Here is a 72,089-nt window from a genome sequence, read left to right as displayed (position 1 = left end):
TTGCTCCAGGAGGTCTAGTACCATAAACTAAACTCTATTACTTTGACATGTTCTCACCTGTATGAGAACTATGACAAAAATGTCATTATTCACTCTGTCCCAGGGATAAACCAACGCCATAGCGTTATCCCAGGGATAAACCAACGCCATAGCGTTATACCAGGGATAAACCAACGCCATAGCGTTATACCTGGGATAAACCAACGCCATAGCGTTATACCAGGGATAAACCAACGCCATAGCGTTATACCTGGGATAAACCAACGCCATAGCGTTATACCAGGGATAAACCAACGCCATAGCGTTATACCAGGGATAAACCAACGCCGTAGCGTTATACCAGGGATAAACCAACGCCATAGCGTTATACCAGGGATAAACCAACGCCGTAGCGTTATCCCAGGGATAAACCAACGCCATAGCGTTATACCAGGGATGAGGCAGTCGGCAGATGAGGTTTACTGGTACATGAAACAGACACAAATAACTCACGTTCAGGATCTAATCTACACTAATCTCATCTACACTGTTAATCTGTGTGTGTAATGAATGTGTCATTACTTGTGTGTCATGGAATCTCCAGTGACTGACAGAACAGTAGAAGTGTTGGCAGGTTATTCTGACAGACAAATTAGAGGGTAAATATAATTAATTCATCATTGTTCAGTCTTGCATTTTGAGAGTTTTTACAATAATAGGATTGAAGTATATTTTGGTTGTACAGAATCCCATCTATGAGATTGATTTTAAACATGCCACAAAAAACATGATCACTTCAATAGCTGTAAACTAATGGCATATTAGTATGAGCCTAATATCAAGGTTAACATCTTATTTGTATCCCTATAACCTATTTTGTTGTATTACAGTTTGAATGTCAATCAGTTATTCAATGCAAGTTTTCTTCTTGTGATGAATTAATATGACATAATGTGACATATCAATACATCCAAACCCCAAATCATCTTCACCAGTGTTACATGATCTGCTAGGGCCGGTTCAGTCATAGGACTGATGTACAGATACAGAGTGACATGCACCTGGAACAGAGTGGGATTGGGTTTCATTGGAGAGCAGGCAGGGCTGCCTCCAAGCCTGTTGATTTATATATACAGTGTAACTGACTTGTTCAAGCGATTCATCTGCCTCATTTGATGGGATGGCTGAACAAACAACACCACAGTCTCCTATCTATCAGTCTCCAATCTATCAGTCTCCTATCTACAAGTCTCCTATCTATCAGTCTCCAATCTATCAGTCTCCTATCTACAAGTCTCCTATCTATCTGTCTCCTATCTATCTGTCTCCTATCTACCAGTCTCCTATCTACCAGTCTCCTATCTATCAGTCTCCTATCTACCTGTCTCCTATCTATCACTCTCCTATCTATCAGTCTCCTATCTATCAGTCTCCTATCTACCAGTCTCCTATCTATCAGTCTCCTATCTACCAGTCTCCTATCTATCAGTCTCCTATCATAGCTAACGAGGACCACAGTCTCTAATCTAATGGAAGCTAACGAGGACCACAGTCTCTAATCTGATGGAAGCTAACCAGGACCAGAGTCTCTAATCTGATGGAATCTAACGAGGACCACAGTCTCTAATCTGATGGAAGCTAACTACGATCAGTCTCTAATCTGATGGAAGCTAACTACGATCAGTTTTTAATCTAATGGAAGCTAACTATGACCACAGTCTCTTATCTGATGGAAGCTAATGAGTACCACAGTCTCTAATCTGATGGAAGCTAACGAGGAACACAGTCTCTTATCTGATGGAATCTAACGAGGACCACAGTCTCTAATCTGATGGAAGCTAACGAGGAACACGGTCTCTTATCTGATGGAAGCTAATGAGGACCACAGTCTCTAATCTGATGGAAGCTAACGAGGAACACGGTCTCGTATCTGATGGAAACTAATGAGGACCACAGTCTCTAATCTGATGGAAGCTAACGAGGAACACGGTCTCTTATCTGATGGAAGCTAATGAGGACCACAGTCTCTAATCTGATGGAAGCTAACTACGATCAGTCTCTTATCTGATGGAAGCTAACTACGATCAGTCTCTTATCTGATGGAAGCTAACTACAATCAGTCTATTACCTGATGGAAGCTAACTATGATCAGTCTCTTGTCTGATGGAATCTAACGAGGACCACAGTCTCTTATCTGATGGAAGCTAACAAGGACCACAGTCTCTTATCTGATGGAAGCTAATGAGGACCACAGTCTCTTATCTGATGGAAGCTAACTAGGACCACAGTCTCTAATCTGATGGAAGCTAACTACGATCAGTCTCTTATCTGATGGAAGCTAACTACGATCAGTCTCTTATCTGATGGAAGCTAACTACAATCGGTCTCTTATCTGATGGAAGCTAACTATGATCAGTGTCTTATCTGATGGAAGCTAACTAGGACCACAGCCTCTTATCTGATGGAAGCTAACTACAATCAGTCTCCTTTCTGATGGAAGCTAACCAGGACCACAAGATTCTGGTTGTAATGAGACTTCTAGTGTTGCATCTCAGGATTTCACTTTGACTCATGTTGCAAGGACAAACGATACATACACATATGTATATGAACATTATATTAACCACATACATTGAATACAACACAAATTAACATTTAGTATTTTGAACAAAGTAAGCAGATGTAAATCATATTTGGAGATGTGAAAATTGAATGGCCCGTATGTCCAAAGTACATTTGAGTAATTTGTAAATATAGAAAGCAGAAGATGGGGTTGGACAGGAGGCTGTGAGGCAGACCATTTGTACATGGAGCCCTGCCTACAAGACCATTTGGCTCTGGGTCAGGTGGTATAGTAGGACCTGCTAGTGCTGAATGGCTGGTTGTATCTGGACCGGGTTGGTGCTGGTAATGTCTGAACAGGGTTGGTGCTGGTGAATGGCTGGTCATGTCTGAACAGGGTTGGTGTTAGTGAATGGTTGGTCATGTCTGAACAGGGTTGGTGTTAGTGAGTGGTTGGTCATGTCTGGACAGGGATGGTGCTTGATAATGGCTGGTTATGTCTGAACAGGGTTGGTGTTAGTGAGTGGCTGGTCATGTCTGAACAGGGTTGGTGTTAGTGAGTGGCTGGTCATGTCTCAACAGGGTTGGTGTTAGTGAGTGGCTGGTCATGTCTGAACAGAGTTGGTGTTAGTGAGTGGCTGGTCATGTCTGAACAGGGTTGGTGTTAGTGAATGGCTGGTCATGTCTGAACAGAGTTGGTGTTAGTGAGTGGCTGGTCATGTCTGAACAGGGTTGGTGTTAGTGAGTGGCTGGTCATGTCTGAATAGGGTTGGTGTTAGTGAGTGGCTGGTCATGTCTGAATAGGGTTGGTGTTAGTGAGTGGCTGGTCATGTCTGAACAGAGTTGGTGTTAGTGAATGGCTGGTCATGTCTGAATAGGGTTGGTGTTAGTGAGTGGCTGGTCATGTCTGAACAGGGTTGGTGTTAGTGAATGGCTGGTCATGTCTGAATAGGGTTGGTGTTAGTGAATGGATGGTCATGTCTGAATAGGGTTGGTGTTAGTGAATGGCTGGTCATGTCTGAACAGGGTTGGTGTTAGTGAGTGGCTGGTCATGTCTGAATAGGGTTGGTGTTAGTGAGTGGCTGGTCATGTCTGAACAGGGTTAGTTTCTTTATTTGTTTTACATTGTAGAATCATATTGAAGACATCAAAACTAGGAAATAACACATATGGAATCATGTAGTAACCCCAAAAAGTATAATCAAGGCAAAGTAGCCACCCGTGAGTAATTTGTAAATGTAGAAAGCAGAAGATGGGGTTGGACTGGAGGTTGTGAGGCAGACCATCTGTACATGGAGCACTGCCTACAAGACCATTTGGCTCTGGGTCAGGTGTTATAGTAGGACCTGCTGGTGCTGAATGGCTGGTTGTATCTGGACCGGGTTGGTGCTGGTCATGTCTGAACAGGGTTGGTGCTGGTGAATGGCTAGTCATGTCTGAACAGGGTTGGTGTTAGTGAATGGTTGGTCATGTCTGAACAGGGTTGGTGTTAGTGAGTGGTTGGTCATGTCTGGACAGGGTTGGTGCTGGTGAATGGCTGGTCATGTCTGAACAGGGTTGGTGTTAGTGAATGGTTGGTCATGTCTGAACAGGGTTGGTGTTAGTGAATGGTTGGTCATGTCTGAACAGGGTTGGTGTTAGTGAGTGGTTGGTAATGTCTGGACAGGGTTGGTGTTAGTGAATGGTTGGTCATGTCTGAACAGGGTTGGTGTTAGTGAGTGGCTGGTCATGTCTGAACAGAGTTGGTGTTAGTGAGTGGCTGGTCATGTCTGAACAGGGTTGGTGTTAGTGAATGGCTGGTCATGTCTGAACAGAGTTGGTGTTAGTGAGTGGCTGGTCATGTCTGAACAGGGTTGGTGTTAGTGAGTGGCTGGTCATGTCTGAATAGGGTTGGTGCTAGTGAGTGGCTGGTCATGTCTGAACATGGTTGGTGTTAGTGAGTGGCTGGTCATGTCTGAATAGGGTTGGTGTTAGTGAGTGGCTGGTCATGTCTGAACAGGGTTGGTGTTAGTGAGTGGCTGGTCATGTCTGAACAGGGTTAGTTTCTTTATTTGTTTTACATTGTAGAATAATATTGAAGACATCAAAACTATGAAATAACACATATGGAATCATGTAGTAACCCCAAAAAGTATAATCAAGGCAAAGTAGCCACCCTTGAGTAATTTGTAAATGTAGAAAGCAGAAGATGGGGTTGGACAGGAGGGTGTGAGGCAGACCATCTGTACATGGAGCCCTGCCTACAAGACCATTTGGCTCTGGGTCAGGTGGTATAGTAGGACCTGCTAGTGCTGAATGGCTGGTTGTATCTGGACCGGGTTGGTGCTGGTCATGTCTGAACAGGGTTGGTGCTGGTGAATGGCTGGTCATGTCTGAACAGGGTTGGTGTTAGTGAATGGTTGGTCATGTCTGGACAGGGATGGTGCTTGATAATGGCTGGTTATGTCTGAACAGGGTTGGTGTTAGTGAGTGGCTGGTCATGTCTGAACAGGGTTGGTGTTAGTGAGTGGCTGGTCATGTCTGAATAGGGTTGGTGTTAGTGAGTGGCTGGTCATGTCTGAACAGGGTTGGTGTTAGTGAGTGGCTGGTCATGTCTGAATAGGGTTGGTGTTAGTGAGTGGCTGGTCATGTCTGAATAGGGTTGGTGTTAGTGAGTGGCTGGTCATGTCTGAACAGAGTTGGTGTTAGTGAATGGCTGGTCATGTCTGAATAGGGTTGGTGTTAGTGAGTGGCTGGTCATGTCTGAATAGGGTTGGTGTTAGTGAGTGGCTGGTCATGTCTGAACAGGGTTGGTGTTAGTGAGTGGCTGGTCATGTCTGAATAGGGTTGGTGTTAGTGAGTGGCTGGTCATGTCTGAATAGGGTTGGTGTTAGTGAGTGGCTGGTCATGTCTGAACAGAGTTGGTGTTAGTGAATGGCTGGTCATGTCTGAATAGGGTTGGTGTTAGTGAGTGGCTGGTCATGTCTGAACAGGGTTGGTGTTAGTGAATGGCTGGTCATGTCTGAATAGGGTTGGTGTTAGTGAGTGGCTGGTCATGTCTGAATAGGGTTGGTGTTAGTGAATGGCTGGTCATGTCTGAATAGGGTTGGTGTTAGTGAGTGGCTGGTCATGTCTGAACAGGGATGGTGTTAGTGAGTGGCTGGTCGTGTCTGAACAGGGTTGGTGTTAGTGAGTGGCTGGTCATGTCTGAACAGGGATGGTGTTAGTGAGTGGCTGGTCATGTCTGAACAGGGTTAGTTTCTTTATTTATTTTACATTGTAGAATAATATTGAAGACATCAAAACTATGAAATAACACATATGGAATCATGTAGTAACCCCAAAAAGTATAATCAAGGCAAAGTAGCCACCCTTGAGTAATATGTAAATGTAGAAAGCAGAAGATGGGGTTGGACAGGAGGGTGTGAGGCAGACCATCTGTACATGGAGCCCTGCCTACAAGACCATTTGGCTCTGGGTCAGGTGGTATAGTAGGACCTGCTAGTGCTGAATGGCTGGTTGCATCTGGACCGGGTTGGTGCTGGTCATGTCTGAACAGGGTTGGTGCTGGTGAATGGCTTGTCATGTCTGAACAGGGTTGGTGTTAGTGAGTGGCTGGTCATGTCTGAACAGGGTTGGTGTTAGTGAGTGGCTGGTCATGTCTGAACAGGGTTGGTGTTAGTGAGTGGCTGGTCATATCTGAATAGGGTTGGTGTTAGTGAGTGGCTGGTCATGTCTGAACAGGGTTGGTGTTAGTAAGTGGCTGGTCATGTCTGAATAGGGTTGGTGTTAGTGAGTGGCTGGTCATGTCTGAACAGGGTTGGTGTTAGTGAGTGGCTGGTCATGTCTGAACAGAGTTGGTGTTAGTGAGTGGCTGGTCATGTCTGAACAGGGTTGGTGTTAGTGAATGGCTGGTCATGTCTGAACAGAGTTGGTGTTAGTGAGTGGCTGGTCATGTCTGAACAGGGTTGGTGTTAGTGAGTGGCTGGTCATGTCTGAATAGGGTTGGTGTTAGTGAGTGGCTGGTCATGTCTGAATAGGGTTGGTGTTAGTGAGTGGCTGGTCATGTCTGAACAGAGTTGGTGTTAGTGAATGGCTGGTCATGTCTGAATAGGGTTGGTGTTAGTGAGTGGCTGGTCATGTCTGAACAGGGTTGGTGTTAGTGAATGGCTGGTCATGTCTGAATAGGGTTGGTGTTAGTGAATGGATGGTCATGTCTGAATAGGGTTGGTGTTAGTGAATGGCTGGTCATGTCTGAACAGGGTTGGTGTTAGTGAGTGGCTGGTCATGTCTGAATAGGGTTGGTGTTAGTGAGTGGCTGGTCATGTCTGAACAGGGTTAGTTTCTTTATTTGTTTTACATTGTAGAATCATATTGAAGACATCAAAACTATGAAATAACACATATGGAATCATGTAGTAACCCCAAAAAGTATAATCAAGGCAAAGTAGCCACCCTTGAGTAATTTGTAAATGTAGAAAGCAGAAGATGGGGTTGGACTGGAGGTTGTGAGGCAGACCATCTGCACATGGAGCACTGCCTACAAGACCATTTGGCTCTGGGTCAGGTGGTATAGTAGGACCTGCTAGTGCTGAATGGCTGGTTGTATCTGGACCGGGTTGGTGCTGGTCATGTCTGAACAGGGTTGGTGCTGGTGAATGGCTGGTCATGTCTGAACAGGGTTGGTGTTAGTGAATGGTTGGTCATGTCTGAACAGGGTTGGTGTTAGTGAGTGGTTGGTCATGTCTGGACAGGGTTGGTGCTGGTTAATGGCTGGTCATGTCTGAACAGGGTTGGTGTTAGTGAATGGTTGGTCATGTCTGGACAGGGTTGGTGTTAGTGAATGGCTGGTCATGTCTGAACAGGGTTGGTGTTAGTGAATGGTTGGTCATGTCTGAACAGGGTTGGTGTTAGTGAATGGTTGGTCATGTCTGAACAGGGTTGGTGTTAGTGAGTGGTTGGTAATGTCTGGACAGGGTTGGTGTTAGTGAATGGTTGGTCATGTCTGAACAGGGTTGGTGTTAGTGAGTGGCTGGTCATGTCTGAACAGAGTTGGTGTTAGTGAGTGGCTGGTCATGTCTGAACAGGGTTGGTGTTAGTGAATGGCTGGTCATGTCTGAACAGAGTTGGTGTTAGTGAGTGGCTGGTCATGTCTGAACAGGGTTGGTGTTAGTGAGTGGCTGGTCATGTCTGAATAGGGTTGGTGTTAGTGAGTGGCTGGTCATGTCTGAACAGGGTTGGTGTTAGTGAGTGGCTGGTCATGTCTGAATAGGGTTGGTGATAGTGAGTGGCTGGTCATGTCTGAATAGGGTTGGTGTTAGTGAGTGGCTGGTCATGTCTGAACAGAGTTGGTGTTAGTGAATGGCTGGTCATGTCTGAATAGGGTTGGTGTTAGTGAGTGGCTGGTCAACTCTGAACAGGGTTGGTGTTAGTGAATGGCTGGTCATGTCTGAATAGGGTTGGTGTTAGTGAGTGGCTGGTCATGTCTGAATAGGGTTGGTGTTAGTGAATGGCTGATAATGTCTGAACAGGGTTGGTGTTAGTGAGTGGATGGTCATGTCTGAACAGAGTTGGTGTTAGTGAATGGCTGGTCATGTCTGAATAGGGTTGGTGTTAGTGAGTGGCTGGTCATGTCTGAACAGGGTTGGTGTTAGTGAGTGGCTGGTCATGTCTGAACAGGGATGGTGTTAGTGAGTGGCTGGTCATGTCTGAACAGGGTTGGTGTTAGTGAGTGGCTGGTCATGTCTGAACAGGGTTGGTGTTAGTGAGTGGCAGGGATGGTGTTAGTGAGTGGCTGGTCATGTCTGAACAGGGTTGGTGTTAGTGAGGGGCTGGTCATGTCTGAACAGGGATGGTGTTAGTGAGTGGCTGGTCATGTCTGAACAGGGTTAGTTTCTTTATTTGTTTTACATTGTAGAATAATATTGAAGACATCAAAACTATGAAATAACACATATGGAATCATGTAGTAACCCCAAAAAGTATAATCAAGGCAAAGTAGCCACCCTTGAGTAATTTGTAAATGTAGAAAGCAGAAGATGGGGTTGGACAGGAGGGTGTGAGGCAGACCATCTGTACATGGAGCCCTGCCTACAAGACCATTTGGCTCTGGGTCAGGTGGTATAGTAGGACCTGCTAGTGCTGAATGGCTGGTTGTATCTGACCGGGTTGGTGCTGGTCATCTCTGAACAGGGTTGGTGCTGGTGAATGGCTGGTCATGTCTGAACAGGGTTGGTGTTAGTGAATGGTTGGTCATGTCTGGACAGGGATGGTGCTTGATAATGGCTGGTTATGTCTGAACAGGGTTGGTGTTAGTGAGTGGCTGGTCATGTCTGAACAGGGTTGGTGTTAGTGAGTGGCTGGTCATGTCTGAATAGGGTTGGTGTTAGTGAGTGGCTGGTCATGTCTGAATAGGGTTGGTGTTAGTGAGTGGCTGGTCATGTCTGAACAGAGTTGGTGTTAGTGAATGGCTGGTCATGTCTGAATAGGGTTGGTGTTAGTGAGTGGCTGGTCATGTCTGAACAGGGTTGGTGTTAGTGAATGGCTGGTCATGTCTGAATAGGGTTGGTGTTAGTGAGTGGCTGGTCATGTCTGAATAGGGTTGGTGTTAGTGAATGGCTGGTCATGTCTGAACAGGGTTGGTGTTAGTGAGTGGATGGTCATGTCTGAACAGAGTTGGTGTTAGTGATTGGCTGGTCATATCTGAATAGGGTTGGTGTTAGTGAGTGGCTGGTCATGTCTGAACAGGGTTGGTGTTAGTGAGTGGCTGGTCATGTCTGAACAGGGTTAGTTTCTTTATTTGTTTTACATTGTAGAATAATATTGAAGACATCAAAACTATGAAATAACACATATGGAATCATGTAGTAACCCCAAAAAGTATAATCAAGGCAAAGTAGCCACCCTTGAGTAATTTGTAAATGTAGAAAGCAGAAGATGGGGTTGGACAGGAGGGTGTGAGGCAGACCATCTGTACATGGAGCCCTGCCTACAAGACCATTTGGCTCTGGGTCAGGTGGTATAGTAGGACCTGCTAGTGCTGAATGGCTGGTTGTATCTGGACCGGGTTGGTGCTGGTCATGTCTGAACAGGGTTGGTGCTGGTGAATGGCTGGTCATGTCTGAACAGGGTTGGTGTTAGTGAATGGTTGGTCATGTCTGGACAGGGATGGTGCTTGATAATGGCTGGTTATGTCTGAACAGGGTTGGTGTTAGTGAGTGGCTGGTCATGTCTGAACAGGGTTGGTGTTAGTGAGTGGCTGGTCATGTCTGAATAGGGTTGGTGTTAGTGAGTGGCTGGTCATGTCTGAACAGGGTTGGTGTTAGTGAGTGGCTGGTCATGTCTGAATAGGGTTGGTGTTAGTGAGTGGCTGGTCATGTCTGAATAGGGTTGGTGTTAGTGAATGGCTGGTCATGTCTGAACAGAGTTGGTGTTAGTGAATGGCTGGTCATGTCTGAATAGGGTTGGTGTTAGTGAGTGGCTGGTCATGTCTGAATAGGGTTGGTGTTAGTGAGTGGCTGGTCATGTCTGAACAGGGTTGGTGTTAGTGAGTGGCTGGTCATGTCTGAACAGAGTTGGTGTTAGTGAGTGGCTGGTCATGTCTGAACAGGGTTGGTGTTAGTGAATGGCTGGTCATGTCTGGACAGGGATGGTGCTTGATAATGGCTGGTTATGTCTGAACAGGGTTGGTGTTAGTGAGTGGCTGGTCATGTCTGAACAGGGTTGGTGTTAGTGAGTGGCTGGTCATGTCTGAATAGGGTTGGTGTTAGTGAGTGGCTGGTCATGTCTGAACAGGGTTGGTGTTAGTGAGTGGCTGGTCATGTCTGAATAGGGTTGGTGTTAGTGAGTGGCTGGTCATGTCTGAATAGGGTTGGTGTTAGTGAGTGGCTGGTCATGTCTGAACAGAGTTGGTGTTAGTGAATGGCTGGTCATGTCTGAATAGGGTTGGTGTTAGTGAGTGGCTGGTCATGTCTGAACAGGGTTGGTGTTAGTGAGTGGCTGGTCATGTCTGAACAGGGTTGGTGTTAGTGTATGGCTGGTCATGTCTGAATAGGGTTGGTGTTAGTGAGTGGCTGGTCATGTCTGAACAGGGTTGGTGTTAGTGAGTGGCTGGTCATGTCTGAACAGAGTTAGTTTCTTTATTTGTTTTACATTGTAGAATCATATTGAAGACATCAAAACTATGAAATAACACATATGGAATCATGTAGTAACCCCAAAAAGTATAATCAAGGCAAAGTAGCCACCCTTGAGTAATTTGTAAATGTAGAAAGCAGAAGATGGGGTTGGACAGGAGGGTGTGAGGCAGACCATCTGTACATGGAGCCCTGCCTACAAGACCATTTGGCTCTGGGTCAGGTGGTATAGTAGGACCTGCTAGTGCTGAATGGCTGGTTGTATCTGGACCGGGTTGGTGCTGGTCATGTCTGAACAGGGTTGGTGCTGGTGAATGGCTGGTCATGTCTGAACAGGGTTGGTGTTAGTGAATGGTTGGTCATGTCTGAACAGGGTTGGTGTTAGTGAGTGGTTGGTCATGACTGGACAGGGTTGGTGTTAGTGAGTGGTTGGTCATGTCTGGACAGGGATGGTGCTTGATAATGGCTGGTTATGTCTGAACAGGGTTGGTGTTAGTGAGTGGCTGGTCATGTCTGAACAGGGTTGGTGTTAGTGAGTGGCTGGTCATGTCTGAACAGGGTTGGTGTTAGTGAGTGGCTGGTCATGTCTGAACAGGGTTGGTGTTAGTGAGTGGCTGGTCATGTCTGAACAGGGTTGGTGTTAGTGAGTGGCTGGTCATGTCTGAACAGGGTTGGTGTTAGTGAGTGGCTGGTCATGTCTGAATAGGGTTGGTGTTAGTGAGTGGCTGGTCATGTCTGAACAGGGTTGGTGTTAGTGAGTGGCTGGTCATGTCTGAACAGAGTTGGTGTTAGTGAGTGGCTGGTCATGTCTGAACAGGGTTGGTGTTAGTGAATGGCTGGTCATGTCTGAACAGAGTTGGTGTTAGTGAGTGGCTGGTCATGTCTGAACAGGGTTGGTGTTAGTGAGTGGCTGGTCATGTCTGAACAGGGTTGGTGTTAGTGAGTGGCTGGTCATGTCTGAATAGGGTTGGTGTTAGTGAGTGGCTGGTCATGTCTGAACAGGGTTGGTGTTAGTGAGTGGCTGGTCATGTCTGAATACGGTTGGTGTTAGTGAGTGGCTGGTCATGTCTGAATAGGGTTGGTGTTAGTGAGTGGCTGGTCATGTCTGAACAGAGATGGTGTTAGTGATTGGCTGGTCATGTCTGAATAGGGTTGGTGTTAGTGAGTGGCTGGTCATGTCTGAACAGGGTTGGTGTTAGTGAGTGGCTGGTCATGTCTGAACAGGGTTGGTGTTAGTGAATGGCTGGTCATGTCTGAATAGGGTTGGTGTTAGTGAATGGATGGTCATGTCTGAATAGGGTTGGTGTTAGTGAATGGATGGTCATGTCTGAATAGGGTTGGTGTTAGTGAATGGCTGGTCATGTCTGAACAGGGTTGGTGTTAGTGAATGGCTGGTCATGTCTGAACAGGGTTGGTGTTAGTGAGTGGTTGGTCATGACTGGACAGGGTTGGTGCTGGTGAATGGCTGGTCATGTCTGAACAGGGTTGGTGTTAGTGAATGGTTGGTCATGTCTGAACAGGGTTGGTGTTAGTGAGTGGCTGGTCATGACTGGACAGGGTTGGTGTTAGTGAGTGGTTGGTCATGTCTGGACAGGGATGGTGCTTGATAATGGCTGGTTATGTCTGAACAGGGTTGGTGTTAGTGAGTGGCTGGTCATGTCTGAACAGGGTTGGTGTTAGTGAGTGGCTGGTCATGTCTGAATAGGGTTGGTGTTAGTGAGTGGCTGGTCATGTCTGAACAGGGTTGGTGTTAGTGAGTGGCTGGTCATGTCTGAATAGGGTTGGTGTTAGTGAGTGGCTGGTCATGTCTGAACAGGGTTGGTCTTAGTGAGTGGCTGGTCATGTCTGAACAGAGTTGGTGTTAGTGAGTGGCTGGTCATGTCTGAACAGGGTTGGTGTTAGTGAATGGCTGGTCATGTCTGAACAGAGTTGGTGTTAGTGAGTGGCTGGTCATGTCTGAACAGGGTTGGTGTTAGTGAGTGGCTGGTCATGTCTGAACAGGGTTGGTGTTAGTGAGTGGCTGGTCATGTCTGAATAGGGTTGGTGTTAGTGAGTGGCTGGTCATGTCTGAACAGGGTTGGTGTTAGTGAATGGCTGGTCATGTCTGAATAGGGTTGGTGTTAGTGAGTGGCTGGTCATGTCTGAACAGGGTTGGTGTTAGTGAGTGGCTGGTCATGTCTGAACAGGGTTGGTGTTAGTGAATGGCTGGTCATGTCTGAATAGGGTTGGTGTTAGTGAATGGATGGTCATGTCTGAATAGGGTTGGTGTTAGTGAATGGCTGGTCATGTCTGAACAGGGTTGGTGTTAGTGAATGGCTGGTCATGTCTGAACAGGGTTGGTGTTAGTGAATGGCTGGTCATGTCTGAATAGGGTTGGTGTTAGTGAGTGGCTGGTCATGTCTGAATATGGTTGGTGTTAGTGAATGGCTGGTCATGTCTGAATAGGGTTGGTGTTAGTGAATGGTTGGTCATGTCTGAACAGGGTTAGTTTCATTATTTGTTTTACATTGTAGAATCATATTGAAGACATCAAAACTATGAAATAACACATATGGAATCATGTAGTAACCCCAAAAAGTATAATCAAGGCAAAGTAGCCACCCTTTGCCTTGATGACAGCTTTGCACACTCTTGGTATTCTCTCAACCACCTTCAAGAGGTAGTCACCTGGAATGCATTTCAATTAACAGGTGTGCCTTCTTAAAAATTAATTTGTAGAATGTATTTATTTCTTATTTCTTTATTTCATTTGAGCCAATCAATTGTGTTGTGACAAGGTAGGTGTTACGGCTCTCGTCGAAAGGAACGGACCAAAGCGCAGCGTGGAAAGTGTTCATGATTTTTATTTTCAAAAAACACTCAACAAAATAAAGTGAAAACGAAAGCGCACAGTTCTGTCAGGTACAGACACTAAACAGAAAACAAAGATCCCACAAAACCCAAAAGGAAAATGACAACTTATATGTGATCCCCAATCAGAGACAACGATAGACAGCTGCCTCTGATTGGGAACCACACACACACACACACACACACACACACACACACACACACACACACACACAGCCAAAAACAAAGAAATAGAAAACATAGACTTTCCCACCCGAGTCCCACCCTGACCTAACCAAACATAGAGAATAAAAAGGATCTCGAAGGTCAGGGCGTGACAGTAGGGGTCGTATACAGAAGTCCAAGTCCATATTATATATATATTATATCAAGAACAGCTCAAATAAGCAAAGAGAAACAACAGTCCGTCATTACTTTAAGACATGAAGGTTAGTCAATGCGGAAAATGTCAGGAACTTTGAAAGTTTCTTCAAGTGCAGTCCCAAAAACCATCAAGCGCTATGATGAAATTGGCTCTCATGAGGACCGCCACAGGAAAGGAAGACCCAGAGTTACCTCTGCTGCAGAGTATAAGTTCATTAGAGTTACCTGCCTCAATAAATGCTTCGCAGAGTTCAAGTAACAGACACATCTCAATATCAACTGTTTAGAGGAGACTGTGTGAATCAGGCCTTCATGGTCGAATTTATGCAAAGAAACCTCTACTAAAGGACACCAATAATAAGAAGAGACTTTGCTCGGGCCAAGAAACAAAAGCAATGGACATTAGACAGGTGCAAATCTGTCCTTTGAGAAATTTTAGATTTTTGGTTCCAACCGCCGTCTTTGTGAGACGCAGAGTAGGTGAACGGATCATCTCCAAGTTGGATGGGGAGCGTTGCCGCACAGCTATTTTCAGGTGTCTCCAGAGATGTTTGATCGGGCTCAAGTCCGGGCTCTGTCTGGGTCACTCAAGGACATTCAGAGATTCCTGCGTTGTCTTGGCTGTGTGCTTAGGGTCATTGTTCTGTTGGAAGGTGAACCTTTGCCCCAGTCTGAGGTCCTGAGCACTCTGGAGCAGGTTTTCATCAAGGATTTCTCTGTAGTTTGCTTCGTTCATCTTTCCCTCGATCCTGACTAGTCTCCCAGTCCCTGCCGCTGAAAAACATCCCCACAACGTGATGCTGCCACCACCATTCTTCACCATAGTGATGGTGCCAGGTTTCCTCCAGATGTGACACTTGGCATTCAGGCCAAAGATTTCCATCTTGGTTTCATCAGACCAGAGAATCTTGTTTCTCATGGTCTGAGTGTCCTTTAGGTGCCTTTTGGCAAACTCCAAGCGGGCTGTCATGTGCCTTTTACTGAGGTGTGGCTTCCGTCTGGCCACTCTAGTATAAAGGCCTGATTGGTGGAGTGCTGCAGAGATTGTTGTCCTTCTGGAAGGTTCTCCCATCTCCACAGAGGAACTCTAGAGCTCTGTCATATTGACCATTGGGTGCTTGGTCACCTCCCTGACCAAGGCTCTTCTCCCCCGATTGGTCAGTTTAGCTGGGCAGCCAGCTCTTGGAAGAGTCTTGGTGGTTCCAAACTTTTTCTATTTAAGAATGATGGATGCCACTGTGTTCTTGGGGAACTTTAATACTGCAGACATTGTTTGGGACCCTTCCCCAGTTCTGTGCCTCGACACAATCCTGTCTCAGCGCTCTACGGACAATTCCTTTGACCTTTTTGCTCTGACATGCACTGTCAACTGTGGCACCTTATATAGACAGGTGTGCCTTTCCAAATCATGTTCAATTAATTGGCTTTGCGACAGGTGGACTCCAATCAAGTTGAAGAAACAGCTCAAGGATAATGAATGGAAACAGGATGCACCTGAGCTCAATTGAGTCTCATAGCAAAGGGTCTGAATACTTGTGTAAATAAGGTTTCTGGGTTTTTTTGTGCTAAAAATAAAAATAAAAATAAACTGTTTTTGCTTTGTCATTACAGGTTATTGTATGTAGAATAAGGCTGTAACATAACAAGATGTGGAAAAGTCAAGGGGTCTGAAAACTTTCCGAATGCTCTGCAATTTTATTTTATTTCGTTTGTGATATGTTTTTCATTGTGTGCTTTGGCCATCAATTCCTAAGATGAAACCGGGTCTTCAAATCAACATTTCAACCAAGCCCATAGAGATAATTATACCTAAAATGAAACCGGGTCTTTAAATCAACATTTCAACCAAGCCCATGGAGATAATTATTTGCAGAGTTGCATTTTTTCTGAATTTAAATTAAATTGCCAAAATCTACTAAAACCCTAGGAGGGTAGAGAACAGGTAGAATACAGAGAGAGAGAGAGTGTGTGTGTGTGTGTGTGTGTGTGAGATAGAGAGAGAGTGAATGAGAGAGACGGTTGCGATTACTACACCTTCTTTCCCTCAAAGCTGTTTTCCCCTGGGTGCAATTTTCACCTTTTTTGTTCTAAGCAAAATGCGTTGAAAAACACCTCAGTTGCCACAAATAGCAGTTGGTAATTACCTACAGAAATTTGCATGAGGTTTTTAATTCTTAATTCCCCACTTGGTAATTTAAGGGTTATCGTTGCCTGTAATAAAATAATCCACATTGTAATAAAGATACTAGGAGTGTATTCACATGTTATTAATCAGGCATGAAGACACAGAGGTAATGGAAACATTTTCAGTAGTCGGTTAATGAATATGGGAATATGCTTCTATTTCTGAGCAATTAGCAAATGATGAGGCAGGGTCAGGTATTGTACTAAACTCACACAGCTAATAACGCACAGAGAGACCAAGACAATTCAGGTGTGTTGAAAACATGGTCATGACACCAGACACAGACACAGCACCTCGTTCTTCTCCACCTCCCCAGGAATATTAACGATAGTGCTGTGTCTCTCTGTCATGACACCAGACACAGACACAGCACCTCGTTCTTCTCCACCTCCCCAGGAATATTAACGATAGTGCTGTGTCTCTCTGTCATGACACCAGACACAGACACAGCACCTCGTTCTTCTCCACCTCCCCAGGAATATTAACGATAGTGCTGTTTCTCTGTCATGACTCCGTTTCAAAGGGAAGCATTGTGGGTGTTTTGGCTTGGTGGTTATAGTAAATCAGACTTTATTAACCTCTAACAAATCAACAAAAGGCAATTCGTGGGGAAAGTAAAATAGTAAAAAAAAAAAAAAATGGAAGTGAGGAGGTAACTCTTAGACAGAGGACAGGTCACCGCTTCAGCCTCCAGTCTAGGGTTAGTTTCCACAGCTTCAGCCTCCAGTCTAGGGTTAGTTTCCACAGCTTCAGCCTCCAGTCTAGGGTTAGTTTCCACAGCTTCAGCCTCCAGTCTAGGGTTAGTTTCCACAGCTTCAGCCTCCAGTCTAGGGTTAGTTTCCACAGCTTCAGCCTCCAGTCTAGGGTTAGTTTCCACAGGTTCAGCCTCCAGTCTAGGTTTAGTTTCCACAGGTTCAGCCTCCAGTCTAGGTTTAGTTTCCACAGCTTCAGCCTCCAGTCTAGGGTTAGTTTCCACAGCTTCAGCCTCCAGTCTAGGGTTAGTTTCCACAGCTTCAGCCTCCAGTCTAGGGTTAGTTTCCACAGGTTCAGCCTCAAGTCTAGGGTTAGTTTCCACAGGTTCAGCCTCCAGTCTAGGGTTAGTTTCCACAGCTTCAGCCTCCAGTCTAGGGTTAGTTTCCACAGCTTCAGCCTCCAGTCTAGGGTTAGTTTCCACAGCTTCAGCCTCCAGTCTAGGGTTAGTTTCCACAGGTTCAGCCTCCAGTCTAGGTTTAGTTTCCACAGGTTCAGCCTCCAGTCTAGGGTTAGTTTCCACAGCTTCAGCCTCCAGTCTAGGGTTAGTTTCCACAGCTTCAGCCTCCAGTCTAGGGTTAGTTTCCACAGCTTCAGCCTCCAGTCTAGGGTTAGTTTCCACAGGTTCAGCCTCAAGTCTAGGGTTAGTTTCCACAGGTTCAGCCTCCAGTCTAGGGTTAGTTTCCACAGCTTCAGCCTCCAGTCTAGGGTTAGTTTCCACAGCTTCAGCCTCCAGTCTAGGGTTAGTTTCCACAGCTTCAGCCTCCAGTCTAGGGTTAGTTTCCACAGCTTCAGCCTCCAGTCTAGGGTTAGTTTCCACAGCTTCAGCCTCCAGTCTAGGGTTAGTTTCCACAGGTTCAGCCTCCAGTCTAGGGTTAGTTTCCACAGCTTCAGCCTCAAGTCTAGGGTTAGTTTCCACAGGTTCAGCCTCCAGTCTAGGGTTAGTTTCCACAGCTTCAGCCTCCAGTCTAGGGTTAGTTTCCACAGGTTCAGCCTCAAGTCTAGGGTTAGTTTCCACAGGTTCAGCCCCCAGTCTAGGGTTAGTTTCCACAGCTTCAGCCTCCAGTCTAGGGTTAGTTTCCACAGGTTCAGCCTCCAGTCTAGGTTTAGTTTCCACAGCTTCAGCCTCCAGTCTAGGGTTAGTTTCCACAGCTTCAGCCTCCAGTCTAGGGTTAGTTTCCACAGCTTCAGCCTCCAGTCTAGGGTTAGTTTCCACAGGTTCAGCCTCAAGTCTAGGGTTAGTTTCCACAGGTTCAGCCTCCAGTCTAGGGTTAGTTTCCACAGCTTCAGCCTCCAGTCTAGGGTTAGTTTCCACAGCTTCAGCCTCCAGTCTAGGGTTAGTTTCCACAGCTTCAGCCTCCAGTCTAGGGTTAGTTTCCACAGCTTCAGCCTCCAGTCTAGGGTTAGTTTCCACAGCTTCAGCCTCCAGTCTAGGGTTAGTTTCCACAGGTTCAGCCTCCAGTCTAGGGTTAGTTTCCACAGCTTCAAGTCTAGGGTTAGTTTCCACAGGTTCAGCCTCCAGTCTAGGGTTAGTTTCCACAGGTTCAGCCTCCAGTCTAGGGTTAGTTTCCACAGGTTAACCCTAGACTGGAGGCGGAGTTGCCATGCTAGCTATGGCAACTCAGACTGTGTGTGTCTGTGTGCAGATGGGGTTGACATGCTCCTCATTGTTACTGGGAGTGGTAACAGGATGCTGTATTGTTGCTCGGGTGCCATTTGGGAGGCCAAACGCAGAAAGGTGTTCCCCCAGGTGACTGTGAAATGCCCTGGGAACTGGGTGACACCACAGCCAGGGGTTTGACCTGCAGTTAGCGTGGAGCCCCACCAGGTATTGTCCTGGCTTGTCAAACATCCATTGACATAGTGATCCTTTTTACATCCGCTGAGCAAACGGTTCCGCTGCCAGCCGCAACGAGACAGAGAGGGGGGTGAGAGGGGTCCCACTTTCACCTCCTCTGCTCCCCATCAGCCCTGAGCAAAGCACAAGGGGGGGGGGGGTTCAAGCACCAGGGTTCAAAAGTCACCAATGAATGTGTCAATCAGCTTCACCTTTGTGGTTGTTGTTAGTCCAATCCGACACCTTCTCAAATCACCTCATTTACCCCTTTGCGGGGTAAATTATTTCATAAATTAGGAACTAATTAACCCTTTAGATATTATAAAGTGACTATACCCTAAAACAAATTATCATCAGTATCTTTTCTGCACTTTCACATGTTTTCCACATTGACTTGACAAATACATAAAATGTTCATTATTATTTCATTGCGACAGCCTTTTCCTTTCTGTGAAAACATACTGGAGAATACAAATACAATGTGACAGAAAATAAAGCAGAACAGGACCTAGCCAAAGCAATACTCATCATCAACTCTTTCCACACAACTGTCCTGTTCTGCCCCCCAGCGTTTATCACAACGCATTACACACAGTATGGAAAAAATAACTGTTACCTAAGACTAAATTATTATTGTTTTTTAAATATCTGAGAAGAGCCTTTTGGTATACATAGGAAGATAATACACACTAAATAAGAATAGAGAATAGGACTAGGAGTTCTGTCAAATGGAATATAAAAAGTTAAAACAATTAACACTAGCTTATTACATTTCACACAACCTGCCCCCTAGTGGAGACACTGACACATTTCACACAACATGCCCCCTAGTGGAGACACTGACACATTTCACACAAACACAAAGTACAGTGGTTCAGATACAGATGTTTATTGTAACTCAAGCTCTCTCTCTCCTCCTAGATCTATCCGCTGCCTTTGTGGATAAAGGAGTTGGCTAAATTATTCAAATGTCAATGTAAACAAACAAAAATGTAAAACACAGGAGTAAACAAGAGTAAAAAACTATTTTTTTACAGCAACCTTACTCACATTTAGTACTAGTAAAATACTGATTAAAAGTGCTAGTGCATCAGAAGAAATACAAATTAAAAACACTGAGAAGTGCTTTTGGTTCTTTGTAACTTAAAAAAAAAGCACAAAAATGTCCTCATCTGCAAAAACAAAACAACCATGGCAATCCATTTCCCAAACTGTATGAAACAAAAAAGTCAAACATATAATACAAAAGCTGTTGTCTAAAGTTACTGTTTAAATTGTATATACACTGCATTATATCCTGTAACATTTACTCCTTATTCAGTGACGTAAAACTTTGACAGACGTCGTAATAGTGTCTCAGGGAGAAGGTAGATAAATAAAGATGTAGCTACTAGCTACGTGCTACATGATTAAAACATCTGCCTCTCCAACTGCAAGTCAAACCATCAAAGTGAACACTGTCACATTCACCTATAATATCAGTTGAACAGTAACACAACTATGAGAATCTCAGTTGAACAGCAGGGTGTCAGTTAAGTCCAACAGTGCATGGCTGTGCCCAATGCTCCCCCCCCCCCCAAAAAAAAAACAGTCCTGTTGTATGAATACCATACTGCTACAGAAACATTATGTACTCTACGGCACAGCAGGTATAAAACCTTGAAAACATTTTTTTGGCATCAGGTTCCATCAAACATGTGACTATAGCCCTTTGTAAAGGTACCTGGACTTTGGTTGTCAAAGTAGGATTACAGTAGGGTTGCAAAAGCCCCGAAACGTTCCCACAATCCCCAGATTTTACAGAAATTTCACTTGAAAAATTCCAGGTTGGAGAAATCCCTCCGTGTACATTACTTCCTGATTCTTGGAATCCTCCAATCAGGGATTACTGAAAAAAAATATTTTAGAATTTTGGGAAAGTTAACAGATCCCTGCTTGCAACCCTGGACAGGATTAAGACAGAAGTAATCGATTGTCCTGTTCGGTCTGGGTGGATCAGCTGGGGGAGATCTCAGACACTATGGGGAAGGATGGGAAGGTAGGACAGGAGTCTCTGTGCTTCAGTTTAAACATGAGTTGCTCTTTCTCCTGGGTGAGCCTCTGACAGAGACCTGTCTGCCTGTCTAACGTCCCTTGGAGGTCCTGGTGCTCCTTGGAGAGCTGCCTACAGGCAGGAGCACAGGGAAGGAGATATATTAGAAGGCACGTAGACGGTGCATTAGGAAAGTATTCAGACCCCTTGACTTTGTCCACATTTTGTTACATTACATCGTTATTCTAAAATTGATTAAATAAATGTTTTACCTCAATTTACACACAATACCTCATAATGACACATTTTTGCAACTGTATTAAAAACAAAAAACAGAAATTCCTTATTTACATAAGTATTCAGACCCTTTGCTATGAGACTTGAAATTGAATTCGGGTTCATCCTGTTTCCATTGATCATCCTTGAGAGGTTTCTACAACTTGGAGTCCACCTGTGGTAAGTTCAATTGATTGGACATGATTTGGAAAGGCACACACCTGTCTATATAAGGTCCCACAGTTGACAGTGCATGTTAGAGCAAAAACCAAGCCATGAGGTCTAAGGAATGGTCCGCAAAGCTCTGAGAGAGGACTGTGTCGAGGTACAGATCTGGGGAAGGGTACCAAAACATTTCTGCAGCATTGAAGGAAGAAGTGGCCTCCATCATTCTTAACGGAAGACGTTTGGAACCACCAATACACTTCCTAGAGCTGGCCGCCCGGCCAAACTGACCAATCGGGGGAAAAGGGCCTTGGTCAGGGAGGTGACCAAGAACCCGAGATGGGTGAACCTTCCAGAAGGACAACCATCTCTGCAGCACTCCACCGATCTGGCCTTTATGGTAGAGTGGCCAGACGGATGCCACTCCTCAGTAAAAGGCATGACAGTCTGCTTGGAGTTTGCCAAACGACACCTAAATGACTCTCAGACCATGAGAAACAAGATTCTCTGGTCTGAGGAAACCAAGATTGAACCATGTGAACCAGGCATCGCTCATCACCAGGCATATACCATCCATACAGTGAAGCGTGGTGGTGGCAGAGGTGATGCTCTTTAGTGGCAGGGACTGGGAGACTAGTCAGGATCAAGGGAAAGATGAACGGAGCAAACTACAGAGAGATCCTTGAAGAAGAGCGCTCAGGACCTCAGACTGGGACGAAGGTTCACCTTCCAACAGGACAACGACTCTAAACACACAGCCAAGACAACGCAGGAGTGGCTTCGGGACAAGTCTCTGAATGTCCTTAAGTGGCCCAGCCAGAGCCCGGATTTGAATCCAATCTCTGGAAAGACCTGAAGATAGCTGTGCAGCGACACTCCCCATCCAACCTGACAGAGCTTGAGAGGATCTGTAGAGAAGAATGGGAGAAACTCCCTAAATACAGGTGTACCAAGCTTGAAGCATCATATCCAAGAAGACTCAAGGCTGTAACCGCTGCCAAAGGTGCTTCACCAAAGTACTGAGTAAAGGGTCTGAATCAGAATGCTCTGTATTACATTGATAGTTGACAGGAAGACATTCATAATGAGTGATAAAAAAACAACAACTAATCTTGTAGCAAAGTAGATGTTTATAAATATTTTGCTGACCTCAAATCACTGTTCATCAAAATCATCAAAGTGTAAAGGCATTGCCATAAGTAGAAGTAGAACCAAAAAGTCATCCAGTATCTATATACTTTAATGTAAAAGAGAAAATTACACAAGTTTCTATGGTGAAATTTTACTTTTACACTAAAGTACTGTAAACTGCCACAACTTGCTTCCTTTAAGAAATATTCTCATCACTTTCTCCACCAAGTGGCACCACATTCACATCTGATATAAATGCCAAAGCCATTTGCTAAATTTAAGTTTGTTAGAACAGATATTATTAGATTAGTTTGTTCATCTATTTACAGCCTTGTTGACATGTAGTCTTCTACAATGTGACTTCCTGGTACAGACCTAACAACGTTAACTCCAGGGTAACAGACGGTTAGCAACAACTCCAGGGTAACAGACGGTTAGCAACAACTCCAGGGTAACAGACGGTTAGCAACAACTCCAGGGAAACAGACGGTTAGCAACAACTCCAGGGAAACAGACGGTTAGCAACAACTCCAGGGAAACAGACGGTTAGCAACAACTCCAGGGAAACAGACGGTTAGCAACAACTCCAGGGAAACAGACGGTTAGCAACAACTCCAGGGAAACAGACGGTTAGCAACAACTCCAGGGAAACAGACGGTTAGCAACAACTCCAGGGAAACAGACGGTTAGCAACAACTCCAGGGAAACAGACGGTTAGCAACAACTCCAGGGAAACAGACGGTTAGCAACAACTCCAGGGAAACAGACGGTTAGCAACAACTCCAGGGAAACAGACGGTTAGCAACAACTCCAGGGAAACAGACGGTTAGCAACAACTCCAGGGAAACAGACGGTTAGCAACAACTCCAGGGAAACAGACGGTTAGCAACAACTCCAGGGAAACAGACGGTTAGCAACAACTCCAGGGAAACAGACGGTTAGCAACAACTCCAGGGAAACAGACGGTTAGCAACAACTCCAGGGAAACAGACGGTTAGCAACAACTCCAGGGAAACAGACTGTTAGCAACAACTCCAGGGAAACAGACGGTTAGCAACAACTCCAGGGAAACAGACGGTTAGCAACAACTCCAGGGAAACAGACGGTTAGCAACAACTCCAGGGAAACAGACGGTTAGCAACAACTCCAGGGTAACAGACTGTTAGCAACAACTCCAGGGTAACAGACTGTTAGCAACAACTCCAGGGTAACAGACTGTTAGCAACAACTCCAGGGTAACAGACTGTTAGCAACAACTCCAGGGTAACAGACTGTTAGCAACAACTCCAGGGTAACAGACTGTTAGCAACAACTCCAGGGTAACAGACTGTTAGCAACAACTCCAGGGTAACAGACTGTTAGCAACAACTCCAGGGAAACAGACTGTTAGCAACAACTCCAGGGAAACAGACTGTTAGCAACAACTCCAGGGAAACAGACTTACCAACAACTCCAGGGTAACAGACCGTTACCAACAACACCAGGGAAACAGACTTACCAACAACTCCAGGGTAACAGACCGTTACCAACAACACCAGGGTAACAGACTTACCAACAACACCAGGGTAACAGACTTACCAACAACTCCAGGGTAACAGAATATTCCAACAGACAGAGATGGTGTGGATACCAGCTGATAAGCAGCAGCGGTTCTTACTGTATAAGGCTTTGATGGTTGTCAATCCGAACCGTCAGGTCCTCGTTCTGCTGTAAAACAGTTATGACCTGGTCTTCCAGAGACAGATTCTTCTCCACCTGACGTGATAGAAATACAAAGTTAGGTGGTGAAGACTTGTTATTTTACCTGAAATGCAACATAACAACTCAACGTTTATATCCCAGGACAAATTAGCTAGGAACAGCAAGCTAGCTAACTAAAATTGCCATAAATGTTAAATGCTTTTCGACCTGTCCCCAAATGAATATAATTGGTTCAGTTTGTTTTGATAGTTCAACCTGCGTTTCGTGAAGGCGTTTGGTGTTGGGGGAGGAGGAGAAAATTAATTTGCGTGCGGTTTGGGTACGGTGTCAGACTTCTATAACAGAGTATTTTTTGACAGCGCAGAGCACCTAAGATTTCTTGTTTCTGTTTGATTCCTCTGTAAAGTGTATTGAGACTGTGATGATGCACTTTAAATCAACTTTGACTAGGAGAAATCTAAGAGTCAGTCTGTCTGCCAGTCCAAGTCCCAGTCAACCTACCAGCACCTGCATCTGTAGCAGTTTGTTTCCCTGCTCCTGAATACGTTCACTCTTCATCTCAATGACAAACAGCAGACTCTCCTGCTCCTGCTCCCAGAATGGCCCAGGACTGCCATGGGCCTGGAGAGAGAGAAGGAGAGAGGAGAGAGAAAGGGGAGAGAGCGAGAGAGTGAGATCGTGAAGGGGAGCGCAAGAGTGAGAGATGAAGGGGAGGGCGAGAGAGTGAGAGCGAGAGAGTGAAGGGGAGAGCGAGTGTAAGAGTGAAGGGGAGAGCGAGAGCGCGCGAGAACGAGAGAAAAGGGAGAGCGAGAGAGAAGGGGAGAGCGAGAGAGAAGGGGAGAGCGAGAGAGAAGGGGAGAGCGAGAGAGAAGGGGAGAGAGAGCAAGAGCGAGAGAAGGGGAGAGAGCAAGAGAGAAGGGGAGAGAGAGCAAGAGCGAGAGAAGGGGAGAGAGAGCAAGAGCGAGAGAAGGGGAGAGAGCAAGAGCGAGAGAAGGGGAGAGCAAGAGAGAAGGGGAGAGCAAGAGCGAGAGAGAAGGGGAGAGAGAGCAAGAGCGAGAGAGTGAAGGGGAGCGCAAGAGTGAGAGATGAAGGGGAGAGCGAGAGAGTGAGAGCGAGAGAGTGAAGGGGAGAGCGAGTGTAAGAGTGAAGGGGAGAGCGAGAGCGCGCGAGAACGAGAGAAAAGGGAGAGCGAGAGAGAAGGGGAGAGCGAGAGCGAAGGGGAGAGAAGGGGAGAGCGAGAGAGAAGGGGAGAGCGAGAGAGAAGGGGAGAGCGAGAGAGAAGGGGAGAGCGAGAGAGAAGGGGAGAGCGAGAGAGAGAAGGGGAGAGCGCGAGAGAGAAGGGGAGAGAGAGCAAGAGCGAGAGAAGGGGAGAGAGCGAGAGAGAAGGGGAGAGAGCGAGAGAGAAGGGGAGAGAGCGAGCAAGAGCGAGAGAAGGGGAGAGAGCGAGAGAGAAGGGGAGAGAGAGCAAGAGCGAGAGAAGGGGAGAGAGAGCAAGAGCGAGAGAAGGGGAGAGAGAGAAGGGGAGAGCAAGAGAGAAGGGGAGAGCAAGAGAGAAGGGGAGAGCAAGGGGGAGAGAGAAGGGGAGAGAGAAGGGGAGAGAGAGCAAGAGCGAGAGAGTGAAGGGGAGCGCAAGAGTGAGAGATGAAGGGGAGAGCGAGAGAGTGAGAGCGAGAGAGTGAAGGGGAGAGCGAGTGTAAGAGTGAAGGGGAGAGCGAGAGCGCGCGAGAACGAGAGAAAAGGGAGAGCGAGAGAGAAGGGGAGAGAGCGAGAGAGAAGGGGAGAGAGAGCAAGAGCGAGAGAAGGGGAGAGAGAGCAAGAGCGAGAGAAGGGGAGAGCAAGAGCGAGAGAGAAGGGGAGAGAGAAGGGGAGAGAGAGCAAGAGCGAGAGAGTGAAGGGGAGCGCAAGAGTGAGAGATGAAGGGGAGAGCGAGAGAGTGAGAGCGAGAGAGTGAAGGGGAGAGCGAGTGTAAGAGTGAAGGGGAGAGCGAGAGCGCGCGAGAACGAGAGAAAAGGGAGAGCGAGAGAGAAGGGGAGAGCGAGAGCGAAGGGGAGAGCGAGAGCAAAGGGGAGAGCGAGAGAGAAGGGGAGAGCGAGAGAGAAGGGGAGAGCGAGAGAGAAGGGGAGAGCGAGAGAGAGAGCAAGAGCGAGAGAAGGGGAGAGCAAGAGAGAAGGGGAGAGCAAAAGCGAGAGAGAAGGGGAGAGCAAGCAAGAGCGAGAGTAGAGGAGAGCGAGAAGGGGAGAGCGAGAGTAGAGAGAGCGAGAGAAGGGGAGAGCGAGAGTAGAGAGAGAGAGAGAAGGGGAGAGCGAGAGTAGAGAGAGAGAGAAGGGGAGAGCGAGAGTAGAGAGAGAGAGAGGGGAGAGCGAGTGTAAGAGTGAAGGGGAGAGCGAGAGCGCGCGAGAACGAGAGAAAAGGGAGAGCGAGAGAGAAGGGGAGAGCGAGAGCGAAGGGGAGAGAAGGGGAGAGCGAGAGAGAAGGGGAGAGCGAGAGAGAAGGGGAGAGCGAGAGAGAAGGGGAGAGAAGGGGAGAGCGAGAGAGAAGGGGAGAGCGAGAGAGAAGGGGAGAGCGAGAGAGAAGGGGAGAGCGAGAGAGAAGGGGAGAGCAAGAGCGAGAGAGAAGGGGAGAGCAAGAGCGAGAGAGAGAGCAAGAGCGAGAGAAGGGGAGAGCAAGAGAGAAGGGGAGAGCAAAAGCGAGCGAGAAGGGGAGAGCAAGCAAGAGCGAGAGTAGAGGAGAGCGAGAAGGGGAGAGCGAGAGTAGAGAGAGGGAGAGCGAGAGTAGAGAGAGAGAGAGGGGGAGAGCGAGAGTAGAGAGAGAGAGAAGGGGAGAGCGAGAGTAGAGAGAGAGAGAAGGGGAGAGCGAGAGTAGAGAGAGAGAGAAGGGGAGAGCGAGAGTAGAGAGAGAGAAGGGGAGAGCGAGAGTAGAGAGAGAGAGAAGGGGAGAGCGAGTGTAAGAGTGAAGGGGAGAGCGAGAGCGCGCGAGAACGAGAGAAAAGGGAGAGCGAGAGAGAAGGGGAGAGAGCGAGAGAGAAGGGGAGAGAGAGCAAGAGCGAGAGAAGGGGAGAGAGAGCAAGAGCGAGAGAAGGGGAGAGCAAGAGCGAGAGAGAAGGGGAGAGAGAAGGGGAGAGAGAGCAAGAGCGAGAGAGTGAAGGGGAGCGCAAGAGTGAGAGATGAAGGGGAGAGCGAGAGAGTGAGAGCGAGAGAGTGAAGGGGAGAGCGAGTGTAAGAGTGAAGGGGAGAGCGAGAGCGCGCGAGAACGAGAGAAAAGGGAGAGCGAGAGAGAAGGGGAGAGCGAGAGCGAAGGGGAGAGCGAGAGCAAAGGGGAGAGCGAGAGAGAAGGGGAGAGCGAGAGAGAAGGGGAGAGCGAGAGAGAAGGGGAGAGCGAGAGAGAAGGGGAGAGCGAGAGAGAGAGCAAGAGCGAGAGAAGGGGAGAGCAAGAGAGAAGGGGAGAGCAAAAGCGAGAGAGAAGGGGAGAGCAAGCAAGAGCGAGAGTAGAGGAGAGCGAGAAGGGGAGAGCGAGAGTAGAGAGAGCGAGAGAAGGGGAGAGCGAGAGTAGAGAGAGAGAGAGAAGGGGAGAGCGAGAGTAGAGAGAGAGAGAGAAGGGGAGAGCGAGAGTAGAGAGAGAGAGTAGAGAGAGGGAGAGCGAGAGTAGAGAGAGAGAGAGAAGGGGAGAGCGAGAGTAGAGAGAGAGAGAAGGGGAGAGCGAGAGTAGAGAGAGAGAGAAGGGGAGAGCGAGAGTAGAGAGAGAGAGAAGGGGAGAGCGAGAGTAGAGAGAGAGAAGGGGAGAGCGAGAGTAGAGAGAGAGAGAAGGGGAGAGCGAGTGTAAGAGTGAAGGGGAGAGCGAGAGCGCGCGAGAACGAGAGAAAAGGGAGAGCGAGAGAGAAGGGGAGAGAGCGAGAGAGAAGGGGAGAGAGAGCAAGAGCGAGAGAAGGGGAGAGAGAGCAAGAGCGAGAGAAGGGGAGAGCAAGAGCGAGAGAGAAGGGGAGAGAGAAGGGGAGAGAGAGCAAGAGCGAGAGAGTGAAGGGGAGTGCAAGAGTGAGAGATGAAGGGGAGAGCGAGAGAGTGAGAGCGAGAGAGTGAAGGGGAGAGCGAGTGTAAGAGTGAAGGGGAGAGCGAGAGCGCGCGAGAACGAGAGAAAAGGGAGAGCGAGAGAGAAGGGGAGAGCGAGAGCGAAGGGGAGAGCGAGAGCAAAGGGGAGAGCGAGAGAGAAGGGGAGAGCGAGAGAGAAGGGGAGAGCGAGAGAGAAGGGGAGAGCGAGAGAGAGAGCAAGAGCGAGAGAAGGGGAGAGCAAGAGAGAAGGGGAGAGCAAAAGCGAGAGAGAAGGGGAGAGCAAGCAAGAGCGAGAGTAGAGGAGAGCGAGAAGGGGAGAGCGAGAGTAGAGAGAGCGAGAGAAGGGGAGAGCGAGAGTAGAGAGAGAGAGAGAAGGGGAGAGCGAGAGTAGAGAGAGAGAGAAGGGGAGAGCGAGAGTAGAGAGAGAGAGAAGGGGAGAGCGAGTGTAAGAGTGAAGGGGAGAGCGAGAGCGCGCGAGACCGAGAGAAAAGGGAGAGCGAGAGAGAAGGGGAGAGCGAGAGCGAAGGGGAGAGAAGGGGAGAGCGAGAGAGAAGGGGAGAGCGAGAGAGAAGGGGAGAGCGAGAGAGAAGGGGAGAGAAGGGGAGAGCGAGAGAGAAGGGGAGAGCGAGAGAGAAGGGGAGAGCGAGAGAGAAGGGGAGAGCGAGAGAGAAGGGGAGAGCAAGAGCGAGAGAGAGAGCAAGAGCGAGAGAAGGGGAGAGCAAGAGAGAAGGGGAGAGCAAAAGCGAGCGAGAAGGGGAGAGCAAGCAAGAGCGAGAGTAGAGGAGAGCGAGAAGGGGAGAGCGAGAGTAGAGAGAGGGAGAGCGAGAGTAGAGAGAGAGAGAGAAGGGGAGAGCGAGAGTAGAGAGAGAGAGAAGGGGAGAGCGAGAGTAGAGAGAGAGAGAAGGGGAGAGCGAGAGTAGAGAGAGAGAGAAGGGGAGAGCGAGAGTAGAGAGAGAGAAGGGGAGAGCGAGAGTAGAGAGAGAGAAGGGGAGAGCGAGAGTAGAGAGAGAGAGAAGGGGAGAGCGAGAGTAGAGAGAGAAGGGGAGAGCGAGAGTAGAGAGAGAAGGGGAGTGCGAGAGTAGAGAGAGAAGGGGAGTGCGAGAGTAGAGAGAGAAGGGGAGTGCGAGAGTAGAGAGAGAAGGGGAGTGCGAGAGTAGAGAGAGAAGGGGAGTGCGAGAGTAGAGAGAGAAGGGGAGTGCGAGAGTAGAGAGAGAAGGGGAGAGCGAGAGTAGAGAGAGAAGGGGAGGGGGAGCGAGAGGAAGAGTATAAAATTAACAGCATAGTAATGAGACCTGGAGACCAGATGTCTCAAACAACAGTCCGACTAAGTGAACTGGCTATGGGATCATACACAAGCCACGCAGACACAGACACACTGCGCACACACACCTGAATGTTCCGCTGCAGGTCCTTCTTGAAGGTAGACTGGTCAACTCTCTTCTTTAACTGATTGTACACGTGTAGCTCTGTAGTCAGCTCCTCTACCTCCTCCTTTAAAAGAAAACCCACTGGTCAGTTCTGTACGTCCTAGTACAGTTAGAAGGTAAGGGGTAGTGTATAGACCACAGTACATCAAAACAGGTGATACAAACTGATCAAGTTAGAGAGACAACTAAACACACGTACCTTCAACACTTTCTCTGCTGCCTGGTGTGTCTCTGTTAGCCGTTTTCTCTCTTCACTCTGTCTCCTCTGCCGTTCTGTGGGGGATAATAGGAATTCTATATGTAGTTCTACGGGCCGGGATAACATCAGTCAATGATTACTCATTCGCATTCCAGTTCCAACACAATCCACATGGTTATTCCATCTACATGCAGAAGTTATTTCACATGCTCTAGACTTGCCTTCCAGCTGTCTCGCGTGCTGCTCTGCGGTCCTCTGGCTCTTCTCCACGTAGAGAACAGTCATGTCAGCAGCCGTCTCTGTTTCCACCTGGAGATGATCAACAACACGAGGACAGGGGTTGAAGCCATGTACAGCCACACTTGTCATAGGAGCTAAACAAAGTGAAAACCAAATATAAAAACAGTGAGATCTGTGTTACATAAACAAAACCTTAACTCACTGGTGTACCAGGTGTATAAAACCAGATGACCTGCTCTACCAGGTGTATAATACCAGATGACCTGGTCTACCAGGTGTATAATACCAGATGACCTGGTCTACCAGGTGTATAATACCAGATGACCTGGTGTACCAGGTGTATAATATCAGATGACCTGGTCTACCAGGTGTATAATACCAGATGACCTGGTCTACCAGGTGTATAATACCAGATGACCTGGTCTACCAGGTGTATAATACCAGATGACCTGGTCTACCAGGTGTAGAATACCAGATGACCCAGCCTTAACTCACTGGTGTACCAGGTGTATAAAACCAGATGACCTGCTCTACCAGGTGTATAATACCAGATGACCTGGTCTACAGGTGTATAATACCAGATGACCTGGTCTACCAGGTGTATAATACCAGATGACCTGGTCTACCAGGTGTATAATACCAGATGACCTGGTCTACCAGGTGTATAATACCAGATGACCTGGTCTACCAGGTGTATAATACCAGATGACCTGGTCTACGAGGTGTATAATACCAGATGACCTGCTCTACCAGGTGAATAAAACTAGATGACCTGGTGTACCAGGTGAACTAAACCAGATGACCTGGTGTACCAGGTGTATAATACCAGATGACCTGCTCTACCAGGTGTATAATACCAGATGACCTGCTCTACCAGGTGTATAATACCAGATGACCTGCTCTACTAGGTGTATAATACCAGCATGTGTTCATTATCTCCAATAGCTGTACAATATATGACTTGACATCATCATGTTACTGTGATGCTCTGGTTATTCTGCCTTCAGTCACTCCGACTTCAAGCTGCACATCCCTGAAAAACATGGGCCGTGTCCCTGGAAACATGGGCCGTGTCCCTGGAAACATGGGCCGTGTCCCTGGAAACATGGTGGAAACATGGGCAGTGTCCCTGGAAACATGGGCAGTGTCCCTGGAAACATGGGCAGTGTCCCTGGAAACATGGTGGAAACATGGGCAGTGTCCCTGGAAACATGGTGGAAACATGGTGGAAACATGGGCAGTGTCCCTGGAAACATGGTGGAAACATGGGCAGTGTCCCTGGAAACATGGGCAGTGTCCCTGGAAACATGGGCAGTGTCCCTGGAAACATGGGCAGTGTCCCTGGAAACATGGTGGAAACATGGGCAGTGTCCCTGGAAACATGGTGGAAACATGGTGGAAACATGGGCAGTGTCCCTGGAAACATGGTGGAAACATGGGCAGTGTCCCTGGAAACATGGGCAGTGTCCCTGGAAACATGGGCAGTGTCCCTGGAAACATGGGCAGTGTCCCTGGAAACATGGGCAGTGTCCCTGGAAACATGGGCAGTGTCCCTGGAAACATGGGCAGTGTCCCAAATGGCACCCTGTAGTACACTGTTAGACCAGAGCCCCATGTGTAACGTAGTGCACTACTTTAGACCAGAGCCCCATGTGTAACGTAGTGCACTACTTTAGACCAGAGCCCTTAGGGACGATATAGGGACTAGGGTGCAGCCACTGAGACCTCAACTTAAAAGGCTAACCAAGTTCTTTGTGTAAGACACTGTGTAATACAAATCACAATGCAATCCTGCAGAAGGAACAGATTGACTTGTTCTGATCTGCTTAGTAAATAATATGTTGTAGTAGTGGCTTTGTGGCTCACACTAATTAAACACTAATGCCCTTTTCATACTATCGTGCCAACTGTACTGCGTTGGCATGGATATATTCTTTTCACATTGTCCTCTCTACTAATGGTGGACATGCTGTATAGTCAGGCCAGCACAGTACAGTTGGCTAGGCTCTGCTCAGTGTGGAAAGGGTAGATGGTGAATGTAAATATTTACAGGATTAAAATCAAATTGTATTTGTCACATACACACGGTTAGCAGATGTTAATGGTCACATACACACGGTTAGCAGGTGTTAATGGTCACATACACATGGTTAGCAGGTGTTAATGGTCACATACACATGGTTAGCAGACGTTATTGCGAGTGTAGCGAAATGCTTGTGCTTCTAGTTCCGACAATACAGTAATAACCAACGAGTAGTCTAACCTAACAATTTCACAACTACTACCTTATACACACACACAAGTGTAAAGGGATAAAGAATATGTTCATAAAGATATATGAATGAGTGATGGTACAGAACGGCATAGGCAAGATGCAGTACATGGTATAGAGTACAGTATACACATATGAGATGAGTAATGTAGGGTATGTAAACATTATATTAAGTAGCATTGTTTAAAGTGGCTAGTGATATTTTTTTTTACATCAATTTCCATTATTAAAGTGGTTGGAGTTGAGTCAGTGTGTTGGCAGCAGCCACTCAATGTTAGTGGTGGCTGTTTAACAGTCTGATGGCCTTGAGATAGAAGCTGTTTTTCAGTCTCTCGGTCCCAGCTGTTTTTCAGTCTCTCGGTCCCAGCTTTGATGCACCTGTACTGACTTCGCCTTCTGGATGATAGCGGGGTGAACAGGCAGTGGCTCGGGTGGTTGTTGTCCTTGATGATCTTTTTGGCCTTCCTGTGACATCAGATGGTGTAGGTGTCCCGGAGGGCAGGTAGTTTGCCCCCGGTGATGCGTTGTGCAGACCTCCCTACCCTCTGGAGAGCCCTCTGGAGAGCCTTAGGGTTGTGGGCAGAGCAGTTGCCGTACCAGGCGGTGATACAGCCCGACAGGATGCTCTCGATTGTGCATCTATAGAAGTTTGTGAGTGCTTTTGGTGACAAGCCGAATTTCTTCAGCCTCCTGAGGTTGAAGAGGCGCTGCTGCGCCTTCTTCACAATGCTTTCTGTGTGGGTGGACCAATTCAGTTTGACCGTGATGTGTACGCCGAGGAACTTAAAAAACTTACTACCCTCTCCACTACTGTCCCGTCAATGTGGATAGAGGGGTGCTCCCTCTGCTGTTTCCTGAAGTTCACAATCATCTCCTTTTTTTGTTGGCGTTGAGTGCAAGGTTATTTTCCTGACACCACACTCCGAGGGCCCTCACCTCCTCCCTGTAGGCCGTCTCGTCGTTGTTGGTAATCAAGCCAACCACTGTAGTGTTGTCTGCAAATTTGATGATTGAGTTGGAGGCGTGCATGGCCACACAGTCGTGGGTGAACAGGGAGTACAGGAGGGGGCTCAGAACGCACCCCTGTGGGGCCCCAGTGTTGAGGATCAGCAGGGTGGAGATGTTGTTACCTACACTCACCACCTGGGGGCGGCCCATCAGGAAGTCTAGTACCCAGTTGCACAGGGCGGGGTCGAGACCCAGGGTCTTTCTGTGAGATGTTACTCCACACTTCCACCAAGGCACCTGCAAGTTTCCGGACATTTCTGGGGGGGGGGAATGGCCCTAGCCCTCACCCTCTGATCCAACAGGTCCCATGGCAGAACCCTGACATTCCTGTCTTGCAGGAAATCACGCACAGAACCAGCAGTATAGCTGGTGGCATTGTCATGCTGCAGGGTCATGTCAGGATGAGCCTGCAGGAAGGGTACCAGATGAGGGAGGAGGATGTCTTCCCTGTAATCTCCCTGCGTTGAGATTGCCTGCAATGACAACAAGCTCAGTCCGATGATGCTGTGACACACCGCCCCAGACCATGACGGACCCTCCACCTCCAAATCGATCCCGCTCCAGAGTACAGGCCTCGGTGTAACACTCATTCCTTCGACGATAAACACGAATCCGACCATCACCCCGGTGAGACAAAACCGCAACTCATCAGTGAAGAGCACTTTCTGCCAGTCCTGTCTGGTCCAGCGACGGTGGGTTTTGCCCATAGGCGACGTTGTTGCCGGTGATGTCTGGCGAGGACCTGCCTTACATATTGGTTTCATTCCAGCTTCCGCCTGGCCACTCGTAGTATAAAGGCCTGATTGGTGGAGTGCTGCAGAGATAGTTGTCCTTCTTGAAGGTTCTCCCAACTCCACAGAAGAACTCTGGCTCTACCTGAGTGACCATCGGGTTCTTGGTCACCTCCCTGACAAAGGCCCTTCTCCCCCGATTGTTCAGTTTAGCCGGGCGGACATCTCAATGAAGAGTCTTGGTGGTTCCAAACTTCTTCCATTTAAGAATGATGGAGGCCACTGTGTTCTTGGGGACATTCAATGCTGCAGAAATGTTTTGGTACCCTTACCCAGATCTGCGCCTGGACACAGTCCAGTCTAAGAACTCTACAGACAATTCCTTCGACCTCATGGCTTGGTTTTTGCTCTGACATGCACTGTCAGGACCTTATATAGACAAGTGTGTGCCTTTCCAAATCATGTCTAATCAATTGAATTTACCACAGGTGGACTCCAATCAAGCTGTAGAAACATCTCAAGGATGATCGATGGAAACAGGAGGCACCTGATCTCAATTTCAAATATCATAGCAAAGGGTCTGAATACTTATGTAAATAAGTTCTGTTTTTAAAAAAAAATCTAAAAACCTTTATTTTTTTCACTTTGTCATTATGGGGTATTATTTGTAGATTATTTAAAAAAAAAATCAATTTCAGCCAAAGGCTGTAACGTAACAAAATGTGGGAAAAGTAAAGGTGTCTGAATAGTTTATATGGTGGATGTAAATGGTACAGGGTAGATGGTATATGGTGAATGTAAATGGTAAATGGTACAGGGTAGATGGTATATGGTGAATGTAAATGGTAAATGGTACAGGGTAGATGGTATATGGTGAATGTAAATGGTAAATGGTACAGGGTAGATGGTATATGGTGAATGTAAATGGTAAATGTAAATGGTACAGGGTATATAGTAGATGGTATATGGTGAATGTAAATTGTACAGGGTATATAGTAGATGGTATATGGTGAATGTAAATTGTACAGGGTATATAGTAGATGGTATATGGTGAATGGTGAATGTAAATTGTACAGGGCATTTGTGTGTTTATTTTTACCAGGTAAGTTGACTGAGAACACATTCTCATTTACAGTAACAACCTGGGGAATAGTTACAGGAGAGAGGGGGGGGGGGGTGAATGAGCCAACTGTAAACTGGGGATGATTAGGTGGCTATGATGGTATGAATGCCAGATTGGGAATTTAGTCAGGACACCAGGGTTAACACCCTTACTCTTACAATTAAGTGCCATGGGATATTTAATGACCTCAGAGAGTCAGGACACCTGTTTAACATCCCATCCGAAAGACGGCACCCTACACAGGGCAATGTCCCCAATCACTGCCCTGGGGCATTGGGATATTTTTTTAAACCAGAGGAAAGGATGCCTCCTACTGGCCCTCCAACACCACTTCCAGCAGCATCTGGTCCCCCCTCAAGGGACTGACCAGGACCGACCCTGCTCTGCTTCAGAAGCAAGCCAGCAGTGGGATGCAGGGTGGTATGCTGCTGGCTGATGGTATATGGTGAATGTAAATGGTACAGGCTAGCAGTGGGCTAGCAGTGAGCTGAGGGAAGTGGGCTAGCAGTGACTATCTACCTTCTCAGTGATACGGTGGTCCAGATCACACTTAAGGTAGTAGTGGATTGATGGTCTACAATAAGTGGGCTAAAGGATGACCCAGCCACTTGGTGCCTGGCTACCCATCCACTTGGTGCCTGGCTACCCATCCAATTGGTGCCTGGCTACCCATCCGTTTTGTGCCTGGCTACCCATCCGTTTGGTGCCTGGCTACCCATCCGTTTGGTGCCTGGCTACCCATCCGTTTGGTGCCTGGCTACCCATCCGTTTGGTGCCTGGCTACCCATCCGTTTGGTGCCTGGCTACCCATCCGTTTGGTGCCTGGCTACCCATCCGTTTGGTGCCTGGCTACCCATCCGTTTGGTGCCTGGCTACCCATCCGTTTGGTGCCTGGCTACCCATCCGTTTGGTGCCTGGCTACCCATCCGTTTGGTGCCTGGCTACCCATCCGTTTGGTGTCTGGCTACCCATCCGTTTGGTGTCTGGCTACCCATCCGTTTGGTGTCTGGCTACCCATCCGTTTGGTGTCTGGCTACCCATCCGTTTGGTGTCTGGCTACCCATCCGTTTGGTGTCTGGCTACCCATCCGTTTGGTGTCTGGCTACCCATCCGTTTGGTGTCTGGCTACCCATCCGTTTGGTGTCTGGCTACCCATCCATTTGGTGTCTGGCTACCCATCCATTTGGTGTCTGGCTACCCATCCATTTGGTGTCTGGCTACCCATCCATTTGGTGTCTGGCTACCCATCCATTTGGTGTCTGGCTACCCATCCATTTGGTGTCTGGCTACCCATCCATTTGGTGTCTGGCTACCCATCCTATCTATTCATTTGGTTCCTGGCTACCCATCCATTTGGTTAGAATGGAAATGAATATTCTGTGGTCTAAGGGTCACCTACCTTCTCAATGATGTTGTGGACCAGAGCATTCTATGGGGTTAACTACCTTCTCAATGATGTTGTGGACCAGAGCTCTCTATGGGGTTAGTTACCTTCTCAATGATGTTGTGGACCAGAGCTCTCTATGGGGTTAGTTACCTTCTCAATGATGTTGTGGACCAGAGCTCTCTATGGGGTTAGTTACCTTCTCAATGATGTTGTGGACCAGAGCTTTCTATGGGGTTAGCTACCTTCTCAATGATGTTGTGGACCAGGGCACAGAGCTCTCCTTGGGTTGGGTCTTTTAGTAGCTCCTCCCTCTCCTGGGTCCCAGAGGCAGACAGCACCTCCCGTAGGATCTTCAGCTGCCACTCATACTGACCCAGCTGCTTCTCTGCTTCTAGACCCACGTTCAGCTCCTCCAGAGGGACTTTACCTGGAGGAGGGGATACCAGGGTTGTATTCAGTAAGTAACAAACAGAAGAAAACAAACAGGGAGGGAATACCTGAACATGTGTAATAACAAAAAGTATTGTTCTACATGGCAAAATTCTACGTTCGCTATGTTACAATTTACCTGAACACGACCCACGGCTGTGGTTACCAAGACAAAAAACCTTGCTAGAATGCTCAGATAGCAATATATTATGTAGACATGTAGTATAAGAAATCACGTCAGTTCTCTTCACATGTCTATCATGTATATTGTAGACATGTAGGATAAGAAATCACGTCAGTTCTCTTCACATGTCTATCATGTATATTGTACAGTATGCTCCACAGGCGTTGTCTACTGCTTAGTACCGAGTACTGTGTGATTGAGCCATTCCCATAATGTAGTTGGCAGAGGGGTTGAACCAAACCAGACCTGGCTGCAACCTTTACTGGTCAGACTAGACTCAATACAACACCACTAGAATATACTAACTCAGTTTGTCTGATTATAAAACACTTAGAGCTACTCCGATATGTATAGGGGAGGGCTCCAGTTCAACTTCTGAGGAACTCAAGACTAGTTTGGTGAACCACGTTCCGAGTGATGATTGACCTTCCTGAGACATGGAAACTTGTGTTAGCTCTCAGAGTTAATGTCTTAGGTTTTTAGCTCAGCAGGCTAGGCCAACACAGTCTTGTTCAATCGGGCACTTGGTGAAGGCATGACCCTGAGAACCATAATTACATGACAACAGAGTACACACCAAGTACACAAGACAGTACCTGTTGAGTATTCTAATGCAGACAACACATTGTTGACACGTCAGTGTTTCCAAGGCCATCAAAGCATTCAAAACTGACTGGTTGAAATTAGGTCATTTTGATGTCCCTTTAAAAATCAGTAATTCCAACCAGTTTCTGGGTGTAGTGACATCATTTCAACCTACTGGGATCATGACAAAGTGTGTGTCATTTAAAACACTCAGATATTTTATGCCATTTAGCAGACGCTAAGTGACTTAGTCATGCATGCATACATTATTACGTACGAGCAGCCCAGGGTGTTGCAAGCACTATCCTCTACAAACTGAGCCATACTGGAGCCCAGTTATTATGTACAGGTTATTAGTGGGCCTAATAATAGAGGATTTTATAATGAGTCAATAGGCAGTGTGATGTGTAAAACCCTCTGCATCAGAGATGTAATAAAAGACAACCAGACAAGCAACAGGAGAGGAGGAGTCACAGCGTCAGTCTACAACGCAACAGGAGAGGAGGAGTCACAGCGTCAGTCTACAACACAACAGGAGAGGAGGAGTCACAGCGTCAGTCTACAACACAACAGGAGAGGAGGAGTCACAGCGTCAGTCTACAACACAACAGGAGAGGAGGAGTCACAGCGTCAGTCTACAACACAACAGGAGAGGAGGAGTCACAGCGTCAGTCTACAACACAACAGGAGAGGAGGAGTCACAGCGTCAGTCTACAACACAACAGGAGAGGAGGAGTCACAGCGTCAGTCTACAACACAACAGGAGAGGAGGAGTCACAGCGTCAGTCTACAACACAACAGGAGAGGAGGAGTCACAGCGTCAGTCTACAACACAACAGGAGAGGAGGAGTCACAGCGTCAGTCTACAACACAACAGGAGAGGAGGAGTCACAGCGTCAGTCTACAACACAACAGGAGAGGAGGAGTCACAGCGTCAGTCTACAACACAACAGGAGAGGAGGAGTCACAGCGTCAGTCTACAACACAACAGGAGAGGAGGAGTCACAGCGTCAGTCTACAACACAACAGGAGAGGAGGAGTCACAGCGTCAGTCTACAACACAACAGGAGAGGAGGAGTCACAGCGTCAGTCTACAACACAACAGGAGAGGAGGAGTCACAGCGTCAGTCTACAACACAACAGGAGAGGAGTAGTCACAGTGTCAGTCTACAACACAACAGGAAACCACACCCCTCACCTCCTCCTCCATCTTGACTGTTGTTGACCTCCTTCACCGTCTTCTCTTCCTCTTTCACTTTGCTTTTTCTCTACAAGGAGAAAAAGAGTGTGTCTGATGTAGGAGTACAATACCACAATATCGTAAAATATAAATAAGAACAAAACGTTTTGTTTTTACTTCAGTTAACTTTAGTAAATACTTTGAAAACACCCCCCCCCTTAAAACTACATTGTAAGCATTTCACTGTGAGGTCTCCACCTGTTGGTTAAGGGCTTGTAAGTAAGCATTTCACTTGTATTCGGAGCATGTGACAAATAACATTTGATTTGAATTCTACCTTATTTTGGATGTTTTGAAGTGCCAGGGACCACAGAACTTGTTGTTCGTAAACTGGAGCAGGGTAAGATCTTATGTAAAGCTTCTGATTGGTGCTTGACCCATATGGCTCTCTCACAGGGAGTGATTAGTACCCACATGACTGGAAATGAATCATTAGTTTGTTCAAAAGTTACATAACATGTCTATGCTACAGTTTTATGATTCAACAGCTGACCTGTGTCTTCATACTGGTTGTACAATGTGATTTACTTCAAACTGATCATACCATTAAATTATGGAGTCTTAATAAAAACATTTCTGCATTAGATACATTACGTTGTTGTAGAATAACCTATACTAGTTGAGCATAGACTACTACACTAAGGAGTTACAGCGAGGTCAATCATAACTGTTTTTGTAAGTAGGGCAATTCCATGCTGCTGCCCTGCCGTCCATGGAGACCAGCCACCTTCTGACCTCCTCCCACAACACAACGTTATCCCACCACCACTACCGCTGTATAAACACAGATACTCCGAGCAACACGGCCGGCGTACAAGCTTTATTTGTGCCTGGAAGACACAGGCTGTGTCCTAAATGCCATCTTTTCCCCTATATAGTACACTACTTTTGACCCTGGTTTCCTAGGGAGTTCACTACAAAGGGTACAGGTCCAATAAATACTGTGTTCTTTCAACCTGGCTGCTCCAATAAATACAGTGTTCCTTCTCACCAACCTGGCTGCTCCAATAAATACCGCGTTCCTTCAACCTGGCTGCTCCAATAAATACTGTGTTCCTTCTCACCAACCCGGCTGCTCCAATAAATACCGTGTTCCTTCTCACCAACCTGGCTGCTCCAATAAATACCGTGTTCCTTCAACCTGGCTGCTCCAATAAATACAGTGTTCCTTCAACCTGGCTGCTCCAATAAATACAGTGTTCCTTCAACCTGGCTGCTCCAGTAAATACCGCGTTCCTTCAACCTGGCTGCTCCAATAAATACTGTGTTCCTTCTCACCAACCCGGCTGCTCCAATAAATACCGTGTTCCTTCTCACCAACCTGGCTGCTCCAATAAATACCGTGTTCCTTCTCACCAACCCGGCTGCTCCAATAAATACCGTGTTCCTTCTCACCAACCTGGCTGCTCCAGTAAATACCGTGTTCCTTCTCACCAACCTGGCTGCTGCAATAAATACAGTGTTCCTTCAACCTGGCTGCTCCAATAAATACAGTGTTCCTTCAACCTGGCTGCTCCAGTAAATACCGCGTTCCTTCAACCTGGCTGCTCCAATAAATACTGTGTTCCTTCTCACCAACCCGGCTGCTCCAATAAATACCGTGTTCCTTCTCACCAACCTGGCTGCTCCAATAAATACCGTGTTCCTTCTCACCAACCCGGCTGCTCCAATAAATACTGTGTTCCTTCTCACCAACCTTGCTGCTCCAATAGTCCAATAAGAAAAGTGACTCCAGAAAGACACTGTAGAGACCAGTATAGCATGATGTGTGATGGGCTTTAAATCTCAATAAAAGGATCTTAACATGATGTGTGATGGGCATGCGTTTTATTACCTGCTTTACATCTCAGTTAAGGATCTTAAACACACAAGTCCAGGGGCACATGTTGAGGTGGGGTCGGAAAAGCTCTCTTTAACACGACCATAAATCACACCTCTTCTTTCTCAGGCCGTACGTCCCAAATGGGACCCTATTTCCTATGTAGTGCACTACTTTTGACCAGGGCCCTATGGCAGTTCACTACAGAGGGAATAGGGTACCATTTGGGACGGAGACCCGGTCTCCCCAGTCTTTTTAAACATTGGAGAAACTTCCAACGTTGAGTTCTGTGTTCACTGACTAAACGCACAGGGAACATGCTAGCCCCATGGCAGACTGTAGCCTACACCGGACTCCTTATGTTCACAAGTTCTTCCTGACCCCAAGAGTACAAGGTTAAGATTTAATGTTTTCTGACTTCTGTGAGAAATATCTAGTCCGGGTATGCTCTCACAAGAGTTGAAAGAAACTTTCCAAGAAGAGTGCGAAACATCCCCCCCCCCCAAAAAAAAATGTGAATAAAGAACTGGCCTGTCAAAAGGTACACGCATAGGAGACAGACATGTACCACCGGGCTGATAGAACTAGAAAAACAGACCCACAACTCAAAGGAAATTCAGAAAACTAAAACCACATCTTCAATACAACAAAGGACATTCAGACTTAGTTAAAGGATATTTAATTTAGACTGTGGTTGAGTCTTTCAAGCAGAGAAACACATGTTCCGTGATATGCCATTAACACTTGGCTGAGGAGGAGTCTCTTCATGTGGCATTTTCATCATGGGCCGTATGGAGACCCACATTGCTGTGTGTGTGTGTGTGTGTGTGTGTGTGTGTGTGTGTGTGTGTCTTCAGGCTTCTCTTGTAGAGCCTTCTCTAGCAGACCTTCACACTTCTCCAGTTGCCTACGTCAACCAGCCAAACAGATGGTTTTGTGATCTGCTCTGCAGACGCTGCTATACAGCTCGCCAGTGGCTTGGTTTGCAGTACCTCTTAAGTACTTATTTCTGTTGTTGTAGAAGAAAACATATTTTCTATGTCAAACACCACCATTGAGAAATGAAGAAATACACTCACAGAGAATCTTGACTAATCCATCAACTGTGTGAGTGGTCTCAATGTGTGACTGTTTGATGCATTGCCAGATGAGTTTGAAGGGGAAATAAATTTAAACTTAAATGATTCATCAATCTAGTCTCTCTCTTCAACGCCTTCTGGAAGTGGTACAATCTGGGGTATTATTTCTGGGTGGTAATATAAACCTGTGCCACTGGTTGTAAATGTCAGAGGCAGTACTAGAACATCTAACTGTAGCCTACTTAAAATACATTTAACTGCATGTTAATTATTACACTCCATATCCTCAAGTCACTTCTTTCCGATCACAAAACAGTGCAATTTGTAGTTCTCAGTAGTCCGTCACAGGAAACAGCAACTAATTTTGTGCACTTAAGTAGAAAGACCCAACAACTTGTATGATCAGAATGTTATTATTTTTTTTTTTTAAATCACAGATGTATTTCACTGACTATGTAGGCTACAGGGTGTCAATCAATTAATATAATGTAGAATTTACTGGTGATGATGACGATACAATGACACCGAAGATCATTGATACAATGTATCACCACCAGTAACTGTCAATGTCTGGTCAACCTGTAACTTCCTCTAATTAATGCGGAAGAATGACGTCAGATGATTTCCTTGCACTGTTACGTTTGACAAGTAGAGTTTGAAACCGTGGGAAAGTCAGTCTCAGAGGATAGACATCTTATTAAATTATTTTCAGCACATCTGTTTCCAATAAAAACTTGTAGAAAACTTCGCACAAATTGACTGATAGAATACATCACGAGTTGCAAAACACGATGCTAATCCCCATAAATAAAATCCACTAGAGATTAACGCACGTGGGAAATTAGGCTATAATCTAACAAACAATTTTGCTTGATCGATTAAAAAAATATCAACACGCCTGTGTTGTGCTACGAATCCGTGCGACAATGGGCAGCTACAATAACAAAACACCACTTGGTTACTTAATTAATATATTAAATTATTTCACAACAAAGATGAATAAATAACATTGTCTTGCAAATTCTGCCACGCACCTTGCTGTGGCTGCAACCCATGCCTGCCCTGCGTCCTCTCGTCAACCCTACCAGTCCTTGTCTAGAGTTACCAACTCTTCTGAACACTGCGCCTCGCCGGGCTGTGGTATGGTCTCTCAAGAGGTCGGTGCTGCTCACTCTCACTCACTCAACTCGACCAGTTGGGCGGTTCTCTTTAAAAAAATCAAAAACACTGATCTTAAAACAAACTGAACCGACCCACGTTCTAGAAGGGGAAACAGGGTGTAGATCAGTGGATTGCTCATCCTGTTACGCAAAATTTAGGCTTGTGGGTGTTTCAAGTCTATGAAGTTGACATTTTACCGTAATACACCGAATACACGCCCCATCAGATTTACATCACACATAATAGGTTACCTAATCATAGGTTTCATGCATGGATTATTTCTCTTATTGCCTAGAGGCTATTTAATTATATCAGGCCTATAATGTGCCCAATAATATTGAATTCTCACTGCAGTAAGATACAAATGGAGAATTGTATGGATTGATCTGAATCTGTCATTTTGTTTATAATACATGTTGAGGAAGAGTCCATGTGAAAAACACACATAGTCAATGGACATGTGAAAGACACAGTAGATACATACATCCCTCCCTCCCTCCCTCCCTCCCTCCCTCCATCCATCCATCCATCCATCCATCCATCCATCCATCCATCCCTCCCTCCATCCATCCATCCCTCCCTCCATCCATCCATCCCTCCATCCCTCCATCCATCCATCCAGGGATGGATTTTACTTTACAGATGAATTCCGTCTCTGAGGAGAAAGGTCATGCTGATCTTGCAGGGAGGGGTAGGCAGCTGTAAAGACTCCATATCATAGCCTTACCCCTGTAGGCTGCACATAGCCCTCTGGGGTAATTTACCAACCTGCAACATTTCATCCTGTTGCATAGCTAAGAATTATTGTCGCAACTCATGACTTACAAATCCAATCAAATTGTATTTGTCACATGCTTCAGTGTAGACTAACAGTTTACTTACGGTCTTTCCCAACAATGCAGAGAGAAATAAAATAGAGATATAACAGGAAAATGCATAACAAGGACTTGGCGATATTCACGGGGTATCAGTACTTAGTCCATGCACAGGGGTAATTGAGAGATATTTTATATTACTAGTCAAGTCAGTTAAGAACTAATTCGTATTTTCAATGAGTGGGTTACCTGCCTTGTTCAGGGGCAGAATGACAGATTGTTACGCTGTCAGCTCGGGGATTCGATCTTGCAACCTTTCGGTTCCTAGTCCAACGCTCTAACCACTAGGCTACCCTGCTGCCATGTACATGGAGATATGTACATATAACTAGGACTAAAGTGACAGATAGCAGATGGTAGCAGTAGGGTATGTCATACGTTTTTTTTATTGCAAAAAGGGTCAATGCAGATATTTAAATAGTTAACCAAATAGCCAGACTAACTCTTTAGTAGTCTTATAGCCTGAGGGTAGAAACGGTTCAGGGTACTGTTGGTTCCAGACATACAGTACAGTACGTAAGACTGGTTGATATGAACAAAAGGGACAGACAACGGACGCTGGAATGTTGGAGTTATTGTCAAAACCCCACCCGTTCTAAAGATGTCAGACAAGGCCTTCTTCAATAACAACATCCATTTCCACAGGTTCATGAAATCAGAGGTCTGATCTCTCACAACGTCACAGGGAGGCTAAAGGATCTACATGTATGGAATGTATGGATGTGTGTGTGGGTGTATGAGTGCATGCGTGTGGTCACAGAATGTAAACTACTGGGCAGGTTGGCAGTGTCCCATGAAGAGCTCTGCTCTGATTGGCTTTTAGCTGACAATCACATTTCCCAAAGGTGACATCATGGGTTAAATGCAAAACTACAAGAGGTTAAACAGATATGACTCTGAAAGTTGGCACTCTTACAAAAATACATTTCCCTACAATTAACATTCAATAATTTCAACATTGAACAAAGAGATTTTATCTCATAGATAAGACTCAAACATATACGACTCTGAAAGTTGGCCCCACTTCAAAAATACCTATATTATCTCAATCAACATTGCATTATTTCAACTTTGAACATATTAGAGACAGAAAGTCTCTCTTGCAAAATAGAAGACAAAAAGTTGCATAAAAACAATAAAAGTGTGTAGAACAATGGATTCCAATGTCTTTGTTTACACTGACAGACCAGCTGTCTTCTCTACATCCCGTATTTCTTTAATCTGAGATAACAGCTGTCTTCTCTACATCCCGTATTTCTTTATTCTGTCTTCTCCACAACCCGGCAATGAGTCTAGTTTACACTGATCATAGATGTGGTACCTCTACAGTACTGATCATAGATGTGGTACCTCTACAGTACTGATCATAGATGTGGTACCTCTACAGTACTGATCATAGATGTGGTACCTCTACAGTACTGATCATAGATGTGGTACCTCTACAGTACTGATCATAGATGTGGTACCTCTACAGTACTGATCATAGATGTGGTACCTCTACAGTACTGATCATAGATGTGGTACCTCTACAGTACTGATCATAGATGTGGTACCTCTACAGTACTGATCATAGATGTGGTACCTCTACAGTACTGATCATAGATGTGGTACCTCTACAGTACTGATCATAGATGTGGTACCTCTACAGTACTGATCATAGATGTGGTACCTCTATAGAACCCATACACACCACTGGACCTATAGACCTCATATGCACCACTGGACCTATAGAACCCATACACACCACTGGACCTATAGAACCCGTATACACCACTGGACCTATAGAACCCGTACACACCACTGGACCTATAGAACCCATACACACCACAGGACCTATAGAACCCATACACCCCACTGGACCTATAGAACCCGTACACCCCACTGGACCTATAGAACCCGTACACCCCACTGGACCTATAAAACCCGTACACCCCACTGGACCTATAGAACCCATACCTTCACTGGACCTATAGACCTCATATGCACCACAGGACCTATAGACCTCATATGCACCACAGGACCTATAGAACCCATACACACCACTGGACCTATAGAACCCGTACACCCCACTGGACCTATAGAACCCGTACACCCCACTGGACCTATAGAACCCATACACACCACTGGACCTATAGACCTCATACACACCACTGGACCTATAGAACCCGTACACCCCACTGGACCTATAGAACCCATACACACCACTGGACCTATAGAACCCGTACACCCCACTGGACCTATAGAACCCATACGCACCACTGGACCTATAGACCTCATATGCACCACAGGACCTATAGAACCCATACACACCACTGGACCTATAGAACCCGTACACCCCACTGGACCTATAGAACCCGTACACCCCACTGGACCTATAGACCTCATATGCACCAATGGACCTATAGAACCCGTACACCCCACTGGACCTATAGAACCCATACACCCCACTGGACCTATAGAACCCGTACACACCACTGGACCTATAGACCTCATACACACCACTGGACCTATAGACCTCATACACACCACTGGACCTATAGACCTCATATGCACCACTGGACCTATAGACCTCATATGCACCACTGGACCTATAGAACCCATACACACCACTGGACCTATAGACCTCATACACACCACTGGACCTATAGACCTCATATGCACCACTGGACCTATAGACCTCATACACACCACTGGACCTATAGAACCCATACACACCACTGGACCTATAGACCTCATACACCACTGGACCTATAGAACCCATATGCACCACTGGACCTATAGAACCCATATGCACCACTGGACCTATAGAACCCATACACACCACTGGACCTATAGAACCCGTACACCCCACTGGACCTATAGAACCCATACACACCACTGGACCTATAGACCTCATATGCACCACTGGACCTATAGAACCCATACACACCACTGGACCTATAGACCTCATATGCACCACTGGACCTATAGACCTCATATGCACCACTGGACCTATAGACCTCATATGCACCACTGGACCTATAGACCTCATATGCACCACTGGACCTATAGAACCCATACACACCACTGGACCTATAGAACCCGTACATAGATATAGACCATCCTGGTCCCAGATCTGTTGGTGCTGTCTTGCCAACTAATGTTTGTGCAGTATGACAATGACCATAGGAGTTGGCAAAACAGCACAAACAGATCTGGAATCAGGCTAACCTCGATAAGGCCTTTGGAAAGAACACCGGAAAGAGGAAAGAGATCATCTGGAAGGGTCATTGTCATTGGTAGGCCTAATCATTTATCTGAGAAAGAGGGCCTCAACGGACACTGGAAAGAGGGAGGTTGAAGGGATGTGACATCCTTCCTTTTCATTACCAGGGCACTAGGATAGGAAATGAGGACTTTCTCAAAGCGAAGGTTTGAGAACAAGGATGAAAAAACAGAAACAAGTCAAAGATTTTAAAGATTGTAGGGCCATGACTTTTTAACATCAATCCTATAGTCATATGCTTAGGGTGCCGATCACTTTGAAGACAATGTGCATTAGGCTGGACTACTTCCAAATATGTATGGAACAGTAGGCTAAAACTATGGAGTTCATTGTATGTGTGAATAGGGGATTTTATGTAAGAGCCAATAACTGTTTATACATGCTGGAAATGTAGTTTCCCCACATAGACTGACGGTGTAAACATTCACCAATGTGTAAGAGTTTATAAGTAGATGTGAAACTCCATATCCCCCATTAAAGTTATCTTTTAACAAATACAATCAACTAAAGTCTTAACTAAATATTTAGTTTTCAGTAGTAGTCTACTGTAGCCTAATACGCATTGTCTTGTGATCAGCATTTTATAGTGTATTTTTAGTGTATTTTTATAGGACTTGGCATTTGGAAAGTCATGCCCCAGCCTGACAATAAACAGGGAATGTGATTGTGGAGGCATAAGGGAAGTCATGCCCCAACCCTACTATAAACAGGGAGTGTGATTGTGGAGGCATAAAAGTCTTTGCATAATAAACCCCCATAAAGCTGAAGCACGAGATGAGGGTAGGAAGGTAGGAGGACCAGACATCAGGAGGGTAGGAGGACCAGACATCAGGAGGGTAGGAGGACCAGACATCAGGAGGGTAGGAGGACCAGACATCAGGAGGGTAGGAGGACCAGACATCAGGAGGGTAGGAGGACCAGACATCAGGAGGGTAAGAGGACAAGACATCAGGAGGGTAGGAGGACAAGACATCAGGAGGGTAGGAGGACCAGACATCAGGAGGGTAAGAGGACCAGACATCAGGAGGGTAAGAGGACCAGACATCAGGAGGGTAAGAGGACCAGACATCAGGAGGGTAAGAGGACCAGACATCAGGAGGGTAAGAGGACCAGACATCAGGAGGGTAAGAGGACCAGACATCAGGAGGGTAGGAGGACCAGACATCAGGAGGGTAGGAGGACCAGACATCAGGAGGGTAGGAAAACCATATGTAAGGGGGGTAGGAGGACAAGACATCAGGAGGGTAGGAGGCCAAGACATCAGAAGGGTAGGAGGACCAGACATCTGGAGGGTAGGAGTACAGGAGGGTAGCAGGAGGGTAGGAGAACCAGACATCAGGAGAGTAGGAGGACCAAACATCAGGAGAGTAAGAGGACCAGACATCAAAAGAGTAGGAGGACCAGACATCAGGAGGGTAGCCAACCCCCCTGCTGGCCAGCAGATAGCATTCCCAAGTTCCAAATGGCACCATATTCCCTATAGTGAGCTTATAGGGAGGAGGAGGAGTACCAGACATCAGGAGGGTGGGAGGACCAGACATCAGGAGGGTAGCAGGGCCAGACAACAGGAGGGCAGGAGAACCAGACATCAGGCGGGTAGAAGGGCCATACATCAGGAGGGTAGGAGAACCAGGCATCAGGAGGGTAGTAGGGCCAGACATCAGGAGGTTAGGAGGACCAGACATCAAGAGGGTAGGTAACCAGGCATCAGGAGGGTAGTATGGCCAGACATCAGAAGGGCAGGAGGGCCAGACATCAGGAGGGTAGCTGGGCCAGACATCAGGAGGGTAGCTGGGCCAGACATCAGGAGGGCAGGAGAACTAGACATCAAGAGGGTAGGAGGACCAGGCATCAGGAGGGTAGTAGGGCCTGACATCAGGAAGGAACGAGACCCAGACACCCGGAGGGTAGACGGGTAGGAGGACCAGACATCAGGAGGGTTGGAGGACCAGACATCAGGAGGGTTGGAGGACCAGACATCAGGAGGGTAGGAGGGTAGCAAGGCCAGACATCCAGACATCAGGAGGGTAGCAGGGTCAGACATCAGGAGAGTAGTAGGGTCAGACATCAGGAGGGTAGTAGGGTCAGAAATCAGGAGGGGTAGAAGGGTAGGAGGCCCAGACATCAGGAGGGTAGGAGGGTAGGAAGGCCAGGCATCAGGAGGGTAGGAGAACAGGGAGGGTAGGAGGACATCAGACATCAGGAGGGTAGAAGAGACCAGGAGACATCAGAAGGGTAGGAGGACCAGACATCAGGAGGATAGGAGGATAGGAGGGCCAGACATCAGGAGGGTAGGAGGACCAGTCATCAGGAGGGTAGAAGGGCCAGACATCAGGAGGGTAGGAGGGTAGGAGGACCAGTCATCAGGAGGGTAGGAGGGCCAGACATCAGGAGGGTAGGAGGACCAGTCATCAGGAGGGTAGAAGGGCCAGACATCAGGAGGGTAGGAGGACCAGTCATCAGGAGGGTAGGAGGGCCAGACATCAGGAGGGTAGGAGGGCCAGACATCAGGAGGGTAGGAGGCCAAGACATCAGGAGGGTAGGAGGCCAAGACATCAGGAGGATAGGAGGCCAAGACATCAGGAGGGTAGGAGGCCAAGACATCAGGAGGGTAGGAGGCCAAGACATCAGGAGGGTAGTAGGACCAGACATCTGGAGGGTAGGAGTACCAGACATCAGGAGGGTAGGAGGGTAAGACATCAGGAGGGTAGCAGGGCCAGACATCAGGAGGGTAGGAGAACCAGACATCAGGAGGGTAGGAAAACCAGATATCAGGAGAGTAGGAGAACCAGACATCAGGAGGGTAAGAGGACCAGACATCAAAAGAGTAGGAAGACCAGACATCAGGAGGGTAGCCAACCCCCCTGCTGGCCAGCAAATAGCATTCCCAAGTTCCAAATGGCACCATATTCCCTATAGTGAGCTTATAGGGAGGAGGTCAGAGACCTGAACATATGGTGCAAGGACAACAACCTCTCCCTCAACATGATCAAGACAAAGGAGATGATTGTCGACTACTGGAAAAGGAGGACCGAGCACACCCCCATTCTCATCGGCAGGGCTGTATTGGAGCAGGTTGAGAGTTTCAAGTTCCTTGGCGTCCACATCACCAACAAACTAACATGGTCTAAGCACACCAAGACAGTCGTGAAGAGGGCACGACAAAACCTATTTCCTCTCAGGAGACTAAAAAGATTTGACATGGGTCCCCATATTCTCAAAAGGTTCTACAGCTGCACCATCGAGAGCATCCTGACCAGTTGCATCACTGCCTGGTATGGCAACTGCTCGGCATCTGACTGTAAGGCGATACAGACAGTAGTGCGTATGGCCCAGTACATCACTGAGGCCAAGCTTCCTGCCATCCAGGACCTCTATACCAGGCGGTGTCACAGGAAGGCCCTAAAAATGATCAAAGACTCTAGCCACCCTAGTCATAGACTGTTCTCGGTACCGGAGCGAGCGGTACCGGAACGCCAAGTTTAGGTCCAAGAGGCTTCTAAACAGCTTCTACCCCCAAGTCATAAGACTCCGGAACGTCTAGTCAAACGGCTATCCAGAATATTTGCATTGCCCCCCCCCCCCCCCCCCATTTACACTGTTGCTGCTCTCTGTTATTATCTATGCATAGTCACTTTAATAACTCTAACTACATGTTCATATTACCTCAATTACTTTGACTAACCGGTGCCCCACATATTGACTCTGTACTGGTACTATAAGGGCACAAGGCGAGACCCAAATGCAGACACAGTAGGCAGAGGATTGAGCTCCGATATTTATTATTACAAACGGGGAGGCAAAAGGCAGGTCAGGACAGGCGAGAGTTCCTAAACCAGGTCAGAGTCCAAACAGTACCAGGCGATAGGCAGGCTCGAGGTCAGGACAGGCGAGAGTTCCTAAACCAGGTCAGAGTCCAAACAGTACCAGGCGATAGGCAGGCTCGAGGTCAGGACAGGCGAGAGTTCCTAAACCAGGTCAGAGTCCAAACAGTACCAGGCGATAGGCAGGCTCGAGGTCAGGACAGGCAGAGTGGTCAGGCAGGCGGGTTTGGCATCAGGACAGGCGATGGTCAAAACCAGGAGGGCTAAGAAAAAACAGAGACTGGGGAAAAAGAGCTAGGAAAACCGCTGGTACTGGCACAGAGAGACAGGAAAGACAGGGATAAATACACCTGGGATAATAAGCGACACCTGGATGGGGTGGAGACAAGCACAAGGACAGGTGAAACAGATCAGGGCGTGACAGGTACCCCCTGTATATACAGTTGAAGTCGGAAGTTTACATGCACCTTAGCCAAATACATTTAACCTCAGTTTTTCACAATTCCTGACATTTAATCTTAGTAAAAATCCCCTGTCTTAGGTCAGTTAGGATCATCACTTTATTTTAAGAATGTGAAATGTCAGAATAATAGTAGAGAGAATTATTTATTTCAGCTTTTATTTATTTCATCACATTCCCAGTGGGTCATAAGTTTACATACACTCAATTAGTATTTGGTAGCATTGCCTTTAAATTGCTTAATTTGGGTAAAACATTTCAGGTAGTCTTCCACAAGCTTCCCACAATAAGTTGGGTGAAATCTGGCCCATTCCTCCTGACGGAGCTGGTGTAACTGAGTCAGGTTTGTAGGCCTCCTTGCTCGCACACACTTTTTCAGTTCTGCCCACAAATGTTCTATAGGATTGAGATCAGGGCTTTGTGATGGCCATTCCAATACCTTGACTTTGTTGTCCTTAAGCCATTTTGCCACAACTTTGGAAGTATGCTTGGGGTCAATGTCCATTTGGAAGACCCATTTGCGACCAAGCTTTAACCTCCTGACTGATATCTTGAGATGTTGCTTCAATATATCCACATATTTTTCCTACCTCATGATGCCATCTATTTTGTGAAGTGCACCAGTCCCTACTGCAGCAAAGTACCCCCACAACATGATGCTGCCACCCCGTGCTTCACGGCTGGGATGGTGTTCTTCGGCTTGCAAGCCTCCCCCTTTTTCCTCCAAACATAACGAGGGTCATTATGGCCAAACAGTTATATTTTTGATTCATCAGACCAGAGGACATTTCTCCAAAAAGTACAATCTTTGTCCCCATGTGCAGTTGCAAACCGTAGTCTGGCTTTTTTAAGGCGGTTTTGGAGCAGTGGCTTCTTCCTTGTTGAGCGGCCTTCAGGTTATGTCGGTATGGGACTCGTTTTACTGTGGATATACAGTGAGGGAAACAAGTATTTTATCCCCTGCTGATTTTGTACGTTTTCCCACAGACAAAGACATGATCAGTCTATAATTTTAATGTTAGGTTTATTTGAACAGTGAGACAGAATAACAACAAAAACATCCAGAAAAACGCATGCCAAAAATGTTATAAATTGATTGAGGCATCTGCTCTGAGACATATTTTGAGAACGAGAGAGAGAGAGAGAGAGAGAGAGAGAGAGAGAGAGAGAGAGAGAGAGAGAGAGAGAGAGAGAGAGAGAGAGAGAGAGAGAGGCTACAGAGCACCTGGACATATGTTAGTAAAGTGAATTGGAGTACACCCTGTAAAAATCAGGAATGAGGACACAAAGAGTGGATTTCCAACTGCAGACTGACTGGTCAACATCAGAGACTAGGTACTAACATATCCATCATGTAACCAACGGTTAACCTCTAGTGCCATCCTGTGGCCATCCTGTGAAACTGCAGAGATTCAAATCCTAAACACCTTGATTGCGCAATACAGTAATGCATTTCAGAAAACAAAAGACTTACCAACATATATGATATTATTTTATTGAATAATTAAAAAAAATGTTTTTACAGTGAAATATTCACCAACATAATGCTGATTTGTTACAGTAGTAAGCATGTCATTTCTAAATAATCAAGGTGCAATTTTTTCGTGTTGATTCCTTAAGACTTCTTTACTTGCTAACCATTTCATTAGAATAATTATTTAAGATAGGAAGTGCACTTACATTCCTTACAACACTTTAATTGGTTATAGAACAGGATTAGCCTATTGGTACGGTATTATATGAGGGGGGGGGGGGGAATTGATTGGCTGCTTTCATTCCATTTCCCTTTGAAACATCACACAGTCCCACCTGATTCGCAGATCTCCTTTCCAGCAGGTCTATTTAGGCACTTTGAACATGTCAACAACAAAACACCTTCAGAAGAAAACTGATCAATACACCCTCAACACCCTCAACAACATATTCCCAGGGGTCGTAAAATCAGAAGTGTCACCACCCTCAACAGGAAGAACAACATATTCCCAGGGGTCGTAAAATCAGAAGTGTCACCACCCTCAACAGGAAGAACAACATATTCCCAGGGGTCGTAAAATCAGAAGTGTCACCACCCTCAACAGGAAGAACAACATATTCCCAGGGGTCGTAAAATCAGAAGTGTCACCACCCTCAACAGGAAGAACAACATATTCCCAGGGGTCGTAAAATCAGAAGTGTCACCACCCTCAACAGGAAGAACAACATATTCCCAGGGGTCGTAAAATCAGAAGTGTCACCACTAGCAACAGGAAGAACAACATATTCCCAGGGGTCGTAAAATCAGAAGTGTCACCACTAGCAACAGGAAGAACAACATATTCCCAGGGGTCGTAAAATCAGAAGTGTCACCATTAGCAACAGGAAGAACAACATATTCCCAGGGGTCGTAAAATCAGAAGTGTCACCACTAGCAACAGGAAGTAGCATTACGACCCATAGAACCAAAAATTATGACACAGTAAGCATCAGCTAGAAACGACTGTCACAATTAAAACTCCTAAAACGACTAGTTATGTGACCAGTACCTTACCCAGGGTAAAAGCCGATGACCAATAGAAGCATACCCACGGCCATTCAACCTTGAGAAGAAATCGAATATAAATAATTCAGCATAAAAAAGACAGTGTAAAACATTATGAAAAATAATCATAATGGTTCTGACAAGTTCATAGCAGTACAGTAGCAAGCCATGCAAAATCACTCAACTTAACTGTTTTACCTGAAAGTGAGTCTGAATCGTATCCTTAAACTACAGTACCACTACAGTAGCAGCTCAGTTACTGCTTGTTTGGTACAGGGCCAGTATCCACAAAGCGTTTTAGAGTACTGATCTAGGATCAGGTCCCACTCTCTTATTCATTACGATTGTAAAGGTAAAACTGATCCTAGAGCAGCACTCCTACTCTGAGAGGCTTTGTGTATACAGGCCCAGTTGTCAATTGGCACTTTGATGAGATGAGAAGAGATGAGAGCAGAAGTTCCCTTCAGAATAAAGAAGACAAAATGTCAGTACACCAGCTCATTGAATGGTACATAATGTTCCCTGTGTCCACCATTTAACTAGAGTGGAAAGATAAGGTAATTTATCCATCATTTAGTTATTAGAGTGGACAGAGAAGGTGATTTTGAGGCAGCCCAGCTCTTTCCCCATAGCTCCCAGCACTCCTTGTACTCTGTAGTATCCGTTGGTCAGCCAGTAGGGCAGGTCAATGTCATGGAGGTAGAAGTCTGACTCTGGTAGTGTGTATGCCCCCTTAGAACAGACAGGAAATAGAGGTTTCAACCAATACACTTCCACTTCATCCCAAATGGCATCCTATACCCTATAAAGTGCACTACGTATGACCAAGGCCCATAGGGCTCTATTCAAAGGTAGTGCACCATGGTCGAAGTATATACAGGGATAAGGTGTCATTTGGGACACAACCTTTGAGTGAAGCATGTTTTACTGTATAGAAAAGGTATGCACCCTCAGGAGAGAGAAAATAGGTCATTTGAAAACAGTAGACATTGAGTAAACAGAAAAAAACGTATCCTTGAGGAAAAACAGAATGAGTACTGAGCAACAGAACGCTAAGTGCAAATGTTCAAAACATTCAGAGAACGTTTTGTTGTTAGGCTAGCTGCTGTTCAACAAACAGCACTCTGTTACCAATCATTCACAGTGCTATCAACGGACATTCACTACATTGCACTGATGAGGATATGAAAGAGGGAAGTAGCCTAAGCGGTAACCACTGAATAACAGGTACGTTCTACATCACATACCATGTAGGAGGGTTGTGTTCAAAAGGCACCAAATGGAAGAAAATGGACAGATATGCCTATAGAGGGACCAGGAACAACCATGATCATTTTTCATAGCAAAATGGTTTCAAATTATTGTGCCCTAATGAACACTACCACAAACTCGAGACTCACAGCTTTAAAGGGACAGTGGGCAGGGGATGGAATACAGTATAGACTCACAGCTTTAAAGGGACAGTGGGCAGGGGAAGGAATACAGTATAGACTCACAGCTTTAAAGGGACAGTGGGCAGGGGATGGAATACAGTATAGACTCACAGCTTTAAAGGGACAGTGGCAGGGGATGGAATACAGTATAGACTCACAGCTTTAAAGGGACAGTGGCAGGGGATGGAATACAGTATAGACTCACAGCTTTAAAGGGACAGTGGGCAGGGGATGGAATACAGTATAGACTCACAGCTTTAAAGGGACAGTGGCAGGGGATGGAATACAGTATAGACTCACAGCTTTAAAGGGACAGTGGCAGGGGAAGGAATACAGTATAGACTCACAGCTTTAAAGGGACAGTGGCAGGGGAAGGAATACAGTATAGACTCACAGCTTTAAAGGGACAGTGGCAGGGGATGGACTACAGTATAGACTCACAGCTTTAAAGGGACAGTGGGCAGGGGAAGGAATACAGTATAGACTCACAGCTTTAAAGGGACAGTGGCAGGGGATGCCGTAGGTGTGAAGAGGTTCAGGACAGTCCTGTCCTGGTGGTATCAGCAAGTTGAGCAGGTCACAGCCGTCTGTGTAATGGCAGCTCCCTATCTCTTCCAGACATGGGACTGTGACCCAGAACCCTGCCACTTCCTTCTCCAGGGTCACATTCACCTAAAAGATAAATATATAGGGCCAGTTAAGTGGGATGTCTGGAAAAACATTGTAGGCTACAGTAACAATGCACCTATCCACAAGGTAGGCCATCACAAGGTTACATTTACCTATGGACAAAATACTGTTATTTAACTACTGTTTGACTTTTGACTGGCCAATATGCATCCTAAATAGGACCAGGATGTTATGAAAAACAAAGTATCAATAAAATAACAAGTGTCAATAAAACGATATTTTACAGTTGTACCACCAAGCGTGGTTACCTAAAGAGGAGAAAATCAGACCAGCGCCAAGGTGTTTTACAGCCGTGTCTGATGCCACACTATTCTTGACTTGAACATTGTGCCCTAGTCGTTTACAGCAAAGAAGAAACGGTTATATTCTTCCCTTGCAATGATGTCACCATTGGAATTCTGCAATGTTAGAAAGAATTCTGGGTAGGCTATCACTGCCCTACCAAGCTAAAAGGCAGTAACTGCTCATTTGGTCGAAAATTAGTTAATGTCATTTTTGCTACATTAAATACATGCTTAATCATGTGGACAAGTATCCTGCCTCTGTTGTATTGTGTTCAGGAGAAAATAGGGGGGTCATGTTAGCAGTAACTGTATAAAGTTACTGTGAAACCAAGGTAAATAAAAGCAATTTTTCTCAGTTCCACGCTATGAGCAGTTACTGCCTTTTTACTTGGTAGGAAAGGAAAATGATAATCTGGCACTGTGATCTAATAAATTGATTTCCAAGAAGAACAATTAAGTCACTCTTCTATGTGTAACAGTATAACTTTACACCGTCCCCTCGCCCCGACCCGGGCTCGACCCAGGGACCCTCTGCACACATCAACAACTGCCTCCCACGAAGCATCGTTACCCATCGCCCCACAAAAGCCACAGCCCTTGCAGAGCAAAGGGGAACCACTACTTCAAGGTCTCAGAGCAAGTGACGTCACTGATCGAAACGCTATTAGCGCGCACCACCGCTAACTAGCTAGCCATTTCATTTCCGTTACATATGCATTGCATCAACTAAAGCAGAATGTCTAGTACGTCTGTTGCAAAAACTTTCAAAATGCAACAATATTACATTGGTGCATTCTTGATCAGAACATTGCCAACACCACTGTCAATGCCATCCCTTCTCTTGTGAACTCTACATTGTAAGGGTGAGCATTGTATCAGGAAGTATACTGTACATTTCATATCTATTTGGGTCATCAGTGCAGCAGAGTGGGGTTTATGTGGTGAGCTGCTCACATGAAGCTCATGGGATCAGTGAGTCAGACAAACCTTCCGCAGGCAAGTTTCTACCTGTTTAACAACACAGCACCCAGAGCCACCCAGAACTACCCAGAGCCACCCAGAACTACCCAGAGCCCCCTAGAACTACCCAGAGCCCCCCAGAAGCACTCAGATCCAACAATAGACACACACAGACAAAGTGGAATAGGCTCTCACATGTCTGAATAGGCCTACAGACTGAAATGGCTAAGTAACAGCTTTCAATTCTGTTGGTAAGTTTTTCAGGAAGAACTGATGGTCTCTTATTTATTAGGGCTATAGTGTGTATAACTGTCTTTTACTGTGCCCATTTTTATCCACCAAGAGCCTATACATTCTATATATATATAGGTATATATTAAAAAGAGGCAATACCATATGCCTACCTCACTAGCTACCAGCGCTGTAAAGTCTTAAAGTAAAAATGCTTTAAAGTACAACTTTAGTAGTTTTTGGGGATATCTGTACTATTGATATTGTTGTCGCTACATTCCTAAAGAAAATGATGTACATTTTACACCATACATTTTCCTTTAGCAGGACAGGAAAATTGCCTTATTCACACACTTATCAAGAGAAAATCCTTGGTCATCTCTACTGCCCCTGATCTGGCGGACTCACGAAACACATGCTTTGTTTGTAAATGATGTCTGAGTGTTGGAGCATGTCCCTGGCTATCCGTAGATTAAAAAAAACAAGCAAATTCTACCTGGTTTGCTTAATATAAGGAATTTTTAATTATTTATACTTGTACTTTTACTCTTGATACTTAATTATATTTTAGCAATTACATTTACTTTTGATACTTAAGTATATTTAAATCCAAATACTTTAAAATTTTTACTCAACTAGTATTTTACTGGGTAATTTTCACTTTTACTTGAGTAATTTTCTATTAAGGTATATTTACTTTGATTAACTATGACAATTCGGTACTTTTTCCACCACTGCTAGCTACCTAAACAAATCAGTATACTTCATAAGTAATCAAATAGCATTCAAGATCTCATTTGAGCATTTTAAGAGGAGACCCTTGGTGCATGCTTAGTACTAACAGCGAGGGGAGCGGCCAGCTCGACCGTTGTGTTCCCGGATGCACTGGCCGTTAGGTCCCCTGGAACTGTGATGGGGTCCGGGGACAGGGTTAGGGTCTTCAGAACCGCTGGGTCGTCTGGCTTACCGCAGTTCTCCCATGAGAACCCAAAGATCTGTGCAATAGTATTGAATAGTCTATGTTACTATACCATACATAATGAATTGATAGCGTAGGTTACTGAACAACATTTTAATACATTTACAGATATTTCACTCGCCTTTGCAGAATATGCCGTGCGCGTTTTCTCGAAATCCAAAGCGTCATTCACCTGCATTACAATGCATAGTGTTATCACAGCAGCAATACAGTTCTTCATTGTGCTAATCTACCCTACAGCAGAACTATAAATAATTACGGTTAATTCAAAATAACAGCAGAAATCGCGTAAACTAAGATTGTGCACGTTTTAAAAAGAATCGGTAACGACTGTGTCATTTGTTTTCACATTTCAGTCCCACTTCCGTGTTTATCAACGCAAACTGGACGCTCGTCACGTGACAGACTCCATAAAGCGGGCGCAAATGTCAACGGACAAATCTTAATTGTTTCCCTCGCGCCCTCGCTCCTCTCACCTTCTTCTCAAAACTCATTGTAGGAGAATGTCAGATGGGCGGGATCTCTGGCTCTCTCATCCAATGGGGTTTGAGAAGGAGGCGAGTGGAGAGAAGACGCGAGGAATTCAACAGTTGGGATCTTCCCACAGTCAGAAGTTTATTTACCAGATGCGTTAGAATATAACTATATTTACCAGATGTGTTAGTTTTCGTAATCAATTTAATCCCTCACTTGATAGCTCCAATCAGGAAATTCTTTAGATTGATCAATTGTAATACAGGCTTTTGTGAACAAATCGAATCCATAACCTGTCCCCAGCATAAAGACAATTCAGTGGTTGCCAGATTTAGTTCTAAAAACAGTAGCCAAACATCTCAGCAAAACACCCATCCATTAGTATCCAATCCAGGTTCCAAAACAAGCATATAGCATTGCAGCTAAACCCATTGGATAGGCTTCAATCAATCAACCACATTTATTTATAGAGACCTATTTACAACAGCAGTTGTCACAAAGGCCTATACAGAAACCGAGCCTAAAACCCACGAGAGTAAGCAACGCAGATGTAGAGGCTTAATTGGTTGCTAGCCTGAGGCACTGCCTTTTGAAGACAACGTTGACTGACACATATCTAGGTAGCTGGCCTATAGTTACAGTAGCGGACTTGTCAACGGGCAGCATCTTGTTCTGCAGTACTGTTAATCTGCTTCCCACCACCAGATGGTGGTGTCGTCTTTATTTCCTCACCTCCCTGTGAACACCACGGCATGGCCTACTCTCAGAGATTTGACATCGTAGACAACGCTGAAAGCAAAGTCCAGCAGTGTCTTGCACAAGTTGCTTTGAATTTAAATGTTAAAATCCTTTCAGTGTTATTTTCTGATGTTATAACACTATCATATCATATAGCCTAAATGTCATGCACTGACAACATTTATCCCAGATAGGCAAAAGATTGAAACGTTCTACAAGCTGACCAGGTTAATATTCTACAGATGCATTAAGATATTTCTAGCAATGCAGCTCATGCAAACAGCCATTGGATGAATGTAACATGCAGCGCCCTCTACACACTCGCTGATTTAAATATATTCTGGTGGGACAGCTAATAACCCTGAGACAGCATAGTGACAGGGCCTGTGGGACAGCTAATAACCCTGGGACAGCATAGTGACAGGGATGGTGGGACAGCATAGTGACAGGACTGGTGGGACAGCTAATAACCCTGAGACAGCAGAATGACAGGGCTGGTGGGACAGCTAATAACCCTGAGACAGCATTGTGACAGGGCCTGTGGGACAGCTAATAACCCTGAGACAGCATAGTGACATAGCCTGTGGGACAGCTAATAACCCTGAGACAGCATAGTGACAGGACTGGTGGGACAGCATAGTGACAGGACTGGTGGGACAGATAATAACCCTGAGACAGCATAGTGACAGGCCCTGTGGGACAGCTAATAACCCTGGGACAGCATAGTGACAGGGCTGGTGGGACAGCATAGTGACAGGACTGGTGGGACAGCATAGTGACAGGACTGGTGGGACAGATAATAACCCTGAGACAGCATAGTGACAGGGCTGGTGGGACAGCATAGTGACAGGCCCTGTGGGACAGCTAATAACCCTGGGACAGCATAGTGACAGGGCTGGTGGGACAGCATAGTGACAGGACAGCTAATAACCCTGAGACAGCAGAATGGCAGGGCTGGTGGGACAGATAATAACCCTGGGACAGCATAGTGACAGGGCTGGTGGGACAGCATAGTGACAGGACTGGTGGGACAGCTAATAACCCTGAGACAGCAGAATGACAGGGCTGGTGGGACAGCATAGTGACAGGACTGGTGGGACAGCATAGTGACAGGACTGGTGGGACAGCATAGTGACATGGCTGGTGGGACAGCATAGTGACAGGGCTGGTGGGACAGCTAATAACCCTGAGACAGCATAGTGACAGGACTGGTGGGACAGCATAGTGACAGGGCTGGTGGGACAGCATAGTGACAGGACTGGTGGGACAGCATAGTGACAGGGATGGTGGGACAGCATATTGACAGGGCTGGTGGGACAGCTAATAACCCTGAGACAATATAGTGACAGGACTGGTGGGACAGCATATTGACAGGGCTGGTGGGACAGCTAATAACCCTGAGACAGCATAGTGACAGGACTGGTGGTACAGCTAATAACCCTGAGACAACATAGTGACAGGACTGGTGGGACAGCTAATAACCCTGAGACAGCATAGTGACAGGATCTGTGGGACAGATAATAACTTTGAGACAGCAGAATGACGGGGCTGGTGGGACAGCATAGTGACAGGGCATGTGGGACCGATAATAACCCTGAGACAGCAGAATGACAGGGCTGGTGGATTGATATAGCTCTGTTCAGCCTTGAGGTTGACAATCCTCATGTTGTCATGGGAAAACTCATTAATACAGTAAATGAACTGCTGTTAGCCTTCAGATCACACTGCCAGTGTGTAAAAGTCCCTCTTCAGTCTTCCCTCAGCATGTATACATGCAGCAGAAGTATCAGAGCAGGTCATGTCCCTGTCTCATAGGCTATTCTCAGCTTCATGCCACTATGGGTGAAACTACTTTAGCATGTCTAGATCTGGAAATGAAATGGGAATAAAATTATGTTTTTAAGTAAGAATGTAACACTGTGTACTAGGACTGGTAGGGCTGGTAGGGCTGGTAGGGCTGGTAGGGCTGTAACACCATGTACTAGGGCTGGTAGGGCTGGTAGCGCTGACAGGGCTGTAACACCATGTACTAGTGCTGGTAGGGCTGGTAGGGCTGGTAGGGCTGTAACACCATGTACTAGGGCTGGTAGGGCTGACAGGGCTGTAACACCATGTACTAGGGCTGGTAGGGCTGATAGGGCTGTAACACCATGTACTAGTGCTGGTAGGGCTGGTAGGGCTGGTAGGGCTGTAACACCGTGTACTAGGGATGGTAGGGCTGGTAGGACTAGTAGGGCTGTAACACCATGTACTAGTGCTAGTAGGGCTGGTAGGGCTGGTAGGGCTGTAACACCGTGTACTAGGGATGGTAGGGCTGATAGGGCTGTAACACCATGTACTAGGGATGGTAGGGCTGGTAGGGCTGGTAGGGCTGTAACACCATGTACTAGGGCTGGTAGGGCTGGTAGGGCTGTAACACCATGTACTAGGGCTGGTAGGGCTGGTAGGGCTGTAACACCATGTACTAGGGATGGTAGGGCTGGTAGGGCTGTAACACCGTGTACTAGGGTAGTAGGGCTGGTAGGACTAGTAGGGCTGTAACACCATGTACTAGGGATGGTAGGGCTGATAGGGCTGGTAGGGCTGTAACACCATGTACTAGTGCTGGTAGGACTGGTAGGGCTGATAGGGCTGTAACACCATGTACTAGTGCTGGTAGGGCAGGTAGGGCTGGTAGGGCTGATAGGGCTGTAACACCATGTACTAGTGCTGGTAGGGCTGGTAGGGCTGGTAGGGCTGTAACACCATGTACTAGTGCTGGTAGGGCTGGTAGGACTGGTAGGGCTGGTAGGGCTGGTAGGACTGGTAGGGCTGTAACACCATGTACTAGTGCTGGTAGGGCTGGTAGGACTGGTAGGGCTGTAACAACATGTACTAGTGCTGGTAGGGCTACTTCCGGCGCCGACAGAGATGGCCGCCTCGCTTCGCGTTCCTAGGAAACTATGCAGTTTTTTGTTTTTTTACGTGTTATTTCTTACATTAGTACCCCAGGTCATCTTAGGTTTCATTACATACAGTCGAGAAGAACTACTGAATATAAGATCAGCGTCAACTCACCATCAGTACGACCAAGAATATGTTTTTCGTGACTCCGAAAGAGAGGGAAACGAGGCGGTCTTCTGGTCAGACTCCGGAGACGGGCACACCGTGCACCACTCCCTAGCATTCTTCTTGCCAATGTCCAGTCTCTTGACAACAAGGTTGATGAAATCCGAGCAAGGGTAGCATTCCAGAGGGACATCAGAGACTGTAACGTCCTTTGCTTCACTGAAACATGGCTCACTGGAGAGACTCTATCCGAAGCGGTGCAGCCAACGGGTTTCTCCACGCATCGCGCTGACAGAAACAAACATCTTTCTGGTAAGAAGAGGGGCGGGGGCGTATGCCTCATGGCCAACGTGACATGGTGTGATGAAAGAAACATACAGGAACTCAAATCCTTCTGTTCACCTGATTTAGAATTCCTCACAATCAAATGTAGAACGCATTATCTACCAAGAGAATTCTCTTCGATTATAATCACAGCCGTATATATCCCCCCCCAAGCAGACACATCGATGGCTCTGAACGAACTTTATTTAACTCTCTGCAAACTGGAAACGATTTATCCGGAGGCTGCATTCATTGTAGCTGGGGATTTTAACAAGGCTAATCTGAAAACAAGACTCCCTAAATTTTATCAGCATATCGATTGCGCAACCAGGGGTGGAAAGACCTTGGATCATTGTTACTCTAACTTCCGCGACGCATATAAGGCCCTGCCCCGCCCCCCTTTCGGAAAAGCTGACCACGACTCCATTTTGTTGATCCCTGCCTACAGACAGAAACTAAAACAAGAGGCTCCCACGCTGAGGTCTGTCCAACGCTGGTCCGACCAAGCCGACTCCACACTCCAAGACTGCTTCCATCACGTGGACTGGGAGATGTTTCGTATTGCGTCAGATAACAACATTGACGAATACGCTGATTCGGTGTGCGAGTTCATTAGAACATGCGTTGAAGATGTCGTTCCCATAGCAACGATTAAAACATTCCCTAACCAGAAACCGTGGATTGATGGCAGCATTCGTGTGAAACTGAAAGCGCGATCCACTGCTTTTAATCAGGGCAAGGTGTCTGGTAACATGACCGAATACAAACAGTGCAGCTATTCCCTCCGCAAGGCTATCAAACAAGCTAAGCGCCAGTACAGAGACAAAGTAGAATCTCAATTCAACGGCTCAGACACAAGAGGCATGTGGCAGGGTCTACAGTCAATCACGGACTACAGGAAGAAATCCAGCCCAGTCACGGACCAGGATGTCTTGCTCCCAGGCAGACTAAATAACTTTTTTGCCCGCTTTGAGGACAATACAGTGCCACTGACACGGCCTGCAACGAAAACATGCGGTCTCTCCTTCACTGCAGCCGAGGTGAGTAAGACATTTAAACGTGTTAACCCTCGCAAGGCTGCAGGCCCATACGGCATCCCCAGCCGCGCCCTCAGAGCATGCGCAGACCAGCTGGCCGGTGTGTTTACGGACATATTCAATCAATCCCTATACCAGTCTGCTGTTCCCACATGCTTCAAGAGGGCCACCATTGTTCCTGTTCCCAAGAAAGCTAAGGTAACTGAGCTAAATGACTACCGCCCCGTAGCACTCACATCCGTCATCATGAAGTGCTTTGAGAGACTAGTCAAGGACCATATCACCTCCACCCTACCTGACACCCTAGACCCACTCCAATTTGCTTACCGCCCAAATAGGTCCACAGACGATGCAATCTCAACCACACTGCACACTGCCCTAACCCATCTGGACAAGAGGAATACCTATGTGAGAATGCTGTTCATCGACTACAGCTCGGCATTCAACACCATAGTACCCTCCAAGCTCGTCATCAAGCTCGAGACCCTGGGTCTCGACCCCGCCCTGTGCAACTGGGTACTGGACTTCCTGACGGGCCGCCCCCAGGTGGTGAGGGTAGGCAACAACAACTCCTCCCCGCTGATCCTCAACACTGGGGCCCCACAAGGGTGCGTTCTGAGCCCTCTCCTGTACTCCCTGTTCACCCACGATTGCGTGGCCACGCACGCCTCCAACTCAATCATCAAGTTTGCGGACGACACAACAGTGGTAGGCTTGATTACCAACAACGACGAGACGGCCTACAGGGAGGAGGTGAGGGCCCTCGGAGTGTGGTGTCAGGAAAATAACCTCACACTCAACGTCAACAAAACTAAGGAGATGATTGTGGACTTCAGGAAACAGCAGAGGGAACACCCCCTATCCACATCGATGGAACAGTAGTGGAGAGGGTAGCAAGTTTTAAGTTCCTCGGCATACACATCACAGACAAACTGAATTGGTCCACTCACACAGACAGCATCGTGAAGAAGGCGCAGCAGCGCCTCTTCAACCTCAGGAGGCTGAAGGAATTCGGCTTGTCACCAAAAGCACTCACAAACTTCTACAGATGCACAATCGAGAGCATCCTGGCGGGCTGTATCACCGCCTGGTATGGCAACTGCACCGCCCTCAACCGTAAGGCTCTCCAGAGGGTAGTGAGGTCTGCACAACGCATCACCGGGGGCAAACTACCTGCCCTCCAGGACACCTACACCACCCGATGTCACAGGAAGGCCATAAAGATCATCAAGGACATCAACCACCCGAGCCACTGCCTGTTCACCCCGCTATCATCCAGAAGGCGAGGTCAGTACAGGTGCATCAAAGCTGGGACCGAGAGACTGAAAAACAGCTTCTATCTCAAGGCCATCAGACTGTTAAACAGCCACCACTAACACTGAGTGGCTGCTGCCAACACACTGACACTGACTCAACTCCAGCCACTTTAATAATGGGAATTGATGGGAAATGATGTAAATATATCACTAGCCACTTTAAACAATGCTAACTTATATAATGTTACTTACCCTACATTATTCATCTCATATGCATACGTATATACTGTACTCTATATCATCGACTGTATCACTAGCCACTTTAAACTATGCCACTTTGTTTACATACTCATCTCATTTGTACATACTGTACTCGATACCATCTACTGTATCTTGCCTATGCTGCTCTGTACCATCACTCATTCATATATCCTTATGTACATATTCTTTATCCCCTTACACTGTGTACAAGACAGTAGTTTTGGAATTGTTAGTTAGATTACTTGTTATTACTGCATTGTCGGAACTAAAAGCACAAGCATTTCGCTACACTCGCATTAACATCTGCTAACCATGTGTATGTGACAAATAAAATTTGATTTGATTTGATTTGTAGGCTGGTAGGGCTGGTAGGGCTGTAACACCATGTACTAGTGCTGGTAGGGCTGGTAGGACTTGTAGGGCTGGTAGGGCTGCTAGGGCTGTAACACCATTGTACTAGGGCTGGTAGGGCTGTAACACCATGTACTAGTGCTGGTAGGGCTGGTAGGGCTGGTAGGGCTGTAACACCATGTACTAGTGCTGGTAGGGCTGGTAGGGCTGGTAGGGCTGTAACACCATGTACTATGGCTGGTAGGGCTTGTAGGGCTGGTAGGGCTGTATCACCATCTACTAGGACTGGTAGGTCTGGTAGGTCTGGTAGGGCTGGTAGTGCTATTAGGGCTGTAACACCATGTACTATGGCTGGTAGGGCTGGTAGGGCTGTATCACCATGTACAAGGACTGGTAGGGCTGGTAGGTCTGGTAGGGCTGTAACACCATGTACTAGGGCTGGTAGGGCTGTAACACCATGCACTAGGGCTGGTAGTGCTGGTAGGGCTGTAACACCATGTACTAGGGCTGGTAGGGCTGTACCACCATGTACTAGGGCTGGTAGGGCTGGTAGGGCTGTAACACCATGTACTAGGGCTGGTAGGGCTGGTAGGGCTGTAACACCATGTACTAGTGCTGGTAGGGCTGGTAGGGCTGGTAGGGCTGTAACACCATGTACTATGGCTGGTAGGGCTTGTAGGGCTGGTAGGGCTGTATCACCATCTACTAGGACTGGTAGGTCTGGTAGGTCTGGTAGGGCTGGTAGTGCTATTAGGGCTGTCACACCATGTACTATGGCTGGTAGGGCTGGTAGGGCTGTATCACCATGTACGAGGACTGGTAGGGCTGGTAGGTCTGGTAGGGCTGTAACACCATGTACTAGGGCTGGTAGGGCTGGTAGGGCTGTACCACCATGTACTAGGGCTGGTAGGGCTGGTAGGGCTGTAACACCATGTACTAGGGCTGGTAGGGATGGTAGCTCTTGTAGGGCTGGTAGGGCTGCAACACCATGTACTAGGGCTGGTAGGGCTGGTAGGGCTGTAACACCATGTACTAGGGATGGTAGGGCTGATAGGGCTGTAACACCATGTACTAGGGATGGTAGGGCTGGTAGGTCTGATAGGGCTGTAACACCATGTCAAATCAAATCAAATCAAATTTATTTATATAGCCCTTCGTACATCAGCTGATATCTCAAAGTGCTGTACAGAAACCCAGCCTAAAACTCCAAACAGCAAGCAATGCAGGTGTAGAAGCACGGTGGCTAGGAAAAAATCCCTAGAAAGGCCAAAACCTAGGAAGAAACCTAGAGAGGAACTAGGCTATGTAGGGTGGCCAGTCCTCTTCTGGCTGTGCCGGGTGGAGATTATAACAGAACATGGCCAAGATGTTCAAATGTTCATAAATGACCAGCATGGTCGAATAATAATAAGGCAGAACAGTTGAAACTGGAGCAGCAGCACAGTCAGGTGGACTGGGGACAGCAAGGAGTCATCATGTCAGGTATTCCTGGGGCATGGTCCTAGGGCTCAGGTCCTCCGAGAGAGAGAAAGAAAGAGAGAATTAGAGAGAGCATATGTGGGATGGCCAGTCCTCTTCTGGCTGTGCCGGGTGGAGATTATAACAGAACATGGCCAAGATGTTAAAATGTTCATAAATTACCAGCATGGTTGAATAATAATAAGGCAGAACAGTTGAAACTGGAGCAGCAGCACGGCCAGGTGGACTGGGGACAGCAAGGAGTCATCATGTCAGGTAGTTCTGGGGCATGGTCCTAGGGCTCAGGTCCTCCGAGAGAGAGAAAGAGAGAAGGAGAGAATTAGAGAACACACACTTAGATTCACACAGGACACCGAATAGGACAGGAGAAGTACTCCAGATATAACAAACTGACCCTAGCCCCCCGACACATAAACTACTGCAGCATAAATACTGGAGGCTGAGACAGGAGGGGTCAGGAGACACTGTGGCCCAATCCGAGGACACCCCCGGACAGGGCCAAACAGGAAGGATATAACCCCACCCACTTTGCCAAAGCACAGCCCCCACACCACTAGAGGGATATCTTCAACCCCCAACTTACCATCCTGAGACAAGGCTGAGTACAGCCCACAAAGACCTCCGCCACCGCACAACCCAAGGGGGGGGCCAACCCAGACAGGATGACCACATCAGTGAATCAACCCACTCAGGTGACGCACCCCCTCCAGGGACGGCATGAGAGAGCCCCAGTAAGCCAGTGACTCAGCCCCTGTAATAGGGTTAGAGGCAGAGAATCCCAGTGGAAAGAGGGGAACCGGCCAGGCAGAGACAGCAAGGGCGGTTCGTTGCTCCAGAGCCTTTCCGTTCACCCTCCCACTCCTGGGCTAGACTACACTCAATCATATGACCCACTGAAGAGATGAGTCTTGTACTAGGGATGGTAGGGCTGGTAGGGCTGTAACACCATGTACTATATCCTCATATTGCTACTGCTGTATCATCAAATTAACTATCTAAACGGGTCTCAGAAATGGCTAATACAATGAATGCTATCTGATGTTAGCAAGTTCTTGATTTCCTGAACCTATTGCTACATATATTAATACGGGCCATTTACAGCCTTTCCCTGGGTAAGTTATCAGAGATAAAGATAATATGGAAAAGAGCAAACCAAGCAAGATTTTAAAAAACACATACATTCAGCAGTCCATTAATCAGTTGGTGTGTGGAAGTGTGTGTGTGCTGTGGGGTTGAAGCTACGAACCCATAGGTTTAGCTTTCTCATCCCTACCAAGCTGTTTGGGAGGGAGGCTGAACAATGATCCTGTGATGTAGCAGATGTAAGAAATGTCTCCACGTGCTGTGGCAGCTTTCATAGCTGGGATAAGTTATTTCCTCTTCACGTGCACAGCTTCAGGATAGTCCATCTTGAGGAAGATATAGGCTCCTCTCGGGTTCTCAGCTCTTTCCAGAACAGTTACCTTGTCCTTGAATCTCAGGAACTTGACCACTATTGGCCTGGGCCTGGATCTGTCGCCTGGGCCTGTCACCTGGGCCTGTCGCCTCGGCCTGTGGTAGGTTTTCCAGTCCTGTGGGAGCACTCCACCTCAATCTTCTTGTAGTTCATCTTCAGTTTCTCCAAGATCCTTTCCCTCACGTTGTTTGCTGGTAGGGCTGAAAGAGCTGGTAGGGATGGTAGGTATGGTAGGATGTATGCTGGTAGGGTTGGTAGAGCTAGTACAGATAGGTATGGTAGGGATGGTAGGGATGGTAGGGTTGTATGTTGGGAGGGATGGTAGGGTTGTATGTTGGGAGGGATGGTAGGGTTGTATGTTGGTAGTGGGTTGTATGTTGGGGGGATGATAGGGTTGTATGGGAGGTATGTTGGGAGGGATGGTAGGGTTGTATGTTGGGAGGGATGGTAGGGTTGTATGGGGGGAGGGATGGTAGGGTTGTATGTTGGGAGGGATGGTAGGGTTGTATGGGGGGATTGTAGGAAGGTATGTTGGGGGGATGGTAGGGTTGTATGTTGGGAGGGATGGTAGGGTTGTATGTTGGGAGGGATGGTAGGGTTGTATGTTGGGAGGGATGGTAGGGTTGTATGGGGGGATTGTAGGGAGGTATGTTGGGGGGATGGTAGGGTTGTATGGGGGGATGGTAGGGTTGTATGTTGGGAGGGATAGTAGGGTTGTATGTTGGGGGGATGGTAGGGTTGTGAATGCTGTGAAGCCACACTGTGAAGCCATGCTGTGAAGCCACACTGTGGAAGCCATGCTGTGAAGCCACACTGTGGAAGCCATGCTGTGAAGCCACACTGTGGAAGCCATGCTGTGAAGCCACACTGTGAAGCCATGCTGTGAAGCCATGCTGTGAAGCCATGCTGTGAAGCCAGGCTGTGAAGCCACACTGTGAAGCCATGCTGTGAAGCCACGCTGTGAAGCCACACTTCTTTATACTGTAGTCTTCGCTGTCTTTTGAATACCTCTGTGTCAGTATTGAGGTGAAAGCTTCCTTCACATGTTTCAGAAACTTCATAAGACAGGTTATTCCTTTGTGTCAGTCCATATAAAACACATGTTTTCCATGTCTCTATAGAACCCTCCTGTCATTATTACCCATGATTACCCTTGTTATTACCCATGATAACCCTTGTTATTACCCACTATTACCCTTGTTATTACCCAATATTACCCCTGTTATTACCCATTATTACCCTTGTTATTACCCACTATTACCCTTGTTATTACCCAATATTACCCTTGTTATTACCCATTATTACCCTTGTAACACTGTTTCATGTTGCGCTATGCCCAGGTGATTGGAAGGTTCTGATGTCGTTCCATATCAAAACTGCACATATTGAAGTTGGAGTCCTCTTGTTATATTCCTGGCCGGTCTATCACAGTATAGCTATCAAGCTGTTGAGGAAATGTTACCTCATGAGTCAGACAGATGGTGTGTTAACTGTACTGTCACATCATGAGTCAGACAGATAGTGTGTTAACTGTACTGTCACATCATGATTTAGACAGATAGTGTGTTAACTGTACTGTCACATCACGAGTCAGACAGATAGTGTGTTAACTGTACTGTCACATCATGAGTCAGACAGATGGTGTGTTAACTGTACTGTCACATCATGAGTCAGACAGATAGTGTGTTAACTGTACTGTCACATCATGAGTCAGACAGATAGTGTGTTAACTGTACTGTCACATCATGATTTAGACAGATAGTCTGTTAACTGTACTGTCACATCACGAGTCAGACAGATGGTGTGTTAACTGTACTGTCACATCATGAGTCAGTGTGTTAACTGTCCTGTCACATCATGAGTCAGACAGATGGTGTGTTAACTGTACTGTCACATCATGAGTCAGTGTGTTAACTGTCCTGTCACATCATGAGTCAGACAGATGGTGTGTTAACTGTACTGTCACATCATGAGTCAGACAGATGGTGTGTTAACTGTACTGTCACATCATGAGTCAGACAGATAGTGTGTTAACTGTAATGTCAGGGTGATAAAGCATACGTCTTGGCGGGAATGATAATTGTTAATTTATTCATATGGTTTGCGTTCATCTTTTTGTTAATTGAAAGCAACATTGATTTCATTTCCCTCACCTTTTTGAATTTTTTTAGAAAAAATGCCACTCTGACTGTCGACCGCATGCATTAGCAGCCCTGACTATGACGCACCATGTCATGACCTTGCCTATGAGATTGATATTATTAAAGTTCCTAGCAAAAGTTTGTGTGTGTGAGAGTTTGTTTGTGTTTATATGCGTGTATGTGTGTGTATGAGAGAGAGTTTGTGTGTGTGTGTGTGTGTATGTGTGTGTGTGTGTGTGTGTGTGTGTGTGTGTGTGTGTGTGTGTGTGTGTGTGTGTGTGTGTGTGTGTGTGTGTGTGTGTGTGTGTGTGTGTGTCTGTGCGTCTGTGTGTGTATGTGTGTCTGTGTGTGCGTCTGTGTGTGCGTCTGTGTGTGAATGGTCTGATATAGTAAATATATTTAATTTATTTGTATTATCTGTACTGAAGTTGAACCACTGTTGTCAGTTCCACCCCCAAAGCCATCATGGTAAACTATGATGTTGGCCTGTTTCTACCTGTACAACCGTATATCACTATGCACAGTACTATTCAGTACACTCTCTGCCGTGCCTTGATTGTATTACTGCTGATGATATCTGGAAATGTGCAAGTACTCCCTGGCCCATCTACTGTTGCTAACCCCAATTCAACTCTGATATCTGCTTCCCTGATTTCTGCTCTCGTAAAAGCCTGGGTTTTCTGCACATTAACACTAGAAGTTTATTACCTAAAATGGATCAATTGAAAGTATGGGTTCACAGCTCCAATCCAGATGTGTTGGTCATTACTGAGACGTGGTTAAGGAAGAGTGTTTTGAATACTGATGTTAACCTTTCTGGTTATAACCTTTTTTTGTCAAGACAGATCTTCCAAAGGTGGGGGAGTGGCAATGTTTACCAAGGATCACCTTCAGTGCTCGGTTGTCTCCACCAAGTCTGTTCCCAAACAATTTTGATTTGCTGATTTTAAGCATTACATTTTCAAATAGCTCTCTGTTGACTGTCACTAGGTGTTATTGTCCTCCGTCAGCACCGGCCTGTACTCTACCTGCCCTAAGCTCTCTCCTGAGAACTCCTTGATGTTGTCCTCACAAATAATCCTGATAGGTATCCGTCTGGTGTTTCTGTAATGACCTTAGTGATCACTGTTTGA

General features: G+C 46.6%; 1 protein-coding gene across 4 annotated transcripts; it reads right to left on the bottom strand.

The window, feature by feature from the left end:
• Positions 1-19,505: 19,505 nt before the first annotated feature.
• Positions 19,506-58,771, bottom strand: LOC139390740 (coiled-coil domain-containing protein 69-like). Of its 4 annotated transcripts, none has more exons than XM_071138076.1 (11): positions 58,513-58,771; positions 58,255-58,407; positions 55,737-55,919; positions 38,772-38,841; positions 36,618-36,802; positions 29,836-29,923; positions 29,615-29,721; positions 29,378-29,479; positions 24,447-24,566; positions 23,902-23,999; positions 19,506-20,804 (listed from the first exon to the last, which is right to left on the bottom strand). In XM_071138076.1, the coding sequence occupies exons 1-11, from the start codon at positions 58,609-58,611 to the stop codon at positions 20,636-20,638; spliced, it is 1,374 nt and encodes a 457-aa protein (XP_070994177.1). In that variant the 5' UTR covers positions 58,612-58,771; the 3' UTR covers positions 19,506-20,635. The 4 variants fall into 4 exon arrangements, with proteins under 4 accessions (XP_070994177.1, XP_070994178.1, XP_070994181.1 ...); XM_071138077.1 differs by having other exon boundaries at positions 29,615-29,688; XM_071138080.1 differs by lacking the exons at positions 55,737-55,919; positions 58,255-58,407; positions 58,513-58,771 and adding an exon at positions 42,746-42,919 and having other exon boundaries at positions 29,615-29,688.
• Between the last annotated feature and the right edge of the window lie 13,318 nt (positions 58,772-72,089).

The sequence above is a fragment of the Oncorhynchus clarkii genome, chromosome 31 (assembly GCF_045791955.1).
Source record: "Oncorhynchus clarkii lewisi isolate Uvic-CL-2024 chromosome 31, UVic_Ocla_1.0, whole genome shotgun sequence".
NCBI classification, from domain to species: Eukaryota; Metazoa; Chordata; class Actinopteri; order Salmoniformes; family Salmonidae; genus Oncorhynchus; species Oncorhynchus clarkii.
The sequence above is the reverse complement of the archived record's forward strand: the minus strand, read 5'-3'. Positions and strand labels throughout refer to the sequence as shown.

Excerpts from the sequence above, each read along its gene's own strand:
- LOC139390740 (XM_071138076.1), bottom strand. The coding sequence starts at position 58,611 with ATGAAGAACTGTATTGCTGCTGTGATAACACTATGCATTGTAATGCAG. Across the intron at positions 29,924-36,617 it reads TCCACAACATCATTGAGAAG|GTGGAAACAGAGACGGCTGC; the intron begins GTAGCTAACCCC and ends GATCATCTCCAG. Across the intron at positions 20,805-23,901 it reads AACCATCAAAGCCTTATACA|GCAGCTCTCCAAGGAGCACC; the intron begins GTAAGAACCGCT and ends TCCTGCCTGTAG.